At 36.8% G+C, this 69197-nt stretch overlaps 8 protein-coding genes across 19 annotated transcripts; 4 read left to right on the top strand and 4 right to left on the bottom strand.

The window, feature by feature from the left end:
- The first annotated feature begins 2602 nt into the window (after nt 1–2602).
- Nucleotides 2603–4384, top strand: LOC113693411 (large ribosomal subunit protein eL21z/eL21y). Its single transcript, XM_027211957.2, has 2 exons — nt 2603–2943; nt 3889–4384. Exons 1-2 carry the CDS (start codon nt 2707–2709, stop codon nt 4144–4146), a joined length of 495 nt encoding a protein of 164 aa, XP_027067758.2. The 5' UTR covers nt 2603–2706; the 3' UTR covers nt 4147–4384.
- A 7129-nt stretch (nt 4385–11513) lies between these two features.
- Nucleotides 11514–18439, top strand: LOC113695944 (carbon catabolite repressor protein 4 homolog 2-like). 3 transcript variants are annotated; one of them, XM_027215179.2, is made up of 12 exons: nt 11514–12229; nt 14052–14802; nt 15454–15540; nt 15617–15700; nt 15773–15859; nt 16270–16356; nt 16713–16766; nt 16853–16944; nt 17048–17162; nt 17302–17446; nt 17649–17800; nt 17925–18091. In XM_027215179.2, the coding sequence occupies exons 1-11, from the start codon at nt 12072–12074 to the stop codon at nt 17792–17794; spliced, it is 1806 nt and encodes a 601-aa protein (XP_027070980.1). In that variant the 5' UTR covers nt 11514–12071; the 3' UTR covers nt 17795–17800; nt 17925–18091. The 3 variants fall into 3 exon arrangements, with proteins under 3 accessions (XP_027070980.1, XP_027070978.1, XP_027070979.1); XM_027215177.2 differs by lacking the exon at nt 17925–18091 and adding an exon at nt 18191–18439 and having other exon boundaries at nt 11725–12229; XM_027215178.2 differs by lacking the exon at nt 17925–18091 and adding an exon at nt 18093–18223 and having other exon boundaries at nt 11725–12229.
- A 1430-nt stretch (nt 18440–19869) lies between these two features.
- Nucleotides 19870–21063, top strand: LOC113694718 (non-specific lipid transfer protein GPI-anchored 22). 4 transcript variants are annotated; one of them, XR_011816962.1, is made up of 4 exons: nt 19870–20359; nt 20466–20561; nt 20640–20719; nt 20803–21063. XR_011816962.1 is itself a non-coding variant. In XM_072055354.1 (3 exons), the coding sequence occupies exons 1-3, from the start codon at nt 20023–20025 to the stop codon at nt 20913–20915; spliced, it is 546 nt and encodes a 181-aa protein (XP_071911455.1). In that variant the 5' UTR covers nt 19870–20022; the 3' UTR covers nt 20916–21063. The 4 variants fall into 4 exon arrangements, 2 of the variants coding, with proteins under 2 accessions (XP_071911455.1, XP_027069374.1); XR_003449464.2 differs by having other exon boundaries at nt 20806–21063; XM_072055354.1 differs by lacking the exon at nt 20640–20719.
- Nucleotides 21064–21669: 606 nt separating this feature from the next.
- Nucleotides 21670–28496, bottom strand: LOC113694716 (F-box protein At3g58530-like). Of its 4 annotated transcripts, XM_027213571.2 has the most exons (13): nt 28051–28488; nt 27693–27752; nt 27355–27438; nt 26155–26285; nt 25967–26042; nt 25009–25079; nt 24534–24620; nt 24340–24412; nt 24147–24214; nt 24004–24072; nt 23648–23753; nt 23088–23156; nt 21829–22015 (listed from the first exon to the last, which is right to left on the bottom strand). In XM_027213571.2, exons 1-12 carry the CDS (start codon nt 28261–28263, stop codon nt 23091–23093), a joined length of 1104 nt encoding a protein of 367 aa, XP_027069372.1. In that variant the 5' UTR covers nt 28264–28488; the 3' UTR covers nt 21829–22015; nt 23088–23090. The 4 variants fall into 4 exon arrangements, with proteins under 4 accessions (XP_071911454.1, XP_027069370.1, XP_027069372.1 ...); XM_072055353.1 differs by lacking the exon at nt 23088–23156 and having other exon boundaries at nt 21670–22015; nt 28055–28496; XM_027213569.2 differs by lacking the exon at nt 23088–23156 and having other exon boundaries at nt 21670–22015; nt 28051–28493.
- A 9745-nt stretch (nt 28497–38241) lies between these two features.
- Nucleotides 38242–48200, bottom strand: LOC113694864 (uncharacterized). Of its 2 annotated transcripts, XM_072055352.1 has the most exons (3): nt 47944–48200; nt 44193–47661; nt 38242–44102 (listed from the first exon to the last, which is right to left on the bottom strand). In XM_072055352.1, exon 3 carries the CDS (start codon nt 42843–42845, stop codon nt 38799–38801), a length of 4047 nt encoding a protein of 1348 aa, XP_071911453.1. In that variant the 5' UTR covers nt 42846–44102; nt 44193–47661; nt 47944–48200; the 3' UTR covers nt 38242–38798. The 2 variants fall into 2 exon arrangements, with proteins under 2 accessions (XP_071911453.1, XP_071911452.1); XM_072055351.1 differs by having other exon boundaries at nt 38242–47661.
- A 206-nt stretch (nt 48201–48406) lies between these two features.
- Nucleotides 48407–53492, top strand: LOC113696050 (ubiquinone biosynthesis protein COQ4 homolog, mitochondrial). The gene is made up of 2 exons (XM_027215374.2): nt 48407–49051; nt 52479–53492. The coding sequence occupies exon 2, from the start codon at nt 52549–52551 to the stop codon at nt 53236–53238; it is 690 nt and encodes a 229-aa protein (XP_027071175.1). The 5' UTR covers nt 48407–49051; nt 52479–52548; the 3' UTR covers nt 53239–53492.
- Nucleotides 53493–54292: 800 nt separating this feature from the next.
- On the bottom strand, nt 54293–57227 carry LOC113694862 (probable protein kinase At2g41970). Of its 2 annotated transcripts, none has more exons than XM_027213759.2 (7): nt 56944–57227; nt 56046–56299; nt 55827–55953; nt 55479–55752; nt 54962–55094; nt 54783–54869; nt 54293–54680 (listed from the first exon to the last, which is right to left on the bottom strand). In XM_027213759.2, the coding sequence occupies exons 1-7, from the start codon at nt 57050–57052 to the stop codon at nt 54555–54557; spliced, it is 1110 nt and encodes a 369-aa protein (XP_027069560.1). In that variant the 5' UTR covers nt 57053–57227; the 3' UTR covers nt 54293–54554. The 2 variants fall into 2 exon arrangements, with proteins under 2 accessions (XP_027069560.1, XP_071912482.1); XM_072056381.1 differs by having other exon boundaries at nt 55479–55748; nt 55823–55953; nt 56944–57224.
- A 5181-nt stretch (nt 57228–62408) lies between these two features.
- LOC113694832 (E3 ubiquitin-protein ligase SINAT2) lies at nt 62409–67347 on the bottom strand. Of its 2 annotated transcripts, none has more exons than XM_027213725.2 (4): nt 67210–67347; nt 65409–65635; nt 63802–64188; nt 62409–62978 (listed from the first exon to the last, which is right to left on the bottom strand). In XM_027213725.2, exons 2-4 carry the CDS (start codon nt 65622–65624, stop codon nt 62658–62660), a joined length of 924 nt encoding a protein of 307 aa, XP_027069526.1. In that variant the 5' UTR covers nt 65625–65635; nt 67210–67347; the 3' UTR covers nt 62409–62657. The 2 variants fall into 2 exon arrangements, with proteins under 2 accessions (XP_027069526.1, XP_027069525.1); XM_027213724.2 differs by having other exon boundaries at nt 67017–67216.
- Nucleotides 67348–69197: the final 1850 nt, after the last annotated feature.

Here is a 69197-nt window from a genome sequence, read left to right on the forward strand (position 1 = left end):
AAGGTTGCTTCTTATCTTATCCACTTGAAAGTTCATATGCGTGATTTGAATGCAACCAATCAAAACGATTCAAGTCCTACTAATCGACGACAACCCACGATCGAAGTTTGACTACGTCAGTCTTTATTCTTAAGGAACGACTAGGCAGGCTGGGCAAGAGAACCACTGAAGAGTCTGAATTCCACCGCCACCACCACCTCCTCGACGTCGGACTCCGAGAAATCCATCGCGTTTAATGCTATTCTCGGAAGCTTGGAATATCCGTTTTCTTCCGCCTATCATTTTCCTTCCCGTAGATTTCCTCCTCCTTAATCTACCTCCTTGATTATTCCTCATAAATTATGCGAAGCTCTTGCCCCTGACGATATTTTGACCCGATTTGTTCTCTTTCAAGTTTTGACATCGCTGATGAAGTTCTCTTCAATGCTTCTTCTGATTTGTTTTTTAGCATCGATTTTCATTTTTTCTGGGTTCGCTGCCGATTCTTTGGACGCGTACAAAAGCATAACTGGGAGAAAAAATTTGAATGGGTTAAATCCACCCCGGACCCCGGGCAAACGGTCTCTATTGTCTGATTCCAAGTCAGTTTCTCTGCTAACTTTTTATTGTCTCTATTGTCTGATTCCAAGAATTCTTGGACTCTCTCGGCCCGGCGGTGAAAGCGTCCCCACGCATCCAATTTTGTAAAGAAAGAGGCCTCATCTCATCCTCCTCTCACAGCCACAGCCATAGCCATAGCCAGCAGATTTGTGAAAACCGAGAAAAGCACAAACCACCAAAACAGTTTCTGTCCTTCAGTTGCTTTACGGAGTAGTCATAAATGGATGGATGAATATGTTGGATGTAGATTTTTGTTGCTCTAATTTGAGGTAAGAGAAGAAGCAACCTTTTTACTCTCTCTTTGCTTGGTCAACCATCATGTAGAGACCATAATGCCCTTCATATTTGGTGTTGCGTCTCACGAGATGAAGCTTTTCGTCATAGTTAACTGGTGAATTTGACAGAAGGGCTACTAATATGCTTTTTTGTTAGATCGAGGGCCAAAAACGTATCTTTAATTATTGGAGGGCCAAAACTTTATCTAGGTGAGAGTTGGAGGGCCATTGGGACTCTTTTCCCTAAATTAAAACTGTTTTGTTAGAAAGGCCCCAACTGTCCTTTAAAATATTGGGTTTGTCCGAGGCCTTGATAGCCGGGCCCAAAGCACAGATGATGACGCAACTATTATGTGCATACCTATTGGGCATCCCTCCCCCACCCCCACCCCCGCCCCCGGGTTCTAATTAAGATCCTTCGTAATATAGTAGAAGGTTTTAAATTGAACCAAAATTTCTTATTTACGGTCTCTCTCTTCTTAATACTTAAGTCACCCTTAGGCCTGTCAATGGGGCGGGTTCGGGTCGAAATTCATTATTCCGAACCCGAACCCGGCACACTATATCGATCCGGATCCGTCCCGTTTATCCGACGGGTCTTCTACTCTATGTTCCGGATCCGAATTCGACGGGTTTCGGATCCGGATCGAGTCTACCCGAAAAAATCTACCAAGGCTTATAATTTCTAATAAAAATGAGAAAAAAATATATTTGTAAACTAATTTCTTACTAATACAAAAAAAAATCAAATAAGAAAAGAAATCAAATTGACCTTACTCAAATACATCACCCTAATCAAATTATATTGATAAATATATATATTTTAAATTATTAATCCATTTATATCCTGATCTGGGTCCGATAAGGGCCGAAACACTATATTCCGTATCCGACCCATTTTTTTGTTTGACAAAACGGATCCGGATCCGAGTTCGGATAATGGAATTAAATCCCTACCCATACCCAGAATAATTTGACGGATCTAATCCGGATCGGGGTCCGTTGACAGCCCTAGTCACCCTTCCCCATCTTCACAATATTTAGTTGATTTTATGTATCAATGTAATTTCCATTGCTCTTTTGTTCTAAATACTAAATAGTGTTCGAATAACAAAAAATATAGTAAGCAATTTAATATATATATTTTTTCTAATTCTTTTTGTCTTTTAGAAAATTTAAGGTTCTATACTTAAAACTTGTGCAGTGCTTAATAGCATCAACTGAGTCTAAAACATACACAATACATAGCACTTTTATATATTTATCCAACAGCTGATTTAGTTCTAAACTAATGAATGGATTACAATTTAAATATACACGATAAATCAATTTCATTTATTCCAAGTCTTGGGTCTTTTAGTTTTATTTTTATCAAATTGACCTTTTTTTTTCAAGGAAAGAAGCAATACCTTGAGAAATAAATAATGTCAAGATTACATTTTTTTTTTTAGTGTATGCAGGAGGTTTTAAATCCGTGATCTTTTACTTACACTTCCTTTCTCGTACCACTTAACTCATCATTCTCTCCTCGAACTACATTTAACTTATATAATCGTTGTGCAATACAGGCACAACGATACACTAAAATTCTCACAAGCAAATAATAATTACCTCAATGGATCAAACTTAGTCTGAAAATGGGCCTTCTGTTACCGATTGCAGGCCCGTTACTTTTGAAGCCCATTATCTTCCCCCAAAAACCCTAGGACCATCCGGCTATAAACAAAAACCACACTCTCCAGCTCCGCCTTCTCTTTTGTAGGGTTTGTTGTCTCCATTCTCTCATTCTTCACACACCACTAGCGAGAAAAGAGAGGAGCGATCAGAAAAGATGCCGGCCGGACATGGACTCAGGGCTCGGACGAGGGACTCGTTCTCCAGAGGCTTCAGGAAGCGCGGAACCATCCCGTTGTCCACCTATCTCCGGACCTACAAAATCGGACAGTACGTTGACATCAAGGTGAACGGAGCCGTTCACAAGGGTATGCCTCACAAGTTCTACCATGGCCGCACCGGCCGCGTCTGGAACATCACCAAGCGCGCCATCGGAGTTGAAGTCAACAAACAGGTTGCTCCTGGAACCATAATCCTGAAATGGGTTCTTCTCCTTTTTCATTTTCGATAATTTGCAATTTCTGTTAGAATATATTTGCCATTTTCTCTTCTTTATTTTATTTTTTTGTGGTTCCTTTTGCTTGGTGTTTAATTACTTTGTTGAGCATTAGATTAGGAGAAATCTTTGTTTATTCTTCGTTTTATGGTGGAACTCAATAATTTGTTCATTAGGATTTAAACAAGAAAACAATTTGGTCCTGGGTTTTTGTTCAGTGATCTGTGGTGGTTTAGTTGCAAGTCTCATGAAATTGTTTGATGGCTTTCCCTTACGCAGAAAAATGGATTCAAGTGTTTTGTGCTGGTCATTAACCTAGATATGTCATTGGGTGTTCGATTGGACTAGTTTTTAATTGAGAAATAGGAAGAAGTCGATTGTTTTTGAGCTGATGTAGGGGTAAATTGTTAGTCTAATGTTTTATTTCCGTGAGTAATGTTGTGATTATGCTATACCTTTTTACATTTTTTTCTGTGTTTTTTCTTGCTATAGAGGTTTCTTTCCTCAAGGATCACTGTTATCATGCTAAAGCAAGTAATTGCATTCTGGTAAAACTGTAAGGAGCGAAATAGCTCATTCAACGAATTATGCTTGTCGATTTTTTATCATGCTTGTTATGCCTGTCAAAACGAAGAATACTTTTTTTTTTGCACTGAATTTCAGGTTATGATGTGATCGCCTCTTACTAATAATTTGCCCCTGTTTTCCCCCCTTTCCTCCTCTGCATGAGTGCAAGTATATTCAAAATTAAGCCCGATTTTGTTCTTCTGTTACTGGTATGCTCTCGTTTGGATCTTTTGCATTGAGAATTGCATGTTAGTTACTCTGTTCATCTACCTTTTGCATCGTTTGGATCTTTTTCAAAATTAAGCTGATCTTTGCTTCCATGAATTTTACCTGCAGGTTGGTAACAGGATTATCAGGAAGAGGATTCATGTTCGCGTAGAGCATGTTCTGCCTTCTCGATGCAATGAGGAAATCAAGCATAGAATCAGGAGAAATGATGAATTGAAGGCTGCAGCAAAGGCAAGAGGTGAAGTCATCAGTACCAAGAGGCAACCTGAAGGCCCCAAACCTGGTTTCATGGTGGAAGGTGCAACTTTGGAGACCGTAACTCCAATTCCATATGATGTGGTCAATGATCTCAAAGGGGGTTACTAAGTTCGTGCTGTTTTGGAGTACTCTCTGTTTGTTTATCGCTTAAACAATTAAAGACTTAAAAATCTGTTTTTCTCCTGATAGACTTCAAATTAGTGCAGATTTGGTATTTTTGCAATATTAGTAGAGGCATTGGGCATTGAGTTTTGTGTTTAATGAAAGCAATGTTGACAAAATGATGATGTGGTACCTGTTTCCAACAATTTTTGTTTTCGAGCAATGTCACTTTTGTTGCTCCTGACTTGAGTATGTGTTTTCTGCACCGGATATGTTGTAGCTTCTGTGGATGAGCAATTTGGAAGTTCTTTGGTATAACAACGTGGTTTACAGAAGCATATTTATTTTTTGTCTTTAGAGAGTGTTTTCTGAAACAAAGGACTTTATACAAATGCGGATGGGGTGTAAACTGTAATCTCCACAAGAACGAGTCAGTTGAGTGACTGCCTGGGTTTTCTACTGGGAAAGATGAAGGTACGAGCGGGGGTCGGGAGACCAAAGGAATGGCTATCGTGGTTTACAAAGTACTTGTAATTTTAGGCAATACGATAAGTAGAGTACTTCATCCCCACGCGCTCCCGTTTCCTCTGTTGCCATTCCTGTCGCTGGTGGTGGTGCAGGTGCAGGTGCAGGTGTTGGCGGTGATGCCGAGTAAATACGATAGCCCGTCAACTCGATATTAGTAAATCCACAATTAATGGTTGTGTCTAGCTCTAGCAGTATAATTAACCACGTAAAATGTTGGTTGCTTTTACATGGTGAGCATTGGACGTTTTAGAAAGTTTATGTTGACCGGCAGGTTTAGATTCTAAGGTTGTGTTTGGATTGTATTTTTTTAGATTTTTTGTAGAAAAATTACTGTAGCAATTTGATATATGAGGTAAAAAAATGATTGGGAAATGTGTTCATTCGAAAACGTAGCAATTTTTCTTTGGAAAATGATTGTTCAAACAAGATTAAAATGTCTTGTTTGGAAAATCATTTTCCGCCGAAATCACATTTCTTTATTATTTTTTTTCTTCATATACATCAAATCGCTACAGTAAATTTTTCTAAAAAAAATCCTAGAAAATGCAATCCAAACACAAATTAGCACATCCTTGGATTTTACTCTTTTTTTTTTTTGCAATGACAACAATCAATCCTACTTCTACAGTAATCTACACCATGGAGGATGAGTCCAAAGGGGCTTTATATGGGGGTTAAGGAAACTTTACAATTGGAGAGAAAAATAGTAGTGAGGTAAGAACAAGAAAATAGGGATTAGTGAGGTGAAATAATAGAACAATTAAGTGGTGCCTGCTAATAAGAGGGTTGTTTTGTTATTTTGAGAAAATTACTGTGGCACTATGCGACCTACTCTAACAATAACGCCACCCATTGAACTATTAGATGAGTTTCTTCCAAGACCACTTTTCTACGACGACACTGCTTATTACGTTATGTGATGTCCGATCCAGATATCAAATATTGATTAAACGTAAAATAAATTTTTTGAAGGAATTAACCCTTTTATGTATTAATGACCTAGCTACCCCAATAATAATTTCAAATAGAAATTCACAAATTTATATTATCAATAGCAGAATAAATCTGGCTGGAGCTGGCCTCTTAGCTTCTTAACGAAATTATAAAAAAAAAAAAAAAAATTGGACACATTTGTAGAGTAAATAAATTGAATACTCAGTTCGGTAAATCTTAGTAAAACATGTGGGTGTGTTTGGAAAGGAATTATTTGTTTGCATTACAAACACATTTTTCAACATATATTTTTATCCTTTTAATCATCTTTTTATCTCACATATATCACATCGCAAAGAATTCTACAATAAGTATTTCAAATAATTTTTCTTGATATCTTTTGTAGTGGTATACCCAAAATGCCTGCTTGGGGATTTGTTGGGAATTGGAATATTTATCAACTAAGAAGTAATCAACATGGGATTTTTTATTTTTTTTTGGTCAACTACCTCCATATTTCCAGCATTGAATTAGACTTATTTGTAGAGTATATAGATTGAATACTATAATAAGAAAAAGAATAGTACAGGGATAATAGGAGAATAATGTCAGGAGTAAATGTCATTCCTTTGAATTTATTATTTGAAATGAACAATTAATGTTACCATATTTTCTAATTGGTGCAACTTAATTGGGTTGTAGTTGAGGGCCACAATGGCATACACAGAAACAAGCAGAGGGAGTAGTTCCGCCAGGTTCACAAACTGCAGTTCCGTTATACTGTTTGGTGCATTCTAATTGGCAATAATATTTTATGGAACAAACTCTCGGATCCAACTCCACTTTGCAGTTGCCCTGACCGTCTTGACCTCTTACACCATTCAAAAGCAATCCAACTTTAAAGATCATGCAAAAAAAAAAAAAAAAAATTTGTTAGTAACAAGAAAGAATATTGCTGGAAGGTTATTTGTTAGGCAAAAATTCCATTTGGATTGGTCATTTTTTCAAAAACTAAGGTCGTGTTTGGATTGCATTTTCCGTCATTTTTCATGGAAAAATTACTGTAGCGATTTGATATATGTGAGGGAAAAAGGTGATAGGGAAATGTGATCACGGAAAACGACAATATTTTCCGACGGAAACAAGCAATACAAGCATGGCTATTTTTCGAATACAATGTTACAATAATACACAATAACTCAAAAACATCTCATCCATATAATAAATCAAATATTTCAAGAAAAAAATTTCATATGTACTGTTACAATAAAATTTTTCAAAAACACCCCAAAAAATAGCTAATCCAAACAGAGCAGGTAAGCATACCTCTCTTTCTCTAGGAATTTAAATAAGAAATGGGCACTTACCATAACTAAACACCATGTGATTTTTGATATTAACATTCGCTTTGTATAACGTAATACAAATATATGTCTTAGAAATCATTTTTCTGCTATGACCTCTCATGCACGGCCTTCCTAGGACAATTTTATGTTCATTTGCCTGAATTTCTAAGAATTTTGAATCCTTTCGATACTCTAATCTCTCCAAACAATGTAGAAAAGATTAATTCTATGTTATATGTAATTAGGAAGCTTCAACTTTTCGGCTAGTTGATTAGAATATTGGTGTATAAAAGAAAAGTCAGACACTTGCGGGTCTGACAGGGGCGTGGTATAAATCTATGGGTGCCGGGCCGTGTCAGCCCGGCACCTGACACCAAAATTTTTTTTTTTTATTTTATAGTTGACACATGGGTGCCGGGCTGCACAGCCCGGCACCTGACAAAGTCTGCAAACACAGCCCGGCACCTGACAAAGTCTGCAAAACCTGGCTGCCGGGCACTCTCTGCCCGGCAGCCAGTCAAATTGTTAAAAAAAAAAATTTGGCAGGCTGAAAAAAAAAGCTGGCTGCCAGTGAAATTGTTTAGAAAAAAAAAATGCGAAACAAGGTACTAAACTATAGAGCCTTCTTTTTGTTGGGGAAGAAAGAGGAGGGGTTACAGGGGCACTGTTGGATATACGTAGAGGCGGTAGGGAGTTGGGAATGGAAGCTAAATTGCGGAGGAAAGAAAGCTCCTGTTAAGTGAAAAGAAGCTCAGCAATTTGTTAAGTGAAAAGAAGGCAGCTCCTGTGAAGCAAAAAAGCTGAACCAAAAGAAAAATTTACGTACGATAACTGTTAGCCATTTAGTCCGGGTAATTTAAATATTTGAAATAATACCTATGCTAATAAAATAAATATATAAAATTAATGTAATTAGCATAGCTTAATTTCGAAACTAGTGATATTAGTTTAATGCAATTCATTTTTTGTTAAGATAGTTGATAATTAGTTTACGTTATGTAGTATACAATTATTTTAATTAGTTTAGTGGATTAATTAGTTTAATTAATTGAATGAATTAATTTTAAGAGGTCTGATTAAATGAATTTAGATGTATTTGGCGAGGTTAATTAATTGAATGGATTAATTGAACGAATTTGTGCAATTGAGTTTTGATTAAGATAGCCATTTAGTCGGGGCAATTTAAGTATTTGAAATAATATCCATGCTAATAAAATAAATACATAAAATTAATGTAATTCGCATAGCTTAATTTCGAAACTAGTGATATTAGTTTAATGCGATTCACTTTATTTGTTAAGATAGTTGATAATTAGTTTACGTTTTTTAGTATACAATTATTTTAATTATTTTAGTGGATTAATTAGTTTAATTAATTGAATTAATTAATTTAAAGAGATTTGATTAAATGTGTTTAATTAAGGTGCTGGGCTGACCCAGTCCGGCACCTGACATCTTTTTTTTTTTTTAAAAAAAGGCACCTGATATCTTTTTTAAAAATAGGGAATCTGTCAGGTGCCAGGCTGATATCTTTTTTTAAAAAAAGGAACATATCTGTTGTTTTTAAACCTGTCTGATTTTTTTTTTTACACCTATATTCTAATCAATTAGCCACAGAAGAATGCATTTCTGACAATATTCTTCCATCCACGGAATTAAAGTGGAGGTAAGAATTAAACATTGGTTACATTTCTATGGTGGAAAGTTCACTTTTCTGCGCACAATAAGCAGAAGCAATGCAAATGTGGAGATGCATAAAGAAGTATATTGGACACTCGAAAAAACGAATTATGCATGGATGAAAAATATTATATATATTAAAATTATAATAAAAGTCCTTTTAAAAATTTATTCATTATTTAATGTTCAATACTTTATTTGGTATATTAAAATAATTAATTAAATATTCTATTATATTATAAGTAACTATATAACGTTAAGTCGATTGAATAATATGTAAGCAGTTATTGTTTCACGACCTGCTAAAGTCTAATAGAGCATAGTTTTTTTGTCCAATCATACGTAAATTTTTCTTTTGGTTCAGCTTTTTTGCTTCACGGGAGCTGCCAAACATTTTTTTTTTGTCCACAAGCCTGCCAAAAGGGGCAAATCTGAAGCAAAAAAGTGTGAAAAATTCACGAGAGCTACTTTGTCTGAATTGCATTGAAGCCTGCCGATTTTTTTTTTTAACAATTTGACTGGCTGCCGGGCAGAGAGTGCCCGGCAGCCAGCTTTTGCAGTCTTTGTCAGGTGCCGGGCTGATCTTTTATTAAAAAAAAAAAAAATTTTTGTGTCAGGTGCCGGGCTGACACCCATAGATATATACAGAACCCCTGTCAGACCCGTAAGTGTCTGAATATTTTTTTTCCACCTATATTCTAATCAATTAGCCCAACTTTTCTAGAGTATAATTATCAAAAGTGCATCTGAAATTTGCAACTTAAGCTCAAAAAGCAGTAAAAATTTTGATACTCGAGTCTCGTTTGGAAGCACGATTGTTTATAAAGAAACACTTCTGACATAGGTGTTTTTAACTTTTTAAAATGATGCCTTCTAGTAAGTCACATTTTACATGAGTCACAAGTGCTTTTAAATGCTTTTAATTTATTAAGGCGGTTGTTTATAAAGAAACATTTTTGACACAAGTGCTTTTAACTTATCAAAATTATGGCTTCTAGTAAGTCACATTTTACATGAGTCACAACTCACAAGTGCTTTAAATGCATTTAAAATGTGGTTATTTATAAATAAGCATTTTCTGGCACAAGGTGCTTTTAATTTATCAAAATTATATCTTCTACTAAGTCACATTCTACATGAGTAACAAGTGCTTTTAACTTATCAAAACACTTCAAGATGTTAGGTTTTCCATTTTGGACAATAGTGCTTTTAACTTACCAAAGGCCTCCCACACGTTGAATATTATTTGGACAAGATGTTAGCTTTTCCATCTTCGACAGCAAAGGCCTCCTACACGTTCAAATTTTGATACTCAAAAAAACTATGAAGTGTGTTTACATAAGAGATTATTTGAAATATTATCTGAAATAATTACTATAACACTCCGATGTGAATGAAAAATTATCAAATCTCAGAAATTAGGTTTTCATTGTCAAAATATATGTGATGTATGTAAGATAAAAAAATATATTGAAAAATGTATTTATTACGTCAGCAAATATTATTGGACAAATAATTCATATCCAAACATTTGCATTTTTTTTATTAAATTATTTACTAACATGAAATAAAAGAAATTAGAAAAAGTGACAAGATCAGAGTTATATATCTTTTGGATCACTTTATTCTTCATGATTATAGTCTATTTTGTTTTATTTCAACAAACAATTCAGTTTTTTTAAAGTGACGGATAAGTTGTCTAATGCACTAATTCAATCAGTTCTTACTACATATTTTTGAAATTTCATCTATAACAATCATGAAATTTTCAACTTATCTTTTCAAAGGATGTAATCAAGATAGAATCAACTCATTTTTTTTCTCATTCAAAATCAATTTGGAATTAAGATCCGCAAGTCCACGAAAGAATAGTACATTTAAAAGGCTCAAAAAAACACAAATAAAAGTTTTATTTCAAAATCCTAAAAATTCAAAATATTGGTGCTACCAAAAGAAATAGTCACACTTCGTCAGTAGCGGCGCTGCGGTGATGACTAACATATATGTTTCGTCATTGAGAAAATTGCGATTTTGGTACCAATGTTAGGTACATTGACAGTTTTAGTCCTTATAGTTTGGATAAAAGCAATTTTAGTACCAAATATTTTAATTTTTCAATACATTTAATCCAATTGACCAGTTTTATTAAATTGTTACTAGAATCCAGTCACACGAGTAGCACGTGTTGTAACTAAATTTTGAAAAAAAAATAAAAATAAAAAGATGTTGATAATTTGTTTGGATTAGCTGTTTTTGAGGGTGTTTTTAAAAAATTTTACTGTAGCAGAGTTTTTAGAGTATATTTTGAAATATTTTTAGAAAATTGAGATATTTAAAAGTAGAAGAGTTTCTAGAATATATTTTGAGATATTTTTTTAAAATTTTAAACTAATTTTTAGATTACATTTTAGAGTACTTTTTAAAAATTTTTATTATATTTGAAAAACTAATTTTTGAAAAATACTTCAAAAACAGGGGATTCAAACAGATTTGTATGTTAAGTTTAATCATATTAATCTTTAATTTAATAATCTTTAATTAAAGCATACATTAGTCATATGTTAAGTCGGATGTATTTACTGTGTGTTAGAGATGGTCTAATTAATGTCTTTTAATTCCAAGTCATAGCCACCAACAATTATATATATATTTATTTCAAAATTTAGCCATCGTGCTACTTGCATGACCAGATTCTGCTAATAATTTGTTAAAACCGGTTAATTGCACTAAATGTTCTTAGAAATTGAAACATTTGATCCTAAATTTACTTTCATCCAAACTTTAGGGACTAAAACTGCTATGTCCCAAACATTTAATACCAAAATTGCAATTTTCTCTTTCCTCATTTTATTACACGTAGTGACGCGTGACCATTCTCAGGTGTCTTTCTCCTCCCTGGACCCAACACCTCCCTTATATCCCTCCCCAAACAAGCCTTCTGTGTTTATTTCGCCTCTGTAAAACCCTAATCGATTTTCTTTTCTCTCGGGTTCATTTTCACAAACATCCAGTCTACAATACCTTGTCGATCAACCGATCGATTCTCCCAAAATTGATACTTTTTTCGTCACTGCATTAGATTTCCACCCTTTTCTTCACTTCAAGATCTTCTGGAATTCCCGATAAATTACAATTTTTGACTTGAAAATTTCTTGGTAAATTGTAAGATTTTATTGAATTTTAGTTTATTAAATTAACCACATTTTAGGGTTTCCTTGGTGATATATAAAGTGTGGTCAAGGCTGGCGATTGGTGCCGAGGATAGCTGATGGCGGATCCGCCTGGTGTCCGCCAAGAATTTATGCTTTTTACTTCAGCTTCTGCCGATTCAGCTGCTGCCGTTGGATCGCTGTCGTCGTTGAAAATTCATTCTGTTGTTGTAGAAGTAGTAGGGTCTGGAAGAATACAGAAGTGGGCCGATAATCGCGATTGTAGAGTACAAGAATGCTGAGTGTGCTGCGAGTGCACCTTCCGTCCGACATTCCTATCGTAGGCTGTGAGCTGACGCCCTACGTGCTCGTAAAACGTCCTGATAAGTCCGTTATTACCGAAGATATTCCCGAGTCCGCTCCACTTGATGGCTACTTCTTAAGATATAAGTGGTAGGTCTCCCCCTCTATTATTTCTTTTTCCTTTTTTTTTAATCAGGGTTTTTGCCCTTCTGTAAGCGAAGGGAAAAAGGTTTTTCTTGTCATTTTTTTTGGTGCTTATAGTTTTAATTCTTGGGCTGTTTCCTTGTTAGTACTATTTGATTCTTATAGCTTTTATGCATGTTGCTTTTTGTCATGGTACTTTCGATTTTGGTTTCTTAGAGGTTGGATTGTATGGGTGGGTGACTGTTTTCCGTTGATAATGGTATTTTTTTCTCCTCCTGTTGTTATGGGCAAGTTGCCAAAATGTTGAGTAGCCAAGACAGGTTTTGATTTGGTTATAATTATTGCTTTCGTTGATAATGATTGGTCTTTATGTTGTTGTGGTTCAGATGGCATTAATGATTGCGTTGACAGAATGGTATGTAGCCAAGATTAGTCTTTTTGTGGTTTATGGGAACTAGGGTTGCATTTTATTGTTTATGGTGTATGAATTAAATGCGAGGAAGCATGAGATAAAATAAAAGGAAGGCTGTAGTTATTGTGCTAACTTTTTTTTGTACTCTTCTGCTGAGATTTCAATGTAGGTTTTATTTCGTGTCTAAGGATTTTTTGTAGTCTTCTGTAATGAAATAATGCATGGGAGTGTTCATCAGGTAAGTTATAAAAGCTGCCGCTGACTAAGTAATATGCTGATTAGTGTAGTTGGTAACAAAAGGAAGGTTTTAAGTTTGTATCGTTTAGGGTATGCTTACATGTTAATTGTGCTTTTATTAGTTTGCCATTGCTTCTGTCTTACCTTTTCTGGCAATTTTCCCACCTTTTAATTGTGGCTTGTTTTTAACTTTCTGATGCTTCTTCATGTTACCTTTTGTGGAGTTTTCTACCCTCATTTGATCAAGCAGATTCAATTTCAGTTTATATTTGTGGATTTAAATGAATTTTGATTATGTGGGTAAATTTGTTGGATTTGGATCTTAAGCGACATAGGCAACACAATTTTGTCAGTATATCCCCATGTCATTCTGGGAAAAATGGACTTCTATGTAGCAAACAATTTGTCTAAGTTCGAGTTGGTGTTTGACGAAAATGGAAGTGATATTTGCAAGTATTATTGTTAGGGGTAGCCTTGGATGGCTACCCTTCAGGTGTTGCAAAGTGGTAGTAGCTCATGTCTGAGTCTGCAGTGGGCTTCTTTTGTATATTCTTACTGTTCTATCAGCTATTCTTTCTTGGAAATTGCTTTTATTGTATCTTAAAATAGGAGATGCATGTTGTAAGTAGCTTTAGGTTTTGATGTGCAGTTGCTTCCCCCCCCCCCACCCCCCTTCCTCTAACATTTCAACATAATTCTATTCTTGTCTGGAAGAGAATTTGGCCTGTCAAATTGATTTGCTTATTTGAGCTGTAAACGTGTAAAACAATTGGTATATTGTTCGTTGATAGCGTCTGCGCTGTTTCATTGTGTTTCACTTCTGACAATCTGGACGAGTTATTTTTTCCATCCTGTAAGATCCTTGGTTTCACCCCTAAGCTTTATACTTCTTGCATCAATATGGTTTCCTTTTATTTTTATTTTGTTACCTGATTTTAATTGTTGATGTTGGATATTTCATATTATAGTGCTTTGTACACCAATACAATGTACATCCATCACAGAAGCAGAAGGCACATATGCTTTTCCTTTCCTGGTTGAATACTTTCTGGATCTGGCTGTTTTACTTTTACACTTAACTTTTGGTTTTCTCAATTGCTATAAGGACAACTTTATAGTGTGTTGGGTATTAGATTACAGTCTTCAACTGCATTATTGAAACTTTTTTTTTGGGGGCAGGTATCGCATACAAAGTGATAGGAAAGTTGCAATCTGTAGTGTTCATCCATCTGAGCAAGCTACATTGCAGTGTCTTGGATGTGTTAAAGCGAAAATACCTATCACTAAGAGTTACCATTGTTCTCCGAAATGTTTCTCGGATGCATGGCAGCATCATCGTGTTTTGCATGAGCGCGCAGCTAGTGCTGTTAATGAAAATGGCAACGAGGAAGAAGAAATTTTTGGTCGCTTCAATGGTTCAGGATCTGGGGTTATCAATACAAACTTGACGGGTACGCAGGCCAATTCTAGCTTGGCAAATGGTGCCACGGCTTTATACCCTGCTGCAGTAACACAGAGAGGTGGTGAGACATGGTTCGAAGTTGGACGATTTAAAACATACACACCGACGGCTGATGATATTGGCCATGTCCTTAAATTTGAGTGTGTTGTAGTGGATGCAGAATCCAAACAGCCTGTGGGGCAATCAAGTACACTAAACACTTCTCGCGTAATTCCAGCCCCATCTCCTACTCCACGTAGGTTGATTCCTGTCAGTGGAGTTGAAATGCCAGGGCATCTGGACGTTGACGGTCGTGTATCTTCATCAGGAACCTTTACTGTGCTGTCATATAATATTCTATCCGATTCATATGCTGCAAATGATTTATACAGTTACTGTCCTTCTTGGGCTCTTTCTTGGGCTTATCGAAGGCAGAATCTATTACGTGAGATAGTTGGCTACCGTGCTGACATTGTTTGTCTTCAAGAGGTACAGAAGTACATCAAAGCTTCTATGTGCATTGTAAGATAGGTCAAAACTTAATGAATTTTCGGTGGAAAAATGGCGACCCTATGAAGGTCCGGCTAGAGAAGAAATGAGAACAACAATGGAAATGCTTTTCTTTTTTCTTTTTTTTAATAATAAAGGGTAAAAGGTTTGTCAGTTTTGTTCACAGTCACTTAACTGCATTTTGTTCATATAGAGTGGTTTCTCGGAGATCAGAAGTGCTATGTCAGTTAAAAAGCACAATTTCTTTTCCAAACAGTAGTTCATGTTGTATAATACAATAGTGACTTGCCAAAGCTAAGTGTGTTGTCTTTGGTTGCAAGTTTGTGTGTATTTGAAGTTGAAAAGTTTGTTTTCTTTTTTGTCTTCTTGTTGATATTCTGGTAAAGAATCCATAAATTTATTTGTACAGTATGTTTATGTTGTCAAGTGCTTTTCAGCATTAATAAAAGGAAATTGGGACAACTTTTACTTGGATCTGCCCAAACCTGAAATGTAAATGTTGTTTATGACTATTTTTCTCTCCTTGGCTGCCTAAAGTTTCAGCGAATGATTTCTTCCACCTGTTTAGGTATATTTATGTTGACGACAGGCATGAAATCAATAGTGTTGACTGTATTTTTTCTGTCCTAGGTTCAAAGTGACCATTTTGAGGAATTCTTCGCCCCTGAGCTGGATAAACATGGTTATCAAGCTCTATATAAACGAAAAACGGCCGAGGTTAGTCAAAATGTTGATTGTTGTCGTGTTCAAAGGTAGCTGTGCCAGTTATACATTAGACTGTTGTTGTGTGCAGGTCTTCAATGGGAATATTTATTCAAATGATGGTTGTGCTACATTTTTTCGCCGGGATAGATTTTCACATGTCAAGAAATATGAGGTATGAAGCTTTTTCATTATATATTTTTGCATTTTCTCTTTTGTTGTGCTTGACTGTTCTGTGGTTGTGAAGGTTGAGTTTAACAAAGCTGCACAATCCTTGACTGAAGCTTTAGTTCCAAGTACTCAGAAAAAAACTGCTCTGGGTCGATTGATCAAGGTATCTTAGTTCATTGATTACATGTAATTTTTTTTCTTCCTTCCATTTGAAACGGATGACATGCTGTTCTTTTTGAACTGTGTCATGATAAAATTTATGTTTCTTTAATATCTGAGTCAGTAAAAAATAGATGTCCCACATGTTTCTGACGCTCTTTGTTTTTTAATTTACCATCCAGAGGTTATACATGTTTTCCAGTTTAACCTTGAACTGTTTTTTATTGACTTTATACCATTTCTTTTTTTGACCTTAGACCCGCCATGTTATGCAAATCTTTTTAACATTCGTGCATTGTCAAAACTTGGGCATCTATCTTGCTGAAAATAATGGAAATGCTTCATCTCTCGCTAATTATGGAGCAAAAGTTATGGTATGTTTTCGTATCTGACTAATAATGTGTCTTCATATAGGATAACATTGCACTTATAGTGGTTCTGGAAGCAAAATTTAGTAACCAGGGAATTGATAATCCTGGGAAGCGACAGCTTGTTTGTGTGGTAAGCATTTAAAGTTGGTTTGCTCTTTGTTCTCAAGTTATTTTATTCCTACTAATGTCACTGTTGATCAATATGGTCGTGGCGATACTCTAATTTTTGGCCAGTTGCATTAATTTTCATCACTTGATTTAATTGATGGCTCATGCTTGCTTCATACTCCTGACTCAATATTACTTTTATGTACTTGAAATTCATTTCTCAATATCTTGGTCCCGTGAAATTGTTTCTTGTTTGTTAGACATGGTTTCTAGGTGACATATTTTTTCTTTTGGGGGGAAAAGGTCCTTTGGATACATCTTTAAAATGTTCATCCTGTGGAGCATAATTGTGACAGTATGTATTACCTTCTTGTACAGGCTAATACACATGTCAATGTTCAGCAAGATTTAAAGGATGTGAAGCTGTGGCAGGTTCTTATTCAACCTCCTCTTGCTGTTGTAGTTGCCTCTATCTTATTATGTGTTAATATTTGTTGATGTGCATGCCTTTGTATCAGGTTCATACATTGTTGAAAGGGTTAGAGAAAATTGCTGCCAGTGCAGATATCCCAATGCTCGTCTGTGGAGATTTTAATTCTGTTCCTGGAAGGTCAGATATGGTTTTTGTTTAATTTGCATACTAGTGGTTGTTATGTAGGTTGTGCATCTAAGCAGGAGTTAACTTCCTGATTTATGTTGTGTTTTGGGTGCAGTGCTCCACATGCTCTTCTTGCCATGGGAAAAGTTGATCCAATGCATTCAGATTTAGCAGTTGACCCTCTTGGAATCCTTCGCCCTGCCACAAAACTTACACATCAGTTGCCATTGGTATGTTTCTTGATCTTTAAACGCTAATTTTTAATTTCGTCAACAGATTAAACTTCTTTTTCTTTGAGAAGCTTTTAATATGCATAGGCTTGTACTACTAATGATCCTGAGTTGAACATGCTTCTTGATATATATATAGGTAAGTGCATACTCATCATTCGGAAGAGCGGCTGGTATTGGTTTTGAGCAACAGAGGAGGAGATTGGATCTTACTACAAATGAACCTTTGTTCACCAACTGCACCAGGGATTTTATCGGCACTCATGATTACATATTCTACTCAGGCATGCTCAAAGTGAACTGTCTTTTACTGTTTTTATCTTTTGACTCCTAGTTCCCCCATGCAGAGCATTTCTGGCTGATTTATCTCTCATTTTTCAATTTGTCCAGGATAAATGTATATTACTAGGTGTGCGAAGTAATTCTTGCTAAACGTATAATATATTTTTAGCAATGTTGTAAATTTGTTATTTTTTATCCTTTCAGCGGACTCCTTAACTGTGGAATCTTTGTTGGAGCTCTTGGATGAAGATGGCTTGAGAAAAGACACAGCACTTCCTTCTCCAGAGTGGTCTTCTGATCACATAGCACTCTTAGCTGAATTTCGCTGCAAGCCTAGAACTAGGCGCTGACACTGGGTAGGCTGCTACTTCCAGTCCTTTTACATCTTTACGTAGATCTTATTTTGATTTATGAGGCAGTGAATGTATCGGATGTTGCTGACATGATTTTAATTCCTATTGTTTCGTTTCACTTCATTAGTGAAACAAATCAGGATGGTGCCATAAACTGTAAATTCTCCGTAGGGTTGCAGAGTAGAGTTTCGAATGCATATTATTAGGTTTTGATGGAGACATTGTGTGCATCTCGCTTGGGGGGTGCGTGTAGTTGCGTTGCTATGATTTTAATTCTATCCTTTGCTTTGTGTAGGGATTATTGAAAAGGTTGTAATATGTATAACTCATGCCCAAGCATTCTCCCTCTCCCATCTCGTTTGATTACTTAAGTTTTGATGCCCGTGGCTGCAGGTCTTGTTTGCGGAGGAATTTCAGAAATAGAAACAGAGACAGAGTCATTTGTAAGAATAGTAGATGATGTTTCCTGTGTTTTTCCTTAGGTGTTCCCAAGTGGATCCTTAGTTGTGATCTTTTGTATCATGCAACCTTTGTTTCATAGAGAAATTGTGGTCATGCTGTACTATAGAAGTTCTCCTTTAATTTAAATAGAAATATAATACCAAATACCCATAGGCGGTATGACCAGCAGCTTTTTTCAAATTTCTTTGGTGCTTTGCTTTTCATATCCATTGAGCTGCCAGCAATTTCCTGCTGGAATTTTTAGCCAACGGCACTGGGATGAGTGAATCTAAGAGCTTGCTCATCAGAGACTCCAGCATGTTAAACCCATCATCTTATAAAGAGACCTTAACGATATGGTAATTTTCATTGTTATATATTGAGAAAAACAAATTAAGATTGCATATTACATACACATCCTATAAGTTGAAAATTTCTCTAAAGCCGTGGGAAGGAATTTTGTCGAAAACATTTGAAAGATGAACTAAATTAAAAATGGTCAAAAGAATCGCGTTGCCTGTAGTCTGTTGGAAAAAAAAAAAAAGGCATAAATTGAGAAATGCAAAATGTTCGAAGAAAAACCGCTGAATGTTAAGGGTCTTGGTGTCATATTGGTTTTTAAGGCGTGGATATAGAATACAAAGGTGCGGAAAATTTTTTATGGTCATTTCATTTCCTGGCGGGCAGTTTTGGTATATACATACAAATTTTTAAGGGTCTGATGATGTTCCAGGAGAATCAGTCAAAACTGCCGTAAATTTCAAATCACACATGATCACTCTACCTGGGCAATGGGCAAACATGTGAAAATGAGCCATGTCTCTACTTCTTGATTGCTTGATTATTCAACACATCTGGAAAAAAAAAATATATAAAGGCTCAAATGCCAGATACACAAGTAAGTAGTCATCAAATTTGCTCATCCTTGTACGTAATTCATCAAAGAAAAAAAGAACAGAACAAGTTGCAGCGGTCTCTCGCGCCTGTTGAGTGTCAAAGCTTCGGACATTCACTTATGTGATTTCAGCTCTTCATTTTGCTGCTCTCATTATGAGTCCCTGGAGTTTGGCTGATTGAGATTGACAACTGAACTGGTCAAGATCCAAGTCAAAGTCGTGTATAATCAAAGCAGAAATAACAATTCATCCAGATATGTTTAGATATCTGTCATTGCATTGGGGGTTTTATATCACATTTTGGAAACTGCCATTGAAGAAGTTTAGGGTTAAGAAAGAAAGAAAGATAAAAAAGTCAGGTTGGTTGAATGTTGATTTCAGATGGATTAGATGAGTATATCTGTCTAAATTTGCTCATTATATTAGTACTGCTTTGCAAATGGCCACACACGTCAATATCTTGAATGCAAGGCAAGGGCCCAAAACTCAGACGAAGCTCAGTAAAAGAAGTCAATTCAATTAGAGCATAGGAAAGCTTAAAATCTTGCTCGGTCATTTTAGCTTGAGGTACTTGCCAAATTGGATACATCACGAAGACATGCTTTTACAAGTTTTTCTGGACAGCGATTTTCTGACTCCTGTGGGCTATGTTGCAGTCCCAGCAATTAATGTATGACGTCGTGCATGCCTGAATTAGCGCCAATACATCCATATATATATATATATGTATATGTATATGTATCTACACACACACACACACACGCACGCACACAGAGAGAGACACATATACATGCAAAGGGGCAGAACCATATCATCCCTTAATCACCCACCTCTTTCTCGCGGCTGTTTTATTGAATTGGCTAAATAAACTGCATAATTTGGCGTGTCATGGAAAGAATTAGCACAAGAGTTTCACTATGTTTGCTAGCTCTGATGATGGCTGGTTGTGTTAGAGTAAGCAGTGATTTTGCACAAGACAAGCGAGAATGCCAAGATCAATTGGCTGGTCTGTCGCCTTGTGTTTCATTTATAAGCGAAGAGGAGAAGCATCCCAGCCCAGTTTGTTGCCTCAGGCTGGGAAATAACTACGATCAAAAGCGCAGGTGTTTGTGCATGCTGGTGAGAGACCGTAATGAACCAGGTCTTGGCTTCAAAATCAACGCCACACTTGCACTCGCTCTTCCCTTCATCTGTCACTTACCAGCTAACGAGACGCAGTGTCTTGGTAATCAATCAACTATAGATTAATTCCCACATATATAGTCTTAGCTCTGCTCGTAACTTTCATCCCTTTTTCCTTTTTTGGCTAATAATTGTGGCTTGGATTACAGATTTTCTGCACCTGGATCCTCGGTCACCAGATGCTCAGATTTTTCTGCAGTTCTCTAATTCTTCTGCAAATAGAACCAAAACTATTAGTGGCATAGGTACACTTTCTATTCTTTACACTTTATCCTACAACTTTCTATGTCCATGCTTTTGCAGAATTTTTCTGTTTTTAATAGTACACCGATGATCATCGGAGGTTGAGTTTGTGACGCCAAATCACAGGATTCATCTGTCTGTTTGCAGAAACGTGATGATGGTCTGTTTTATGTTATATGTTTTGCTATATATTGCTGATGCCCGTTTTTTTTTTTTTTTAATTTTAATTTCTTTCTTTTGTAGCAGCTGATTCTGGAAGTTCAAGCTCGATAAATCGTGGAAGGAAATGGCTTAACTTGGCGATGCTTGGCGTGGTTTCAGTTTGGCCACTCATATCAAGTTTCATTAGCAAGTAGTTTGTAGGGAAATTAGAGTGGTGCTGTCTTTGCCCTTTTTCTTCCCCAAAAGAATGCAAGTGCAGGCGTGTGTGTGGTGTATTTATGTGTCTTTTTTGTGATCACTTGTGATAAATATTAGAATCAAGGAATATGCAATCTAGTGAAACCAATGACCTCTTTGAGAAAGACACAAACGTGGTTCTTCCCAACAAGCGTTGCATTCTTCTTCTTGATCTTACAACTAATGAAGTACTTATTTCCTCACAGCAACGGGGGACTGGAGAGGGTAAGGTACCAATTAGTAGCATCTGTTATGGTTGTTTATGAGTTCCTCTTCTTCTAGTAAATGTGTGTGTCTGTGTACCCTTGTTTCCATGAGTGCACAGATACTTTAGGAAGCCAAAAGATGAGCAAATCTGATACTAAATTATTGAACCTAAATATGGCAAAATTTTCATTTTCCGCATGATCTAGAAACAATTGCTTTCCATACGAACAAAAACCTACCCATAGGATGCCCCATCCCTTTCAGATGCATCGTGTGTTTGGGATACGCTTGAACATAGGTCAACCAAAGTGGTCTTGCAACTCAAGCAGAGCTTTGCCATCGAAGGCATGCAATTTTGTGAAGAGGAAGCTTCTCCTAAACTTGAGGCAACAAGCTATCCTAGAGTTTATGCCATGCATATACATATATATTGTTATAGTCTGATGCAAAAATGGTATTATGTGGAAAATCAACTTTACGCCATAATGCCAGTCAGAGGTCCTATGAAAAATGGAACATAATACGATAAATCATTGAGAATAAAAATATGCCAAAACCCTCATGGTATAAACCTGACACTCATAATACAACCATTAAGATTCGAACCCGAACCTATGAAACCATGTTCTACACATAGTTTTACCTGTTGAAAGTAGTTGCTGATTTTCATAGGAAGGTGTTGTGATCTTGCATAATGCATTAAAAAGTAATTGCGAAATGTAGAAAGCATATACGTTAAATCTAATCTGCGTACTTGATTTGATGGAGCAATAGAAGCACGATGACCTGAGAGTAAAATGGTATCATGAATCCAAGTAAGTCCACAAGTTGTAGAACACATGTTCAAAACCTGAAAGCACAAAGATTGCAATGTTACTCGGGATTCCTTTCCTCCTTCATAATTCTTCGTGTTTAAGGAAAACAGAATCTACACGTAAAGGGATTAGGCAAATTCTCCGAATAAGGAAAACAGAATCTACACACAAGGGGAAAACATCCCTAATTATTGTGGCAATGGCACAAAACATCTTCTAGTTACCCCACCAGTGGCCAAAAGGCAAGCATTGGATGTTGGTGCTTGAAGCGCATCATTAGCATGATGCTCAGGTCTGGGAATCCCTAGAACACTGTGTGGTGGGGGTATGGTCAACTCACTTAAAGTTTGGTAAGAAGGGGTGGGTCCAATTAGTAAAAGAGAATTTAACCACTAAATAAAATCCAATGAAGCTTTCACATGCGTATCAGGGAATGTTTTTCTGAAAATAAAGAGAGGACTGCCATTGAATAATAGCTGGTCCTCTGTGGGAAGCTTTCTAATTCTGCCCCATTTGTTAGGCATTCTTCACTTCTTGAAGACAAAAGCAAAAAACAATGCTTCAGTGGGATTTGAAAAAGAAATGCAACTGAAGTTTGATGGCTTGATATAGATGTGAGGCTGAAATCAGAATTCAAAGCATTACTTGCAATAAAACTAATGACGTAAAAGGTGAGAGAACAAGATCATGTATTGTTTTCCACTTTCTGTGGTAACTTTTACTTTCTTCCAAGTAGAGAGAGGTGCTTGTATGATGGCATTTCACATTACAGAGCAGAAATATCGAGTGGATACTGTCCATATAAAGTCTTTATCAGCATGAAGCAAACGTGGGAATTTTAAGCAATGTTTTTTATTTTTTTAAATTGAAACATTAAAGGGAGCATAACAGTTAAATACGTCCTGAACTCCTGAAACCGAAGTTAAAAGCTCAAAGCACATTTTAAGGGTCAAGAAAGGAGCTTAACAATATTTTGAGCTTTAGCCAACAAGAGAGTCTGAACAGGTTATCCATTTAAACCATGGACTATCACTTACTTTAAATCAGACGGTAAGCCAATCTATTAAACTTTAATGCAAGATATTATTTGCAGCCTGACAGACTTACAGCTTAGCTATGCACTTTGAAGCATTTCAGCTTTGGGAACAATTGAAGGAGTTCGTCACGCGCCCTTTTCTGCACAAATTTTTTTTTTAAAAGGGACTATATTAAAGCCCTGTGTCACCTATGATTGCATATAGATGGCTCCTAGAGAATGTTAACATTCTCAGGTGCATATTATGTGCATTTGTTTGAAACATAAAATGAAAAATATAATATTTACATTTATCATAAAATACAATATGATCTCCAAACAAGTATGTCATAAGTTCGTCGTCTTCATAGAACCAAATATGTAAAATCTATTTCAACATCCAGAATTACATTTATCCAAATCCCTTGTTTGTCTATCCTATCATGTCACATCCCCATCCTTCGTAAGCATTCTTCCTAGATTGGGACAAATAGAAGACTCCAGTTCTTATGCCTTGTATACCAATCAAAATTAATTTTCAAGGAACTACTACATACGAGCATTGTTGTGGAAAGGCACAATGCATTTTGTACAGATAAGAATGCATAACAAGTGGAAGGACTTTTGCTGCTATGGCAAACCAAAAGCTTACCTTAATGCCAACACAACCATTCACGTCGAGTGTTGTGAGTGTACCTGAGCAGCATTTGCAGAGGGCCTCAAGGCACCTATCAGTCACCCCAACAATCCCAAACAAGCTAAAAGGCAAAACAGCCAAGCCCCAGAGACACAAGTTTCAGTCCAATAGCAGGAAAAATGTGCTAATACATCAAAGTAAGCCTACTTCTTGTATGCCTATATCAAGTTCAGAATACAACGGCAAGGAATGTACAAAAATTAACAGGCAGATATCCATGAATTAGATTATCTAATATTTTTACAAGGGGATTACCCTAATGTACAAATAAGTACTTCAGCTAATGCCAATCTTCAATTTTCTGGATTTACCTCAAAAGTTCAAGAGAACTGCAGCTTTCAGCTATAGCTTTCACTCCCACATCTGTCACATGTATACACCTAAATAACAAAGCATTAGCTCTAACAAAAAAGACAAATTTCTTGCATATCGCTAAAGCCCATATCTGGCTTACCATGTCAAATTCAGTGAAACTAGCTTTCTGCAGTTGGCTATAGAACGTAGTCCATCATCTGTTAGGTTCTAATATACCAAACTTTGGTCAAAACCAATGGCTTGGGACAAAAAATCCACCATTGCACAAAGTTGTAGGTTGGCTATCCAAGTTTGATTATGACACAAATCTGTTATTCTAAAACAGAATATACCTGAGCACCACAGAGGTCTAAAAACCTTAGATGCGACAACAGAGAGATCTTTTTATAAGCTTCATCTGTAAAGCTGCCCAAACAAAATGTAGAAGTTGAGATGTACACAAGCATGGCATACATTTGAGATGTATAAGTTGTGTTCCATTACTAGAAAGGTCCTAATTTTACATATTATTCAAGGGTAAATTTACCTAGAGAGGGCATAAAGATTCAAACTTTGAAGAGAATAGCAATTCAGCAATATCTGTTGTAAACCACCATCTGTTAGCTTGATGCACCTAGTGACATCCCAAAGATATGAAGTGAGATACTGTCAGGAGGGATGAATTATTTTACCCCCTAAATGGGTTATGAAGATGAGAAGCAGTTGATGCAAGATTCCTGTAATGAATAATTCTCCATTTTCATGTAATAAAATACTGCATCCTCCAGTGATTTCTTTTTCTTTTTCTTTTGTAACACAGTCAAATGATCACTGTCTTGTCTAGACATCTTTGAAACAAGATCTTCTCTATTCATCAGCCTTGAGTTAAAAACAAGCAATAGCTGATATAATTATGTCAACTATTTTATTTATAGATTTCTAACAGTCACTACAGTATGTTTCTTTATTTTGTCTTTCCAATGCAATAAGACTATGAATCCAACATTAACCTTAATCCATACCTTGTCAGGTTTAAAGATTCCAAGTCTCGATAATTGTCAGCAATTAAGTGCAAACTTTGCTCCGTGATATTCTGTCATTGTCAAGAAAAAGAAGCTACATGAGAGATTTCCATCTTGCAACAGATGAAGTGATCAAGAAAACGTAGCATGTATGATGAGCAGGAGTTGACAACAAGTAAGGCTCATGTCTAACTACGTAACAAAAATTTGCATCACAGGAAAAAAAACTTAACAAATATTTGCATTACGGAAGAAACGACATTGAAGAAAATAAATTTTAGTAAATTTTTTAGTAAGAGCTATGAAGTCTTAGCAGCAATATACAATTTCTTCAGTTGAAAGCTTGGAGCTTTCCAAATGGGAATCAAGATTAGGTTACTCTAATTACCTTAGGCAAAAGAATTTATAGAAAAGAAATAAATCAAGTAGTCCAAGACAATTGATCTCTAAAAGAAAGTTTAAACAAGTGGAGAAACATACTTATTGGCATGTCATTAATTGTTTCCAACAAGAAGCAGATCTTAGGAAAGAAAATTTGATTTGCACCCTATTTTGGTGAATTTTGACAAAACAATATGTTTCATTATTTTCAACCATGCTAGACTTATGAAGGAACAAAAAGGGAAAAACATCAATCCTGCTTCTTTCTATTTATGGACTTAAAAGTCTTCTAAGAGAGAGGCTCAACCTAACAACCATTCTCTCTTTTCCATTATATTTCCTCTCAGAGATTAATCTATAAGACTAATCTTCATCACAAGACATCAAAACTTAAATACAAATCACCTGTCGGATATATGGCAGAAATGTCCATATAGTGCTGCATCTTAAAAGTTCAAGGTCATGCATGGAAATTCTAGGACATTTATTGTATAAATTAGGGTTTTTTTTGTTGGTTGGGGGGGGGGGACATTGTTGCTTCTACATCCATGGATTTGAATTATCAGTTTTCATGTACCTTACACCCACTCAAGTTCAAATCAGTTATACGTTTACAGTTCCTCACCAAATGCTTGACTCCAATATCTGTAACCCTGAAAGCAAAAGTATAAGCGAAGCCCATTGATGATTAAGAGATTTTAGCTATAATTTGCAATAGAAGAACAAAGCACATACAAACATAGAATCAAGAAAGCCTTAGAGTACCTAACATTCCAATAGATGGAGAATGCCGCAAGATTCGGACAAATGCTTGTTATAACTTCAACTCCTTTATCTGAAATCTTCTGGCAGCCATTTAGGTTCAAAGACTCCAGATTCTTAAGGGCATCCACAAACTTCAAAGAATAGATATTCTCATAATAAGGACTTTCAATTCACCAAAAAAAAAAAAAAAATCTGTACTGAAATTCCATATGCATAGGCCACAGAACTCAGTTTTAAAGTACTTTAAGACAGTGTCAAAACATTTCCACAACAATAAGGCCAGAGTAAAGTATAAATTTAAACTGTGTTCCTTTTATTAAGTCAAAGAGTTGTACTTGTATAAACCAAAACCAGGGTCTAGCTTTGGGAACAAATTATAGAATTTCATTGTTTTCACTCAACTCAGGAAGTTAAACAAGCAGAACTATCCATGTAAGGATATATGGATTTGTCATTAAATGAGTGTAATCCCTGTTTGGGAAGAGGCTTATTGATGGAAGATTCAGGCAATCAATCAGCAAACTCCTAGAAAAACAGAACTCGTATTTGTTATGGGGAATCAAGGCTCCAGGCTAAGCCAACCTTACTCACAGCACCTGACTTTCTCTGGCACATTTAGCTTAGCTATGCTTCCACTCAATAGGCCGCTTTAGCTACCTCTCCACTTTCCCCATCAAGTAACTTATGAAAACAGGCAGTCAAATTTAAAGCATAAAGAGCAAAGTCAAGCAATAATTCATCATCTACCTAAGCTAATCTAAGAGAATAAATAAATGAAAATATGACCAAGATGCAGGACAAAGCTAGAAGCACTTGAATACTGGATTGTACTGAGGTTTGATTTTCGGCAAAAAGTATGCATGAATATATACACAGAGAATGGAAACAACAGGAACTCAAGTGATTTAGACAATCTGGAGAATATTTCCGTATTCTGTTATTTTAAGATAACATGTAAGGATGAAACACTTCATTTTGATGAATTGCAGTCAAAAGCATACTGTAAGACAAGCATCACCTGACTTGTATGATTGTGGAAAAGATCAAGTTTGAGGAAGTAAACCTAATGTGCTACACAATAAGGCAGAAGCAAGAACTAAATAATTGAAAGAGTAAATAACCTGACTGGTTTTCCAACATAACCAATGCTTCCAAGTGAAAAAAATAGTAATATTATAGGTTTAAGATACCGAATGGTACCTTGCTTTTAAGAATTTCAAAATTCTTATCTTCAATATCTCGTGCAAACTCAAGGTTTATGTTCTTCACATTGTGATATCTTGGCTGCAAGAAAAAATAAACACGAAAAAGTAAACCTCACCACCATTTAATTAATCATTCTTGACAAATTTCACAAGGTAGCAGAAGTACTATCCATTAGACCCCATTGCTAGACAAACTTGCGTGGAAGCAGATTGAGAGCAAACTCTCTTATAATGAAACCAAAACTATCAGTAATGACTCTTGTTTCAGAAGTAGCAAACTTTTCTCAGCAAGGAAAAGACCTGAAAATTTAAGAGGGGCTGCAAAGAACTTACTAGTGAAAGAGCTGCGACAAGGCGATCTCCAGCATTATTCATCTCATGCAAATCAATAACCTGTAAGTTTAACAAGAATGAACAAACCCCAGAATCAATACCCCAGTCGCAATTAGAAAACAATCCAAACTTTGCAGTAATGTGCGAATTCAATTACTATTAGTAAAACCCATGAACTAAAATTCCAATTTCATGGAGAATGTATCAATCCTTGCATTAACCTGTGAGCTTAACAGTAATTAGTAAATCCCAGAATTAAAATTCCAACTGCATTAGGAAAAAGATTGACTCTTTGAGCATTAAAAAACAGGGAAAAGATATAATTAAGTAGGGGAGTTAAGAGGAGGAATGGACTGACCAACCAGATGGAGGGATGGGAGATGAGAGTGCGGTGAAGCCAGGGGCTGACTAATAAGAGAGAGATGAGGTCTCTCTGATGAAGTTTGATGCAGGTACAGACTATCTTCATCACCCTTGGAATTGTTTCTTTGTTCCATAATGCTTCTTCTACTTCTACTTCCTCTTCCTCTCCTCCTATATCTGTTGATTCTTCTGCACATCTCCTCTCCATTTACTTTGTTTCTCCTCCTCAATAACTCGATTTAGGAGCAACACAGTACTAGCAGGGAAAATAAACAAGAGGATATTCTAGCCTATTCCAAGGAAGTGGGGGAGGGAGGTCTAACTGGATCCGATGGGGACGTCGCCTATTGTGATTCAAATGAAATGTTTGAACGTTTTCTTCTGCTTGTTTTATTTTTTGGTCAAGGATGAGGGCCTCAAAATGAAAAATAAGAAGAGGGCTCTTTTTCTTTAAATTACGCAAAAATTTTTAGTTTGGAAGTCAGTCGCGTTTGGATTAAAATATATAATGTACGGTGTGCGCGAGGTAATAAGAATAATTAAAAAATATGATCACGAAAGATGTAATTTTATTTATTTTTTTAAAATTGCAACCAAAACAAGACGGTTGTGTTCAAAATTTTTTTCGTCATAGCCTATAAACAAGCCATATTTAGGTTCCGTTTGATAAAATTGAATCTGAATTCTGAAGTCTGAATTCTGAAATCTGAATACTGAAACAATTAATTTATTGAATTTTAAGCACTGAAAAAAATATATGAATGTCTGAATTTTAATACTAAACCTATTTATGCTGTTTGATAAATATTTATAACTGAATGCTTAATAAGTTTAATTTGACAATTTTGCCCTTATATTCTTTCATTCAAAAAAGAAATAGAATTTATGATTTAATTAGTTTAAAATTGTTAGGTATGAAAATGACAATATTTATTTTTAAATCAAATTAATATAAAAGATGAAATATATTATATGAGGAGTATGGAGAAGATGTGAAAGTCATTAAAAAGGGAGAAAAGAGAAACTAAAAATTGTTAGATAAAAAATATTATATTATTTAATTAGATAAGAATTTTGAACATAATTAACAAACAAGGGTAGATTTGATAGATAAGATAAAATAGTTGAAATAATTCTATTGATTCTTATCAGAATTAAGCATTCAGTTAGGATTCTTGTGCTGAAAAAAATACACACAGGTTCAGCATTGCTTAACAAGTTCAGCAAATAGATTTTCATTTATCAAATACTCAAAACATCTGAATGTCTAAAAAAATTCAGATTCAGCACTTTTTTATGTTATCAAACAGACCCTTAGATTTCTACAACATAATTTTAAGTGATCTTTAAATTTCCTTTAGAAAAAAAATGCACCACTACTACCTCTTCAAACATTTTAAAGGCATATGACATGTGTGCAATTTAGAATTTTTTTCAAAATAATTTTACATACTAGTATTAGTACAGTATATATTTTAGAAAAATTTTGTGGTCTCTTTTAAGTGCTATTTCCCTTATTTGTATCTCTCACTAAAAATAATAATTTAAATCTTAAATATTTAATAATGTTTAATCTAAAAGTCAATAAAATTTTTTTCACCATCCAACAATGAATTTTATTTGTAGTCTTGTAGACATAATACCCAAAAAGGAAATGTATTTATAGATGTTATGAATTATTTCCCTGATGTGGTGTGGTGAAAAGAAAAACAAATGAATACTACAAATCACTAGTTGTAAAAAGTAGAAAAAAAAGAAAGAAAATAACACTAATGGTTAAGACAATTATGCGATTTTTTTTTTGAAAGACAAGTAATTAAATCTAACCTTCTTGATACACCACTACTATACTATAATGATATCTATATATATATACTTTTTATGCTATATATAAAAAATAAATTTTATATACATTGTCAGTGTATACTGTACGCGATAAAATTTCAAGTCTGCAAAACGACAAGAAAAATGCACGACAAATATATGATATATAAATTTAGAAAAGTATGTAGGTACAATCTCTGGGGTTTTCTCGAACTTGTGGAGAGTTTCCCTCGATTCTTCTCCTCGAACGCCAATCCAAGGGCTTCGCAGCTTGTTCTTTGATCCACCACCGATTCCTTCAAATCTTGATATAGAAGATTTGAAGAACTTTAGAAGATATTTGAAGACTCAAGTCTTGATATCTGGGAGACTTGGAGAGCTTGAAGAGCCGAACCTTTGTAGCTTGGAGCTTCAATGCTTTGAGCGTATGTGATGCTCTTTGAAGTCCCTCTGTGTATTTTCTTTTTGTGTCCTTGATTTGGTAGAGAGAGACCTCTACTTATAGTTGTAGCAAGAGGTAGAGGTTGAGAACCTGTGTACCACTTTACTTGTCTTGCAAGACGTGCAGTCATATTAGGACTGTACCAGTCAAATATTATCTTCTCATTTTATATTTATTAATAAAGAGATAAGAAATTTATCGATTGGCCAAACTCGGGGGGGGACACGTGACATGGCGCCGTTTGACTGGCCAAGCTATTGCAGTATATAAGAGATATACTTGGACTAAATAACTCTAAATATTATCCCTTTAATACGAAATAAATATTTAGATATTTATCCAATGGACATGTGACATGACATGATCTGGTTGGTGGAGATATCCCTGCAATTTGAATTGATTTGGAACACCTCGCCTTGACACGTGGCAAAATATAATTGGTCATTTAATAACCAATTTTTCCAAGTGTACGTGCCATATGGCAATATCCGATTGGACGAAAACATTTAATAGACCAATGGTAATTTTTAGAATTTAATTAAAATTCCATTGTCTACAAATGCCCCCTCGAAACTTGTGCGTGAATGCTGGATATCGGAGCAAGATTTGAACGGACAAGCTTCGACATTTTTTCCCCTTTTTTTCCTTTCTTTCTTTTTTTTTTTTTTCCAATTCGATTTGAATGCCGCAAGGCTGGGATTTAAGTATCAATATAGCCACAGGTCTTGATCAATTCATACCACGTAGCCATGCAAAACATTTAAATTCCACCACCGCCCCAATCATCAAATGCCTGTACAGGTCCCATAAGTCCCGAGGCCGGATTCCAAGTAGCACATGAATTCCAAGATGATTAGGAAAGTTTCCAAGTAGCATACGAATTTCAAGATGATTAGGAATGTTTCCAAGTCCCGTAAGTCAGATTTCATGTAGTACTTGAATTCCTAGTAACATTTGTTATCAATGATGATTAGGCAAGTCCGAATTATTCCAATTTGAAGTTCTACAATAAAGCCCCTAGATGGTCTTAGAGTTTTGCAATTCCGTAGCCTTACTCAAAGTTTTGCACTTCGTATATCAATTCGTGAACCTTGCTTATAAGATGATCATGTGGGTTCCACCAATTCACGCAACATTAGTTATATCAATTTCAGGATCATGCCAAAGCTTTGTCGGACTATCAATTCAAGTAATAGTCTGTTCAATGTCATAGCTTGGCAATTCAAATATCAATTCCTGAGCTCTGTCCAGGGCTTTGCAATCCGTAACCTCTGAATTGGTGATAAAGTAGCCACCAATTTTAATTATAACCATTTGTCCTCAAGAAGCCAACGTATTCATTTGTAGAATATTGCATATCGTATGCCCAATCATCTACGTGCAAGGTGCTTTAAAAAAATGAAATCACAGGAATCGAATTGATCTACCATGCGCCTTGCTTATCAACTACACACGGAACTCCACCGCTCCGAAACTCGAGATCATCTTCTCTTGTTAGCCTTGGGAACTCAAGCTGCAAACCGCTAAGAACTCCTCTAATATGACCAGGACTCTTGAGCTGACAGCCTCCACTCCTTGTTAGTCTCAAAGACCAAGCAATTTAGAAGTCCGAAACCCAATTGCAATGGAGACCACTATCAGCTAATCTCCCAAAACTTATAAAGACTTCGCGAGAAAAATTCTAAAGGAATCCAATTGATCATAGAAATCATAGGAACCACGGAACTCCACCGCTTCCAAACTTCAAGCTTTGCAAACTTTATAGCAGTGTCTTGTATCATATAGGATAGCTACGTGGAACATCACCATTTCATGCATCTGAGCCGAATCATCATACGGAATAGCTTTATATCTCCTACTTCAGACTAACTCCATTCTTTGTAGTATTCAACCCTTTGAAGTTAGGATTTGCACCACTGATAAACTAAATAATTAATTTCTTCACTGATCACACTCGGAACTCAAGGAGCACTCTGACACAAATGCTGGGAATCCAACTCGCAGAGGAAGCCAATCGTGAGAACAAGAGCTTCGCATTTCATCCTTTCTCTTCGTCCCATTATACAAAACAGGAAGAACCAGATTCCTTTTGCGAGTAAACTTCCTCGGCTCGATAAATTAGCCTGCTAAACCGCAAGTACTTCGAATAATGAATCCTTCAACATCTTAAAGTGAAACACTTCTGACTAGAATCCTTCCTGAATACGGGATGCATACCTGTTATAAATACTCAATGGTTGAGGCATCAATTTAGCCACAATCCAAAGGCAAACTCTCCCTCGTTTCCTGCTGCTACGTCTTTATTTGCTATTGCCGTCGTCTATTATCTACTGGTCTGCTTGGCTTTGCTGCCTCTTAGACTAATATAATCAATTTGGAGTCGGTCAAAAACGCGCCGAGCTACTCTTGGATTACTTTAAGGTGCGCGCTACTTCTCCAAGCCATGGTACCCCCCTGCTTATGTTTCTTGTTTTACCGCTTTGCATGAACCGTGGCTTACCCTTGTAGTCTAAGCAACAGTAGATTCGGGGACAACATCTTCGTTGTCAATGTTGCAAGCCGTTTGAAGAATTTGATTATCACCTTCGCCGAGCCGCAAGTATCAAATTGCCGCTGCGCCAGAGTCAGCCGTCATCCGGTACTCGCGGCTTCCCTTTTTTGTTTTTTTTTTTTGTTTTTCTCTTTCTTTTTTTTTTTTTTTTTTGCTATTCCTGAGAGCTGAAAATTTAACATGAAGATCTGCTCAAAATATTTTTTTTTTTGAGCTATTCCTCGGAGCTGAAATCTCAATTTTCATACCATTTTTATTTGTTTTTTTTTCTATTCATTTTTTTTTTTGGCTTTTGCTCATCTATTAGGACAATATGATATCTGAGCAAAAATTTTCCTTCCTTTTGCGAGAACTCTGACCTTAAAAATAATAATTATTATTATTATTTTTTTTCCCTCTTTTTTTTTTCCCCCCCAAATATTCCTACTATACATGATTTTGATGTAAACTTTGTCAACTTGCCTCTTTGTAGACAACTCAAGCTGTGCTTGAAGAGGGGTTCGAAACAATTCCGAGGATTTGAGAAGAGGCAACCAATTAGGTAATTTAATTACCAAACTTCTTGCACGAAACTCCTGCATCCTCTAATATTTTCTTTTACAAAATTCCAGCAATCATGCAAATTAAGGGCTACGCCGTGCCAGTGCCGCATATTTCACTGACGGATGAACGGGGAGGAACTCAATCAAAGAGCTTGTCACTACATGTTTACAAACCAGCAATCGGCCCGCTCGCTGAATCCTTCATACCCCTTGAAGGATGCTTTCATCTCGAAGATTGGACTAGCAAGTGGACCAAGGAAGTGGTGGCACCATCGACTTTCTCCATTACATCGAGGGAAGAAGAAGTGGTCGTATTAAACTTGTCACTTCACAATGGAGATCCAGAAATAGCCAAATTCACTCTTCCGTTCGTGGGATTCAATGTTGACAAAGCTACATGGAAAACCCCTTCGTCATTCTTTGGTGAGGCGTGCTTCACCTCCTATTATTGGGAGTGGGTTGAGGACATGCTTGGAAGGTATAAAGACATACTCACACGCGCTGGCATATTTGAAGCCGTCTACGCGTCGAGATACTCCTACGACCGCTGTGAAAATATCTTGCGGGCCTTCTTCAAATATTGGTGTCCCTCGACGAACACGCTCCATACGCCCGTTGGGGAGTTGTCCATCACACTTTGGGACCTTTATCGACTCGGTGGCCTTTCGATCGACGGCACGTTTTTCGATGAAGTTGTTCCTTCGGCACGGGAGCTCCTTACTCGTGACAAAGAAGGGAAACCACTTCTCCCTGAGAGTTGCAGGCATCTTTTTTCGGCTTACTACCACCTCTGGACGAATGACCAAGGAGTATGGATGAAGGACTGGATTCGCTTCTGGTTCAAAGGAGAGGCTAGGTATAGGGCTCCTCCGAGTAGAGCGAATAGAAGGAAGACCACATCTAAACCAAAAATGACTTACAACCCTTCTGGAAGCGTGGAGCCTTACGACCTTGCCGATACGAATGACTTCAATGTCCCTTTTGACACCCTGGGTATCCCAGGGTCTCTAAGAAAGGAAACCTATATTGCGGCATTCATAGCGTGTTGGATTTGCAAGTTCCTTTTGCCAAGCAAAAAGGCCGATCGTATTCGTCCAAGTGTCTTCAAGGTTGCATGCTTAATGGCTACAGGGAAAAGATTTTGTCTTGCAATTCCCGTCCTTGCGAGCATATATCATGGGTTGAGGGAGATCGTCCACGCCCCTAACCTTGGAGAATGTGGGGTAATTTTTCCAATCCATTACGTCTATGCTTGGGTTGGCCAATACTTCGATGTATATTACGAAAATCATCAAGTGAATAGCCACCACGCGCGCATGACAAGATTTAGTGGTGAGAAAATGGCAATATTTTATGGCCAATTGGAAGCTGAGGAAATCTTCAAAGAAACGAATCCTTTGATGCTTCCTAAATTGTGTTGGACTGAGAATGGAGAAAAGGCGTTGATCGATGACGGATCCTTATCATCAAGACTCACGAGCTACTTCATTAGTCAACGCTCTTGCCATTTAACTCTACGTAAGGACAATACTTTCATTATTGAAAAATATAATCCTTGCAGGTTCAGCAGGCAGTTCGATTTTTGTCAGGACATCCCCAACAACTTGAAAGAGATCACTCACACTTATACCTTAGCTGAAGCTATTCAACTATGGGATTCCTCAGTTCGCACGCAGACGCGGTCTCGGATGACTATACCCATGCACATGAAGCATCCATTGATCACCAAAGACTATGATGCCTGGTGGTCGACTCGGTCAAATAGTGTCTGTTCAACTCCCTTAAAATTCACCGTTAAGATCTCTCAGCAATTAGTGAAGAAGGGTAAGGTTACCTCCGCCAACGAGTCAGTGCATCCTAATGGAGTTATAGAGATTGTAACGGGTCTTACCTCATCCACCTTGCGGAAGAACAAGACCATTAGCGGCCCCTTGGAAAACGTTGTTACAAGAAATAAGTCTTCCAAGGACTCTCGACAGGTCATCAAAGAGGCGCAACCAGTGATTCTCTCAAAGAAGATGCCGCCCAAGGTTTCAAAATCTTTTTCAGTGACTCACATAGAAGAAGATGTCGAAATTGAAACGATGGACGATCGTGATTCTCTTGAGGCTATAGAACAAGAAGGGACTCAAGCTCAGGGCATCGAATCTACCCAAAGAGAAGCCCATTAGTTATAGAGTGGCAGTAGTAGCCAAGACCGTCATTGGAACCGATCGAAGAAGAGGACATCTTCTGATTTGGAGGAAATTTCCTTTTCACCACCGTCGGTTGGAGTGTCGCCGCTTAAGGTAATCATATCTTCCTCTTTTTTTTTTCTTTTTTTTTCTTAAACCTTCATAACACATTTTTTTTTCAGCCCCCACTTCTTGAATTCCACCAAGAAGATGTTGGTACCAACTCACCAATTGAACTTGAGACCGATGCTATAATTCCAAACAAGAAAGGTGACGGAGTCGTTATCAGCATCCCAAAATAACTTGCCCCCAGTGGAGGTGCCTTGTCAAAGAAGGAGTTGACTAATTTGCATGGAGTCCGGAAAAAACCTAAGGTAGCATTGGTTTCAGAATTTCATGGTAAAAAATTGATCCAGGCGCATCGAAAAAAGTACTTGCAAAGTTTGTGGATGGATTTTCGCGGACAGATTCTTGACATTCCAATTGATCAGATCTCTTCTTTAAAAGAGTGTGCAGAGGAAATCATTGCGGAAATCACAAGAACGGATCCTACCAATGGTCTCCCTTTAAAAGACCACTTGATAGAATTGTTTGCCAAGGCGGAGGCATATGATCTTTTGGCATCTTCATCGTGGGAAAGAATGAGCAAAGAAACACACGCAGAACTCCTTTCCAAAGCGACCATCCAACTCGGGAGAGTTAAGGCAAAGGAAGAAGAACTAACTTGTTATTTGCAAAGTCTTGAAGAAAAGTTGCAGTCCATTGAAGACAGGAAGAAGGTTCTGCAACAGGAACTCATCAATTTGGAGAAACAAAGCTTGGAAATCAGCTCAACTATCGATCAAAAGCATGAGATTTTCAAAGAGATCCAGACCGAAATAACCCAAGCGCATGATGAGCTATCTTTCATTGAAAATACCAGCATCTTGACTGATGACGCTGTGAAGGAACTTGAAGACATGAAGTCTGCACTTGAATCATATAAAGTAGCTGTAGTGGAATACAAATTTGATATTTAGACTTTCCACCATGTCCTTCTTTTTCTTGAATTCTTTTATCATTTTCTTTATGTAATGAGTTCTTCTTTTTTTTTTCCAATAATAAAATGCTTTTTATTTCTTATCTCTTTTTTTTTGTGTGCAAGGAACAAGGATTTGATTTGGAGTGGTGTAACTGAACTTAGAAGTTGCCCTCCAAGCTGCCTACGTATCCCAACAAGGGAATCAAGTCACACGTAGTTCCTGCCGAACGCATTTTAACCTCATGCGGGCCAAGAGTATCTATTTGTTTACCACCTTAGACTTGGTGGAGTGTTTCAGCAGTTTAACCACATACTACACTATTGGTGGTTGCCATCCACAGTTTTAGCTCATGCGGGCCAGGAGCATCGCGCGGTTCCGATTATGCATAGTACCTTTTTAGGTACTTGCCATTGATGGGGCCAACCCTTAATCCATCTTCAGCAACCAACTTGTATGAGCCATTTGTATATACTTCTCGAACGACATATGGACCATCCCACTTAGGAGTAAACTTTCTTTGTCCGCCATGAGTGAGAATGATTGGTCTCCGAACGGCGAGCACTAACTCTCCAATTTGAAAAGAGCGGGGTCGAACGTGCTTATTGAATGCCTTTGAAATGCGAGCCTGATAACACTCAATCCGTTGCTGAGCTTCCAATCTCTTTTCGTCGAGTGCTTCTAATTCCTCAAGGCGAAGACGAACATTATCTTCTCCACTGAACCCTTCTTGAATTGCAATTCTTAGCGAAGGTATTTGACACTCAAGTGGAAGAACAGCTTCAACACCGTAAACAAGCGCATATGGGGTTGCTTGCGTGGGAGTTCGAAAAGTAGTTCGGTATGCCCAAAGTGCTTCTCCAATTCGAAGATGCCAATCCCTTTTCGATTTATCCACGATTTTTTTCAACAGATTACATAAGGTCTTGTTGAATGCCTCAGCGAGTCCGTTTGCGGCAGCGTTGTACATGGACGAATTGTATTGTTTGAAATGAAACTTTTCACAAAGTTTGTTCATTGCTACATTACAAAAAGGTTTACCATTATCGGTGGTGATATACCGCGGGACTCCATATCGATAAATGATGTGCAAGCGGATAAAATCTACTACATTCTCCTTTTTGACCTCTCTTAGAGGAACCGCTTCGGCCCACTTTGAGAAATAATCTGTTGCCGCCAAAATGAAAATGTGCCCTCCAGAAGATTTTGGAAGCAGTCCAACTATATCCAAACCCCAAGCATCGAACGGCCAAGAAGCCACAGTTGGATGCAATGGTTCAAGAGGTTGACGGATGAAATTGCCATGGAATTGACAAACTTGACATTTTCTAGCAAAATCGATACAGTCCTTTACCATCGTTGGCCAGTAGTATCCCATTCTCTTAATGCGAAAGTGCAATTTCGGGCCAGATTGGTGAGCACTATATATCCCAGAGTGAGCCTCCTCCATTGCTTGCATGGCCTCATCTTCCCCAAGACATCGTAGAAACACCCCATCGAATGATCTTCGGTAAAGCGTCCCTTTGTAGTAAATGAAACGTGGTGCTCGACGACGTATATCAACCCTTTTATTGGAATCTTCTGTTAACTTCTCGTGATTAAGGTAATCTACTATGAGATGACGCCAATCCTCCTTTTCGATCTCATGGACAAAAATATGATAAGTATTTTCTTCCTCACCATCATCATCTTCATCAAACATCGCAGGTATGACCCAATTTTGACATATTGAAATCTGATTTCGATGAGAAGGTAGAGTGATCATGGACGCCACCCTTGCCAAAGAATCAGCTTGTTGGTTGAAATTTCTAGGGATATGTTCTATAGCGACATCGCCCAGATATCCCATAAGTTGTCTTGCATACTTATAATATGGGATCAATTCGGGTTTCTTGAAATCATAAACACCAAGAAGTTGATTTACCACCAATTTTGAATCACCGTAGACTCTAAGATGCAACTGCTTCATGTCTACAGCCGTTTCAAAACCGAGAATCAACGCCTGATATTCAGCCACATTGTTGGAACACCGGCGTGTTAAAGTGAAAGAGTATGGCAATATATCTGCTTCAGGAGTATAAAAGACAACTCCCGCACCAGCTCCATCACGGTGAGCAGCTCCATCGAAATACATTGACCACGACGATTCGACCATAAACACTTTTTCATCGGGAAGTTCATCAGTCAACTCCTACTCGGCAGGTAGGGGATGATCGGCTAAAAAGTCTGCCAATATTTGTTCTTTGACAGCCTTCGCAGGTACGTAAATAATTTCAAACTGTTGAAACTGGAGGTACCATCTGGCGAGTCGATCAGACAGTACAGGTTTTGCCATGACATATTTAATGGGATTAGACTTAGATATGAGTCGAATAGTGTGCGCTTGAAAGTAATGTTTCAACTTCTGAATGACAAATATAAGTGCCAAACACAACTTCTCGATGGGTGAGTAGTTTAACTCATTAGATGTCATCATCCGGCTCAAGTAATACAGTGCATTCTCCTTACCTTCATCATTTTCTTGAGCAAGTAAGGCCCCAACCGACCGTTCTTGAGCGGAAATATAGAGAATCAATGGTTTTCCTGGAATGGGCGCAGCCAACACTGGGGGATTCATGAGATACGCCTTGATGCTTGTAAAAGCATTCCTACACGATTCATCCCACTCGAAGGGTACCCCTTTTTTCATCAGTCTACTAAAGGGTTGGCATCGTCCGGCCAAATTAGAGATAAACCTCCGGATATATGCCAACTTCCCTTGAAGGCTCTTCAATTCATGAATATTTCGCGGTTCAGGCATGTTCACAATGGCATCAATTTTAGATCGATCGACTTCTATTCCCCGTTGATGAACGATGAAACCAAGAAACTTGCCAGAAGTGACTCCGAATGCGCACTTCAAAGGATTCATCTTTAATTGGTATCTCCGAAGGCGTTGGAAAACTCTTCGAAGGTCTTGAATATGATCCTTTCGCTTCTTTGATTTCACCACAAGGTCATCAACGTAGCACTCCACATTTCTATGGAGCATATCATCAAATATTCTTTGCATTGCCCTTTGATATGTCGCTCCAGCGTTTTTCAAGCCAAACGGCATTACTTTATAGCAATAAATTCCCTTGGGGGTGCGGAAGGCAGTTAGCTCCTCATCCTCGGGCGCCATGCGTATTTGATTGTAGCCAGACGATCCATCGAGAAAAGATAGTGCTTCATGCCCGGTTGTAGCATCTACCGTCAATTCTGTGATGGGGAGAGGAAAATCATCTTTAGGGCAAGCCTCGTTTAAGTCTCGAAAGTCAACACAAACTCGAATTTGCCCATTATTCTTCCTTACAGGGACGATGCTTGAAATCCATGTTGGATATTTTACTTCTCGTATGAATCCGGTTTCAATCAATCGATTTATCTCATTTTCTATCAGAGGAATCAATTCGAGCCGAAAGCGCCTTTGCGTTTGCTTGACAGGTTTTGTTCCTCGCTTGACAGACAAATTATGAACGGCGACCCTTGGATCCAAACCAGGCATTTCTGAGTAATTCAAGGCAAAGACGTCCCTGAACTCGAGCAGCAAATCAACATACTCTATTTCTTCTTCAGGAGTCATACAAGAGCTTATGTAAATTGGGCGAGGATCGTCGCTTGTGCCAAGGTTAATCTCTTTTAGCTCATCGACTGTATTTTTTACCCCTTGTTCAAGTTCAGGGGGAGCGTCATTTGCATCTTCTTCTTCTTTTTCGGGATCACTGATCGTAATATGGTGACAGGAAGCCATACTTTCTTGCCCCTGTTCTTCAAAAATGGTTTCAATTCTTACATTGAATAAGTCTCCATAGTGCATGAAGAAATTGGAGACTCGCTTTCTTGGTCCGTTCCTCTTTATTGGAGTAAGACTTTCTTCCCTGGCAACTTGGTACTCTTGTTTTTTACTGCCGAATCTCTTATAGACAGGCGACTTCAGATTTTTCGGCTGCGGGCCAAGTCTGTCAAACATAGAAGTACGTTTTGACTTATTTCCCAATCGGTCGAACACAGATCTCTTTCGGCTTGTGACCTCCATTTCTTCGTTCACATAGTTACAACTTGCTCTTTTGATCATTATACGAACAGGAGAGGGCGGTTGATAACCAACACCCATCGATGGACTTTCAACATTATAGCCTTTTTCTTTCAACATTTTCTGCGTAGGTGTCAATCCGTGAGTGTTCTCGCCAGTTACTTCAGGAGGGAGTTTGCCCAATGTATTCTTCTCATTTGGGTTATAACCCGCCTTAGCAAGAAGTCTATAGGCGTTTGGATCAAAACCTTCTTGAGTCCGATTAGTTGGTAGCGAGTAATGTTCCACTACCGGTTCTTCTTTGGGACGGACAAACCCTTGCAAGCTCACCTTCTCAATTTTAACAGGCTCTATCTTGGTGAGCGGAACATTTAATGTGTCATTTCTGATAAAAGAAGACTGACCTTCTTCTCTCTTTGATCTTGGAGTATACCGCAAAATGGGTACTTTGGAATCTTGACTTTCTTCCTTTACCGATTCCTTTCTTTTTGCTTCTTTGTGAAGATAAAATTTGGCATCGGCAAAGTGAGTTTCGGCTTCCGTGAAAGGTTTGTCATCGGCAGTAACTTTCTTAACAATACCGTCTCGACAATATTTGAAATATTGATGCAGAGTAGATGGTATAATTTCATTCTCGTGAATCCAGGGCCTTCCCAATAGCATGTTATAAGAGGTTTTGGCTTCAATGATATGAAATAACGCGCTTGAAGACAGCTCACCAATGAGCAATTCAAGCCTTATGAGGCCAATTGCTCTTTGCCCCCCTTGGTTAAATCCTTGGATCATGAGGCGGCTCTGGGAGAGTTCATCACTTGAGATTCCTAACTCTTTCATAGCACGTACGGACATGATATTGACAGCAGATCCCCCATCAATGAGTATCTGATTCATCTTTTGTTCTCGAACATATGCACTAACAAACAAAGGTCGATTGTGGGTCTTGAACTCAACAGTTAAATCGTCATCATAAAAAATGATGGTCGTTGCACAATCCACCAGTGGTTTATCATCGACTTTGAGTTTTTTCTCAAATTCAGTGCCAATTTGTGTGACTTGAGGATTTTCAGCTTTGACGACATTACAAGAAGTGGATTTATCAGTATCATCACTTAAATACCCTTTGGGTATAAATTCTCTCAATGTCACGGGCTGTCGAACCTCTTGAAGAAGCTGAAAATCTGACGAAATTGGTGTTGTGGTGACTCTCTTTTGTTTCTTTGTTGCATTTTGTCGTTTCACTATTACTTTAGCCTTTGTCGAGCGCATGCTTTTCGGAAAGATGTGCTTCTTTGTCTTTGGCTTGCAGGTCCTTTTTCGAGTGACTAAAGTCCATCCTTCATTATCATCTTCAACAACATTTTCAATTGACGATTTTTCAAACTCCGTTTGTACAGACAGAGCACTGCTTGATGTGGGTAGAACTTCTATCGGGCAACACACAGATCTAAACATTATTGTTGTTTGGTTTACCGATGCTTTATCTTCCTCGAGAAGGATCTTTCCTTGACGGGCCAATTCCATAATTTTGTCTTTAAAGACAAAGCATTTAGTGAGAGGGTGGCCAATCAGGCGATGATAACAGCAATAGTTTGGATCATTGACTTGACCGGCTTCCTCTGGACGCTTCATTTCGGGAAGTTCAAGGAGTTTCTCCTTGAAAAGGTCATCAAACATCCCTTGTAAATCAGATTCAAGAAATGGGTATTCTTTTTCTTGCATCTCTTTTAACGTGGGTCTTTTTATTGACCTATTTTGAAATGGATCCAACCTCTCAGTGACCTTTCGGCTCACTTTGGTAGCAATTTTCATGGGGGCTGTATTTATTGCCATGGACTCCTTATTACTGAGTCTTGAAGGAGGCTTGCCCCCTTTTTTATTTTCTTGCCTTTCATTGCTTTGACGAGGCGGCTGCACTCGCGAAATTTGAATAGGAAGCCCATCAGTTGCATTGGCCGTGATGCTTAACTCCATGTCATGAGCACGAGTAGCTAATTCTTCAAATGTGTTTGGGCGTATACCCTGCAGAATGTAGCTTAGGCTCCAATGCATTTCTCGAATGCACATTTCTATGGCGGAGGGTTCAGACAGTCTGTCCTTACAGTTGAGACTCAGACTTCTCCATCTATCAATGTAGTTGACCACAGGTTCATCCTTCCATTGACGAGTGTTAGTCAACTCCAGCATACTGACGGTTCTTCTAGTGCTGTAGAAGCGATTCAAGAACTCTTGTTCCAACTGTTCCCAACTGTCGATGGACCCCGGAGTGAGATCAGTGTACCAATCAAACGCGTTACCCTTCAAGGATCGGACGAACTGTTTGACTAGCAGGTCGCCATAGGTTCCAGCGTTATTGCAGGTTTAGACAAAATGGGCCACATGTTGTTTTGGACTACCCTTCCCATCGAACTGTTGAAATTTAGGCGGTTGATATCCAGCAGGCATTGCGAGATTGTCGATTCTAGCAGTGTAAGGCTTGCAGTAGGTAAAGCTTGACTTTGAACCACCCTCCTTTTTATCTTTGATCACGCCTTCAACAAGTTCCTTCAGTTGTTCCACGGGGATAGTTCCATCGGCGGTCACATATACTTCCTTCACCTTGTCTTTGCCTTTAGACGAGGGAATTTCACGCTCTTGGTTCGCATGGCTTCCTTCAGGAGCGCGATCTTTCTGGGTGAGCAGTTGAGCAATGAGAGCATCTTGGTCCTTGATGTGTTTGATCATGGTTTCCATCATCTTGAACATGTTCGAAACTTGCTCTTCGAGACTTAAAGCATTTGTCATCATAGCAGGCATTGCAGTAGAAGAAGCAGCAGAATCTTCCATAGAAAATTTTGATTGAAGGGTTTCATGTGAAGAAGCTGATCCCGTGCTTGATGAATCATCATCATGCTCAGAAAATTTGGATTCGAATCCAAATTCGAGCATGGCGAGAGCCTTCTCAATTGAGGCAGGAACGTCTTGGATCCCCGTCGCGGAAGAATAGCTCATTGATGATGTTGAACCGAAGACGGGAGTTGGTGCCGATGGAGCTTCCATGCTACTTTGGGTGGAAGTTCTCGTCATACTCCTTGTCACGGGACCAATAGCGCGGGTATTGGTGGCAACATGTGCAACATCAGTAGCCTTGGAATGAGCAGTCATGGACTTGTTGCTCTTTGGTGCCATTGATGATGTATATGGCTGAATATTCGAAGAGGAGAGATGAAAAGCAGAGATGGTCCCACCGGGCGTGCCAAAAATTTGTACGCGATAAAATTTCAAGTCTGCAAAACGACAAGAAAAATGCACGACAAATATATGATATATAAATTTAGAAAAATATGTAGGTACAATCTCTGGGGTTTCTCGAACTTGTGGAGAATTTCCCTCGATTCTTCTCCTCGAACGCCAATCCAAGGGCTTCGCAGCTTGTTCTTTGATCCACCACCGATTCCTTCAAATCTTGATATAGAAGATTTGAAGAACTTTAGAAGATATTTGAAGACTCAAGTCTTGATATCTGGGAGACTTGGAGAGCTTGAAGAGCCGAACCTTTGTAGCTTGGAACTTCAATGCTTTGAGCGTATGTGATGCTCTTTGAAGTCCCTCTGTGTATTTTCTTTTTGTGTCCTTGATTTGGTAGAGAGAGACCTCTACTTATAGTTGTAGCAAGAGGTAGAGGTTGAGAACCTGTGTACCACTTTACTTGTCTTGCAAGACGTGCAGTCATATTAGGACTGTACCAGTCAAATATTATCTCCTCATTTTATATTTATTAATAAAGAGATAAGAAATTTATCGATTGGCCAAACTCGGGGAGGGACACGTGACATGGCGCCGTTTGACTGGCCAAGCTATTGCAGTATATAAGAGATATACTTGGACTAAATAACTCTAAATATTATCCCTTTAATACGAAATAAATATTTAGATATTTATCCAATGGACATGTGACATGACATGATCTGGTTGGTGGAGATATCCCTGCAATTTGAATTGATTTGGAACACCTCGCCTTGACACGTGGCAAAATATAATTGGTCATTTAATAACCAATTTTTCCAAGTGTACGTGCCATATGGCAATATTCGATTGGACGAAAACATTTAATAGACCAATGGTAATTTTTAGAATTTAATTAAAATTCCATTGTCTACATATACATTATCATGATTGGATAGATAATATATGAATAAATTTTGGATTTCAAAATCAAATTTTACACATGTGTTATATACCTAATGGTGATAGTGTACACTCAAAGTGTATACAAATTTTTTTTTTGAAACAAGTATATACAAGATTAATCCATATATAAAAGGGTAAATTTTATATCCACAGGTAGTGTATACACTATCACTGTTAAATAAATTTGTATCACTTTATATTTTTCCTAAACTGCCCTTACTAACTACCTAATATAATCAACTACCAATTAGAGTTATGAATTATTTCTAAATAGTTATCTATTTATGCAATTTATTTTGGTGAATTTTTTAATATCTACTATCAAAAATGTAAAACCAATTCTTCTGAAAATGATACATATTTACTCAAATTTTTAATAATATTTTCTTATTAGTTGCACACACATTGGTGTGTGCATTTTACATTAGTATATAAAGAGAAAGGATAGGGTTTGGCCTAAACATTTTGTTGTCATTTTATGTGCTTCCATATTTACCCTCAAACAAACTATTTTGAATTCCATTAACTACCCAAATACATGTTGTCAACATAACTACCTATAAGCATTTTTTAATTTACTATTTAAACATATTTTTCAATATAACTATCCTTAAGAAGTAATTGCTAACACAACAATCATTTTGTCAAAAACAATTTAAAATATTAGAGTTTGCATTAATCATAAAAAGAACTATACAAAATTCATTCACCATAAAATATTATGCAATTCTTTGCACACGCATTGAGCGTGCATTTATCACTAGTTTATAATTATACTATTCACCAGTTTAGTTATTATAAAAACTTTCTATTACTGTGACATAAAATGGTATATTGTTAACGGTTTGATAGTTGGCATGCAATCGACCAAATCTCAATTAGAGATCGCCCTGGAGAGGGAAGTTGGCAACGAGTGAGAGGGGGGAGGGAGAGAGGTAGGTAGAGGAAGGGGGAACAGAGAGGGAGGGAAGGAGAGAGGAAAGACGGAGAAAAGGAAAACAAAAAATAAGGCAGGCTGTCAGTGGCGGAATGAGGTGGCCGTGCTGTGGTGGGCTGAGGTGAGGGAGAAAGAAGAAAAAAGGAAGGTAGGAAAAAAAATAATTTTTGTGTGTTTTGAAATATTTTAAGTGTATATTTTAAAAATTTTGGGATGCTTTTAGAGGTTCCTATAGTTAAAATTATTTTAAAACTTGTTGAAGACAAATTTCTCAAAAAATTGAGGTGCCAAACTAGCCATATATTGAGAGAAAAAAAGAGAAGAAAGAGAATAGAAAAGAGAAAAGTTATTGTAATTGTTACTAGACATGGTTACAGTTCCAGAACTGTTGGTTTCGATTTGTGATTCCGATTCTTTTTGAAAGGTGAAACCTGAACTGACTCATATAGGGACGGTTACAATTTGAACTTCTGATTCTGATTTATAAACTTGCAGTTTCGGTTTTGATTGTTGTTAAAAAATTGATTATAAGAAAATATGACAATGAATGTTAAAAAAAAAAACTTTATTATGTTATCATGTGTAAGGAAAAAGAAGAATTGATGAAAAGTTTATGAAAAAAATATCTTATTATTAATTAGTTTAGATTGTTTTTAGGCTTAAATCAGTTATGGGGTATAGACTTACTAATATAATGGAACAATGAGTTGTTAGGTAGGAATTGAAATTATTGGTTATTAGTTGTTGACTATTGATATTGAATTTTAAATTGACTAAATATGTTTCGACAGTAAATATTTTTTTAGACAATTTGAACGGATCTTAAACTATCAGTTCCAATTTCAAATCAAAACTTTTATGAACTTGAAAGTGAATCTGAATCTTTAGTCACGATTATAGTTCCGATTTTTGTTTCGAAAATTCACTTTCGATTTTGAATCAGCAGACCACTAGACCTGTTTCGGTCCGATTCCGGTTCAAACCTGAACCGGAGCACTCTCCTCTTGCGTTCAAGAAAGGTGAAAAGGGCCCCAGTTATAATTTTGCTCCCTTCTCGCCAATGTTTTAAAACTCGGACCGTTAAATGAACCGGTGAAGTAAAAGGGTCGAGGTTCAACCGGTCGGACCGGTTCAACCCCGGTTCAATAAATAAATAAATAAATAAATTATATATATATACACACATATACCTATGCACAGAAAATAATCCTAGTCTTGTAATAATTGCCAAAACTAAAATATACACCTAGTGTTAATAATGGTTAACATTTTCTTTCTTCTCAAACTTCTACCTAAAATCCAAGACCAGAAATTCCCTTCATGTTGAATCATAAGTAAATTACAGGTAAATACCAAGAACTATTAGCAAAATTCAAGGTAGAGTTAATACCCAAAGAAACAAGAACAAAAACAAACAGCCAGGTAGACAGCAGCTTAGTACATGGAGGCCTAATGGCTAATTAAGAATTATGTAAATTGCTCAATCATAGGTAAGTCAGATATTTCTCTGTCCATGCATGTTAAAACTAGGTGAGATGCGGTGGCATGTGGAGGATTATGCTATTGCATCATTCTGCTTTTGCATCCAAGTGGCTTAATGAAACAAATGATTGCGAAAGGTCAAACATAGCCAACTAGCATCTGCTTGGTTCTTTCTTGAAGAGTGCCTTTCATAGTTTCAGTTAAAGAATCAATCATATGAGATTGGCAGCTCTTAGTTCTGTTCTTTCTTATTCCAAATTCTTTTACTGCCTCATTCAATTGAATCCCTCTGCAATCTCCTAATGGACCAAAAGAACGAAAATGCTACTACCAATTTTTAGACAACAAAGAGAGAAACACTGCAACAGCCAACGAGCTCATCACTGCAACGTGCAACAAAGCCAACTAACGAGCCTTCAAGCCAGCAATAAGATAAAAAAAAAACCCACTGATTCAGTCTCCACAATAAGATAATAGATTAACCCACTGATTCACCTTTGCTACAATCTTCAAGCCAGACAACAAAGCCAATTAACGAGTAAAAAAAAAATTGCAGGACAAACTGATCAGCTTATCTAATTTGAGGACAAACCAAAAAAAATACCTTTTCTAATTTGAGGACAAACCAGATCTTTTGTGAAATCAAACTAAATAAGAGGGTGGTGGTGAAGCCGTGAAGGTGAAACCAGATCTTACCTGAAAATGAGCTACGAGGATCAAACTCATCAAAACCATCATCTTGCTTCTGATCAGCAACTGAAGGTGGTGGTGAAGCCGTGAAGGTGAAGCAGGGGCAGGCTATGGAGGAAGATTGTTGGCTGAAAAACAAAAGGGCGAAGCGGCGGCGAAGCAAAGGACGAAGAGTAGAAGACCGAATGAAGATTGAAAAGTGAACTAAAGAATAGGTTTAGATAATTTCGGTCAAAATTCAATCAATTTTGCCCAAAATTAAAAAACCGCGGTTCACGGTTCGATTCAGATTTAACGGTTTGAACGGTTTTTTACGGGTTTGACCGGTTCTTGAACCAAGTCAACACAAGTAATGAACCGGACCGGACACATGGCCGGGTCGCGGTAGAACCGGTCGGACCGGCCGGTCCGGTCCGGGTTTGAAAACATTGCTTCTCGCGGACACCAGACCTACTGACTTAAAAATCTTCCTTGTTGATGGAAGGTCACCAACCGTTGCTTACCTTGAAAGGCTGAAACCATTGCTGTCCAAGAGACTACACTTCTTTCCGGCATCTTATTAAAGATCGCCTGTGCAGTTTCCATATCACCAACCTTTACATAACCAGACAACATTATTGTATTCCAAGAAACATCATCGTTTCTTTCTGGCATACGTTGAAATACAGAATGAGCTAACTCCAATTTTCGAGCTCTCAAAAGCCCACTGATAACCGAATTCCATGTCACAATACTCCTTTCTGGCATGGACTCAAACAGCCCAATTGCAGATTCTATCTCTCCACGGCTCATACACCGTCCAATCAACGTATTCCACGAGACAACATCTCTTTTAGGCATATAGTCAAACACCTTTCGAGCCAAACCCAAATCCCCACAACAGTTGCCATAAAAATCCATAAGCGTATTCATAACAAACACACTTGATTCAAATCCTAACTTCACAATCTGATTATGCACTATTTCACCATCTCCCAACGCCTCAAAAGACTCAAAACATCTCAAAAGAAAAGTGAATGTGAAACTGTTAGGCGAAATCATTGAGGTTCTCATCTTTTTATAAGTCAATTTTAGGATCGAAATCCTAAATTCTAAACCACCAGAGTGGTCTCAGGTAAAGACTCTCTCTCTCTCTGTTCTTCTCTTTCTTGTTAAATATTTGTCACATATTTTCTTTTGCTTTCGTGCCCTAGTTGTGATTTTTACCCCTATCTTCACTTTATTTTAAAGTTTTTTTTTTTTGCGGTTGACATGATTCTAATATATTAACCTAGTCGACAAGTTGTAGAGATGTTTGCCTTTTCAACGATTCGGGATTCACGAAATATGTTCGTGCAATTTTTTCTGCAAAACAACTGAAAGATGGGATCTTTTATTTTCATGGAGCTATTAATTTTATTTTCTTTTGATTTTCTCCTTTTGTCTGACTTTTTTTTTCCGCATGCATTGTCTTTTGGCACACCACCACATTTTTAGTTGGATTTGCAAGGATGCAAAAGTCCATTGTTTGCTATTAAAAAACAGAAGCCATTTAGGCGTAAAAGAGATGTGAGATATGAATAGAGAAATCAAAGTTTTAGTGGGTTAGAGGTACTGGGTCCTGGTACGAGTGCGGACGGGAAAGTGGCAATAGTCATTGCTCTGACTGAAGGTCATCCTGCAGGAGATTTATGTGCTTTGCCTCTTTTATGTCTAGAGGTTTTAAACAAATGCATATCGCTTGTTCAAAAGATTTGAGCAGGATTGCCTCTTGAAGCCCCCCCTTGGGTCCGTCTATGTAGTTAAATTTAACTTACAGTCGGATCTAAGGGGAGGCTTGAGGATCCATGATTGCTGCAAATTTCTGAACTTTAAGCATTTGCGTTGTCTTATGTTTAGGTTATGTCAAGTTGCTTAAGACTTGAGTTTTCCTTTTAATTGTCATACCTTTCAGAATACAGGAAGTGAGAATATTATCATTTTGGTTTGGTTAAAGCTTTTACTCATGCTTCTGAGTAAGAACATTATTATTAGTTAGGCATATTAAAAGTTAAATTAACTTGGATTTGCCACATAAAACGAGAAAACTATGTTGTACTGTATGCAGAAAGTTTTGGAAGTTTCACAAAACAGAAATAGACATGTGTTTGCTGAAATGCAATCACAATAATATAATCAGTGTCTGCATGATTACTGGGTTAGGAAAGCCCAAGATAGCTGACTTTAATTGATAAATTTATTGACAGAGAATCGCTATTCTTGCAATAATGATGCAAGTATTTTTGTATAGGGACATGAAAGAATATTGTTTCCCCAAATTGACAATAGACCTAATGCCCTTAGTGAAGCACAGGTGCTTGGTTATCTAATCAATGCACAAAAATAAGATTTGAGATGCTCACATGCTTTGATAGTTATGTAGAAGTGCACAGTATGTTCTTCATGGGGGTCATTTAGCCTTCTGCAGCTCTGAATCAACAATATTGCTTTCTAGCCCTATAAGCATTCAATCTGTGTTGTAGCAGTTTTCCTCATTATATGATTTGAACAAATAAATGTTTCAGTTATATTGAGCTTTCAAGTATTTTTGGGAAAAAAAATTGAATGGTTGGAAGTTTATTGCGCCTGGACATATTTAATCTTAAGGGCATCTTAAGCTAAGAAAGTTACACCTACTAAGAAGAGAGGTGCAAAGTCTATTTTGAGCATGAATATAGGAGCAATCTAGGCATGAAATGAAATCTGGATCCTTTCTTCACACACATGCTAATAAGGTTTTGAATTTATCTTTCAAAGCACACTGAGGTCTTCCTATTTCCAATGATACTAGCATAAGTAGCAATGAGTTTCTTGATGTAACTTGATGTAATGTGCTTTTTAGGTGGATTGGATGTCCTCGGTAAGATAACAATATTCCTCTATATATATTTTTTGCTTTAGGGATCACAGGTACTATTAAGTGTAGGGAACGAGTGTGAACGTCTATCCTTTACTATTTTTAGTGTCCTCTAGGTTTACCTAATTTGTCCCAAAAGCTTTGAGATAAATGTTTGTTTTATATTAAAAGCTTTTTGAGATAATTGTTTGTTAGAACCTCAACTCAGAAGCTTATTGGTGACTATCAAATTTGAGCACGATTGCCTCCTGGAGCCCCCCTCTAGCTCCGCCACTGCAATTGTGTTTGTTGCAGTGTCGGATCTATGGGGAGGCTTGAGGATCCATGATTGCTGCAAATTTTTTGAATCCTGATGATGTGAATTGCTTTGTATTTAGTTTATCTGAAGTGACTTGACATAATAATCTTCTTTATGTGCTTACTTTTGGGGATGTAAAGTGTAACAGAGGGATTTATATGAATTTGAGTTAAAGTTCTTGATGCTGTGACAATCTTCCGCGTATAGGAATGTCATGCCGTATGCATTCACCAAGCATAGGATGTTAAGGGTTTATACTGACTTATCTACTAAAGCATATCATGCAGGTCCAGAGAGATGCGGAGTAGTAGTTGTATAAGTATTCGTTTTGCACCTTTTTGTAGTTTTTCTTCATTTTATGACTTTCAGCTCTCTTGGGCTCATGTAGAGACATTCATCCAGTAGCCGGACTGAATCAAAGAAAAGTTCATAGGCTTACCACATCCTTGTTCACTTTTGAAATAGTTCAACCAGGATTTTGTATTCTGACTCCATTTCTGTCCACATTTATAATCATTTTTTTAATTGGATTTAAGTGGAGAGGGGAGTAGGATTTAGTGACTAGCTTATACATGTTGATAATCTGACATGTCATATGTAGTGTTAAATACACAGAGAATCGGTTATTTGTAGATTATAATATGTAAGATTATTCATCCAATTAGAAGATTAAAGCTAATAAACATGATGTAAACATACAACAGGGGATGTTAATGCAATTTAGAAATTAGAGAAGGGATTGACTGTAACTATAAGAAATCTCAGGAATGACCAGTATGATGTACACAAAAAATAACTTGGTGCTGGCATGAAACAGGTAACTGAATAGGTTATACAAATTCACCCTTATGCATGAGTAAGACAGGAATAATGTTGTAGTCCTACAAGTTGAATTTTCCAGTGAGTGTTCTAGGTACATATGTGGTGGTAGTAACATTTCTGGAGCCTTTGCTGCCTTTTGTACAAGTGTATGAAATACTGGCATACAGTAATAATTTATGTATCAAGATGAGATGAATTATTTGTTGTGTTCTCAGTTGAGTTTGTACATTGTAGCATTTTGAAGATTGTTAATGTGATTTTTGGAGTAGCGTTTTGAAGATTGTAAAGGTGATTCTCGGGGGATGATGAAAAAGTGAAAGAAATCTCTATAACTGGATGGAGTAGCAATTCTGAGCTTTCTTTTTTTGGTTGGTGGTGCATGTAATCTCTTAGTTGTTTGTAATACTCTCTTTCTTTTTGGTCATCTTGCCTGCCATTTTTGGAGTTGGTCATTGGTTTCTACTAAATTCCGAAGGGGCGGTCTTCTTTCCATCACTTGTTGCTAAGATGACCTTCAAACTCTCTCCCCAATTCCTTTCATTGCAGCTCCAGTTTAGAATGCTGGTTGACAGCCCATGAAAGCCTTTAAACACATAGATCACCAGTCAAATTTGCAATGATAGAAGCTGCACGAATCCGGCTCAATGGGTGGCAGAGGGTTGCTGTAGCACTTGGTTCAGCAGCAGGGGCATTACTGGACCCACGAAGAGCAGATCTCATTGCTGCTTTGGGGGAAACAACAGGACGACCTGCTTTTGCAAAGGTGCTTGAAAGGATGGAGAGGAGTCCCGAAGGCAGAGCTGTATTGAAGGAGCGTCCACGTGTCCTTTCTACAGAAGTCGGTCATGCATGGGACCTACCATCTAACACATTTGGTGCTGCATATGCAAGATTCATGGGATCTAGAAATTTCTCTCCTGATGATCGGCCACCTGTGCGATTCATGGAGACCGAAGAGCTGGCTTATGTGGCAATGCGTGCTCGCGAGGTTCACGACTTCTGGCACACTCTATTTGGCCTCCCTACCAATTTAATTGGTGAATCAGCTCTTAAGGTGATAGAGTTTGAACAAATGCTACTTCCCATGTGTATGATGTCTGTTGTGGGAGGTACCGCTAGATTCAGCGAGAAGCAGAGAAGGTTGTTCTACCAACATTACTTTCCTTGGGCCCTAAAGGCTGGTTTGCAGTGCACAGATCTAATGTGTGTCTATTACGAAAGGCACTTTCATGAAGATTTGGAGGATGTTCGACGAAAGTGGGGAATAATTCCTGCACCTTTGCCGCCTAGATCGGATGGGGTCTAAAAGGTGAAGATATTACAACTTTTAAACCAATAAGAAGAATCATGTCGTCTTACTGGTGACATTTAGTTGTCTATCTGCTGCTTTTTCTTTCATCTGTATTTAACCAATTTCAAACAAATCAGCATAGTTACAGAGCCTGGAGGAATGATATTTTCCTGCAATATACACAATTCTGTGTAAAGATGTATCTATTTGCAAGGATTGCGGAAAGAGTATGATTTGAATAGAGCTCTTGGATACCTGTTTTTGAGTTCCTTTATATTCCCAACAACGAAGAACATATACATTAAGGGCATTGACTCCTGTGACACTATAGTCAATTTAGTATTCTTATTAAGTGAATTAGTGTACAGGCTCAGCAGAAGTTGTTCCAATGCGCACAACATCATCACGTAAATCCATAGACTCCATATCTGATGCGTATCATCTTAGTTTGAAGGCTTTAATCCCGACCAACTTCAGTAACATGATGCCTTTATTCTTTCAACACGCTGCTCTTTTTTTAGTAGCATGTTTCTTCAGGCTAATGTGTGTGTCCATGCGGGAATAGGATGACATTTCTCTGAAGGAAATGTGGTTTGTAATTACTCCTATTTTTTCAACATTGTTGAGGAATCCAGCTACTGCAGTCCATGAACTAACATATAGTCATACTAAAACCCACCTCCAGAGCAATATGTTTGATTGGCCGATACTTTTTTTTTTTTTTTTTTTTTTTTCAGTTAGGGGTATCCGGGCCTACATCCGACTAGTCCCCTAACCCTGAGGAGAGCGGGCCCCACCGATCCTCAGGAAGATACCCCAGGCTGCCCAGCTTCGGAATCGAAACCAGGACCTAATGTACAAATGTACTTACTGTTCCTAATGCATTCGATAATACCATATGTTCCACAAGAACTGTTTTTGAAATGATAGGCTAGTTATGGGTTGCTATATAATGGTATCATAACTGATCATTGAAGATACTAATAATCATCTTTGAACAAGCTTTGATTGCCCTGTCAGAAATTGCGCTTTGATTGCCCTGTCAGAAATTGACTGTTTGATGCTTAAATTCCAATGACAAATCTAGTATAATCAATATTAAGGTACTATAAATAGCAACTAAGTTCTAAAAGTCTCTGTTGCTTCAAGAAAAATTACAATTGCTCATCTTCATCAAATTGTAGCAACAGGTTCGTTTAAGATAGCATTGAGCGGATCATAGTACTACTGACTGCAAGACTGCCTCTCTAGCATTGTAGCCACAGGCATTCATAAAAAAGAAAGGGGAAGATAGAGAATTGCAAGATTGCGTCAATCTCATGTTGCAACTTTTATGCTTGAGACTCTGGAGCTGCTGGTTTTGAGTTGAGAAGTGGCTGCAATGCCTTGACAACAATTGTCATATTTGGCCTAAAATCTGCCTCGTACTGAACACAGAGAGCCGCAACAGCTGCCATCTGTCAAAATGAAGAAGGATATAAAAACATTCGACACAGGAGCTTCATTTGACTCCTCTACCTTGAATGATGAAAATTTGAAACAGGAGAGATGGAAAGGACCTTAGCAATTGCCTTTGGCGGGTAGTCATTATTTAGCTTGGGATCCACACACTGCTTCACCTTGTCTTCACTCAATCTTGGAGTTGCCTGCAGGAAAATGGCTATCGGTTGTCATACTTAGGGAGATGAATGAGATACTGAATGGAAACTTTAGACATTGAATCGTGCAATGATCATACCCATGTAACCAAACTCTGCTGTCCTTTCGGCATAGTGTGGTCTACTGGCTTCCTTCCTGTTAAAAGCTCTAGAAGAACAACTCCGAAACTGTAAACATCACTTTTTTGAGTGATCTGCCCTGTCATGGCATATCTGAATAGGGGTGGCAAACACATAAGTGACAAATAACAAGCCTTTCTGAACTGAAAATGATACAAGGTCAAATCAGAAGGAAAAAAAAAACTAAAGGTCTAAGATCATCAGGCAACATGACGATCATCATCTTTCTTTCCCTGGTAGACCTGTCTGTGTCTGTTAAAGATAGCATAGTCCGAAGTTGACACTTGACACAGTTTATCTAATATGGATCTTCGGGTGTGTCATCTTTTTGCATATAGCTTGCGCATTCAGAAAGAAGTTTGCTTTTCCTGAAAGATCTGGGTGAACTCTGATTTTGTAGATTCTAAGCAAAATTTTATCTGATAGGGGATTGTTTCATAATTGTTTTTTTGGGAAATGGGAAGAAAACTGGCTTACTCTGGAGCATGGTAGCCAAATGTACCCAAGACTCTTGTTGAGTGCAGCCGAGCTGCTGTATCAGAAGACTGATTTCCCAAGTTGAAATCAGCAATTTTGGCCATAAAATCATCAAACAGTAGCACATTGCTGGATCTGACATCACGATGAACAATAGATGGTTGAACCTTTTCATGTAGATATTCAAGGCCCTTGGCTGCCCCATAGGCAATCTTAACTCTCTGATTCCAGTTAAGAACTGGACCGGGTTCAGCCCCCTGTACACCTTTCCTACCTATAAAGATGGCCAACAATCATAATTTGCGCACCAAAGAGTTTTGGAAGTTTGATATCATCACAACTACCTACCATGTAATACGTCATGTAATGAACCCATTGTTGCGTACTCGTATGCCAAGATTCGGTTATTTCCTTCGAGGCAATAACCAATTAAGCCAACAAAGTGCTCATTTTTAAGTCTTGAAACTGTTGATAACTGCATAAGAAGGAAGGAACACCTATTTGAGTTAATCATATCACCTTTGACTTGTTCTTTTATGGAAGTAAGTTTCTTTGGCAGATACTCACCTGGGCTGCAAAATCAGAGTCTGGCTCTGGTGAAGAGCTGGTATCCAGCTTTTTAATTGCTGCTGGCTGTCCATTATTCAGTTTTGCACAGAAAACCCGGCCATAAGAACCTTCTCCAATTAGAGCTTTCGTTCCAAAATTGTCGGTCAGCCTGTTCAGCACACTCAAAGACAAAACTGGTGTCTCAATAGGTAAAGCTTTCTGAGGAGCTCCACTTCTTACTGCACCAGTCTTTGGCTCCCCTCTTTCACTGCCTACAGTATTAATCAAAAGCAAAAAGAAATGAGGACATGCCACTCCTCTCTCGCATTACAAGTAAAGTAGACCCAAATAAATAAATACACAAAACAGGAAAACACCAAAGGGATACACTTGTGTAAGACTCATATATGATTTTTGTGAGGTTGTAAGACCATTCCTTTTGTTATTCCATTCCCACTTCATGGTAACCATTTAGCTTTAGCCTCTAGAGCATCCTAGACTAGGAAACTTGCCTAACCTAACATTGTTACAGTGAAAATTTAATGAGAACCAATCTTTGAGAAGAATGGTGATGCTGAGAGGAGCCAAATGTCATAATTGATCATCTAGATTAGATTAAAGCTGTGATAGGTAAGATGACCAGCAGCTTAAAAAAGAAAAAGGGCACCCAATTCTGCATACAAATGATATTTAGTTGCCACTCTCCCTTCTCTTCTTAAGCCCCCGAATATTGCACTTGACATTCTGATACCACAAGCCTAAACCTGAAATCCTGAACTTTTGAAGATGTTAGATTAAGCTTAATCTTTAGAACAACTTTCTATTGTCTGTATAGGAAAGAAGAACTTGAAAACAGGGCCAGAGTTATTTTTTAACGTCACTACGTCTGATCATGAATGAGTAGAGAAGAAATTACCTCCGCCTGCACCGCCACCGTAAGGATTACCAGCTCTGGGAGGAGCAGTATATTGATTTGCAGGAGGCCCGCTGACATTTTCCTCTTCTGCACCTCCACAACACAGCATTGTCTAGTTTTGAGGGCAGAACAATTTAAAGAAGGCCTCGAGTTGACTGCATGCAGCTAATAATTGCAAGGAATCAACTTTACCAAACTAATTCCTGCAATACAGAATCAGATGAGCAGAATGAGGATAAAATCAAATGAGTCATCACCAAAAATTGGATAAGCTAACAGCTGTAGAACAAGTTTCTTGCTTAGGGACGGCAAAATGAATGGTGGAACCGTACAAATTTGTCTACAAGGAATGGGGAAAATGTTATAGAAAATGTGACATCAAATTATTATCAGGAAACAATTGTCAATAAATCTCATCCTAATCATCAAAAGAATACATGATAATCTTTAGAAATCACCAATCCGCTCTTGAACCAGGCAGCATTCCTAATTCAACAATGCATTGCAATTTGAGACATGGAAAGCAAGATCACGAGTTTCAGAATCACTTGAGAACAAAAAATAAGGTAAAAACAAAAAAATAGAAACAATGAGATCAAATTTCTAAGGCAATTTTTATTATCTTCAAACCCCAATAGTTAACATCTAAAACCAACGTCAATACCACCCCAAGAATCTGAGAAATAAATCAATGATGCTTGAAGGGACGCATGAAACATACTGTTTATTACCGAAAATCCCTTGAACCCAAGATGGATGAAAAAAAAAAGAAAAGAAAAGAAAAGCAAAGAAAATATGAACCTATAGAGAAATGTAGGGAAGGATCAAGGGAAAAAGATGAATGAAAAGGAGGAAGAAAAAGAAGGGAGAAAATCCATAACTTTTTTTTTTCTTTCTCTCTTTCTTTCTCGGAAGTCTTTCTTGGTTTTTGGGGTAGCAAAGGCAAAGACCATTCTGCTTTCGCGGGAAAGCCGCATTTGGGGTTCTTCTTAACCGCAAAAAAACTAACATATGAATATAGACAGACTACTACGACTTGGTAATGGTACCTACCAACTACGTGCGAGCCTTGATCTTGCACGTCCTAGGATTATATTGTACTAATTTGATCACTCCTACGTAGTATATTCTAGTCAAAATCAGGACCCTTTTGATTTTTGAGCTTCTAGGTGATGGTCTACCATCATAATTTGCACGATAAAACCGGCCTATATATGTTGTTATTGGGGTCAACTTTTGTATTTTCCCCCTGTCTAGCCTAGTTAAAGATTAGAATTGCTAATTCTTTTTGTTACTTTGTAGTTATATAGGAACCACAATAGTACAACCGACGAAGCAATTGTGTGATTCGAACGCAAATTTTTGTTTCCAGAGACTGAATCCAAGATCTTTTGTTTTTGGAAAATTTTGCAGCACTCTTTGATAAGTTTAATAGAGCCTCTTGCAAACATTGCAGTGATCTGATAGTTGATTGTAGTACATCTAACATCCAAAGTTCAGGAGCTGAACTTGGATGCCATTGGCGGAATGAAAAAAATTGGTTCCCAATTTGGTCCCAAAATATTTGGTCTGCACCAATTTTTCCCTAAGTTGTCAGTTTTGTAGATCTCTAGATTATGTGCAATTTAATGGTTCCCTACGGAGGTCTTGGTCTAATAATATGACTGAAGTTAGAGATTTTAAGGTGAAATTTCATAAATTGTGAGTAGTTTTTTGTCTGTGTATCATATACGAAGTTAGTTATAATCTTATTAATTTTATGATATCTTAGGATTTGATGTCATCATTGCAAATTACATGTAATTTTTTTAACCAATCTTAAAAATGCTCCCTTAAGTAGGAATATTTCCGTTTCCTAATTTCTACTGCTTGATAAATGCTTTAAACTTGAGATAATTCAAATAATTGGTTAACCTTATATCAAAAAAGTACGTGCCAATTTTTTTTTTTTTTTTGTGTAAGTGGAATGTATAAAACACGAGGTCTCTCACTTGCATACCCTCTTCCTGTATCGTCCAATTTTTGAAAGCACTGAAGAAAAATAGTATGACAAAATGATCATGCAATAAGTAGGTACAGAAATGCGCATTTTGCAATATCAATCTTATCTCTTTTTTTGTCCGTTTCTTGGTGTCCTAACCATTAATTTTCCTCTTCTCCATCCATGCATCTTGCCAAATAACACTACTATATTTGGATTATAAGTAATAGACATCTAAGTTTGGGTTGTAACATGAATTTCTCTATCCAAAGTTAGGAAACTAAATCTCTTCCTCTCTCGTCAAAAGATTTTCTTCCCTTTTTGTTGTTTTAAAGATTTTTTTTCCTTGTATATGTTCATGTACACTAGTATAAATACCACCAACTGGTCTCTAGCTTCTTCATCGATCCTTCAATATCCTTCTTCATCTTTCTCCTTAGGCATATTGCAAGGCTACCCTCCACATTCTCTTTTCTTCACCAAAGACTAGATATGGCAAAGTTTTCCTTCTCATCTTTGTGGCTCATCACTCTTTGTTCTCCTAGGTCTGTCATTTATTTCCTAATAACTATGGTGCTTTTTGTATATATCATTCAATTGTGAAAATCATTTCTAAACCAACTACAACTTTTATTGTATTAAACACTGCCACAAACCAACAAACCTATCTAGTACATGCATGTTCTTTTATACGAGTTGTGCCATTGATTTGCTTCTCTCTTTTCATTTTACTAACTTCAATATCTTTCTTGCAGTTGCCTCGACAGTTCCTCAACCATGGGGTCAAAATAGATGCAGGGTAATTCTGAACCCTAATGATTGTGACCTACCAACTTGCAAACAACAATAATGCCTCCAAACTCACAACGGAAATGGAGTTTTCACCTCAGGAGGAGAACCTGGCAAATTTGTTTGCTCATGTTTCTACAATTGCCCGCCAAAATTAATTTCTATGTAATCTTACCAAATGACTGAATCATGAGTGTAATCTGAAGCTTGAGCATGGTTCAAAGACTTGGCCGAGTCGTCACCGTCTCGAACCCTCCCGATACGATATCGTGACGAAACGATACCAACATACTTGACTCGCCGAGACGTCACTGTGACGGGTTGAAACGGCCGAGTCATATTGAATCATTCCGAGTTATCCCGAGTCAACTTGAATTCAACAAAAAACCTTTAGAAAAAAAGGATTAAAAAAGGGAAACCCGGAGCTATTAGAGTAACAACTATAGCTAGATCCCAACACACGAGAAGGAGAAGTCAATATTGAAATCATTGTGGTCAGTCTGTTTGGATTGCAAATTTATCTCAAATAATATTTCGCTTGCATCATAAACACATTTCTCAATTCACCTTTTTATATTCCCAACTACTTTTTATCTCACATACATCACATCACAAAAAGTGCTAGAGTAATTATTCTAAATAATATTTCAAATAATACTCTATCCAAAGATTTTATTTGTGATGCTCCGAGACCTATGTGGAACGTTCCGGGCCGCGACCGCGACTTTTAACCACGAGCTTGAGTGATATCCAGGAGCCTATAGCCCTGATTGTATCTTTTCGACCTGGTGCTGGAAAGGAATAAATTTTCAATAAAAATCATTTTCTTCTATTCGTCTACACAAAAAATGATTTAGTTTTCTTCATCAAATGTGTAGTTATATTCTATTCTGCTCCCATCTTGCCAAATGGTCAAAGAAAGTTGCTGATTTTCATTTAGGGAAATTATGCTCATGACTGCCCCTCTGCAATATATATCAAAATCATAGGAAATCAAATAATATGTCACACATAAAAAAAGGGAGAAATTTTGTGTATGTGAGATAGGAGCCTCAACAATTAATTTTCCAATCAATTGGTTTGTTTCACATTAGTCAAAACCCAACTCACTATACATTTACGGCTTGTACGAAACTCTAAAAAAAATACAAATTATGGGCTCAAAAGCATTAGCTAGGAATCACGCAAATCTCTTCCACTAACCACCACTTCTACTACTGCTAATAATAATATTAATAAACTTGCATGTAAATCGAATTCCTAAAAGCTAAAGATATTGTCAATCCTGCCATATCCATTTCGCTTCATTTCAAATTCCTAAAATTTGAATAGTTTTCACTTACTTGCATTCCCTTTTATTTGCGTCATATTTTCATATATGGCTAATACAGAATATGTGTGTGTGTATATATATATAATTATTATTTCCCCGAGTTGCACCGCATTTTTTGAATGTAATCCCAAAATTAATCTCAATGAATCAAAATTCAAACAGGATAATCTCATCCATCAACCTCACTTGTACTTACTTTTGGTAATTGTAAACAAATTATATATATATAAATATATATATATATACATACATGTAATTATTATTTCCTCAAGTTGCACCAAAATTTTTAAATGTAATCCCTAAATTAATCTCAATGAATCAAAATTCAAACAGGATAATCTCATCCATCAACCTCACTTGTACTTACTTTTGTAATTGTAAACGCGTTCCCGTGGAACATATGTCTTGGACACCATAATTGGTAAAAATACAGAATGCATGTAAAACATGTGCATATTATATTAGTGTTTTTTTTGAAAATTATTATTAAAAGTTCAACGTAAAAAGTATAAATTACAGAAAATTATGCATCTAAATTCGTATGAAAATAGTATGAATACATTTAAAAGTTCAGGAACAAAATTGGTAATACATTTAAATCATATCTAACCTAGTGCGTGGATACACACATATAATTGTTACCCCTTTTTGCATTTGTAGACTTTCTCGATTTAACTTTATTTTTTCAAAAAGGGATCGTCTTAATGAGTTCTCAACAAGATGTAGTTCAGCCATTAATATTTTAGAATCTAAAGTAAAATAGAAAAAGCTTATAAATATGAGGTAGAATAATAATTATTAATATCTGTATTCATAAGTAGGTTAAATGTGATTAGATGTCTCGACAAGAAAAATGGGGAAAGCTTATAAATGTAAGGTAGAATAACAATTATTAACATTTGCATTTAAAAGTAGGTTAATTGTGATTAGATGTCTTGACAAGTATTTATTAGATGCCTGTTAGCAAAAACTCCTTCCAAAAAAAAAAATTTTTTTTGACACCCAATCTCCATCTACAGACCCATGGATATGGAATAAAAAATGATTCCCAATCCTTTAAAGTATTGTTCAAGGTGAAAATACTCACAGCCATCCAAACATTGCGTTACAAGTCTGCCAATATCAGTGCATGGCTTACCCCGTTCGACTGAACCATGATTTAATCGACTTTCTCCTCCACATTTTTTTTCCCCGTGACTGCAAACCGAATAGAGTGCCGCTAAAACAATCTAACAAGCATTGGCTGATGAAGAAAGATCAAGAAACTGTCAAGAGCACCACGCTTAGTTTCAATTTAAGTCAATAAATTATTCTGTTGAACATTCCTACCTAGCTAAAGGGCTTTTCGAGAAGAATAGGGAAGAGTAGGAATGAGTATTGATGCATAGAGAATATACTTGTAAACGTTGCATCTTTTACCACTAGAACTTGAGTTTTCAGTTTACTCAAGCACCTTTTCAGCTATGACCTTACCACTGATCCTCAAGGTTAATAACAAAATGGCCAGTGCACAAAAAATAATAACCAGATATTCATAATTCCTGCGCTGGCCACACGAGATACAGAATATTCACTGTCTCAAGAAGCTGTACAATCGGGCCACCTATAGGCTCAGAGTTCTTTCCAAATGCGCCCTGTCACCCTCAACTTAAGCTCTTGCCCATCTCCACCGGAGAAGAAGAGCGCCAAGGCCCTTGGAATGATTAGTCCGTCTTGACTGTCGCGAACTTTCTTGTGGCTGTCGCGGATGCTCCTTGGAACTCCTTGCCATGTTAATTTACGGCCATAAGCACCAACTTCCAACGCGTAGCTGTACTTTCTGGCCTCACTATCCTCGCCCATGAATCGGAGGAAGGCCATGTAGACTGGCGCCATACCAATCTGGAAAGCCTCAAAGTGCAAGCAAAATTGCTTCCCATAACAGTTGAAGACCTGTATGCAGAAAAAGGAGTGCAGGACATCAGGATTTACATTCAGCCTCAAAATGTTATGTTGATGCCCCAAGTTACATAATAGTTCGCTCATCTAAAGCCAGAACATGATGATATGCCGTGAACTTTAAGCATGCAATAAAGAGTAACAAAATAAAGATTCAGTGCATCCAATCCTTCATCTCCATGACATTTGAAGAGAATTCAGGATATGGATGGACCAAAAATATCAGTTAAACTCTGCAAGAAATCTTCAAAGTTTAAACATATCATGTATTAGTAGATATTATATGAAAATTTTCAGAGAAGAACTCTTCTACACAAGCATAGAAGGCTACATAACTTCCCTACGTAGACATCAATTTGATGCAGGGTAAACAAATCTAAACTCTGAAGTCAGAAAATCAGTACTAATTGGTGCAGTTCAGCAAATAACTCTCATAGCCATTGTCAGACCAGACACTCTATCTTTGCCTTTTTTCCATGTGAAATATTAAAAGTCCATAATGTTATTGTTCTGCAAAATGGAACTACTTTTGCAGAATTACATGGATCCGATGATCTTCTTTAACATGCTTTACCATGTAAACGTCCAACACGGCATAGAACTTCTCTTCATGCCATCAGTCCATCACCAACTACTGATCATACATTACAAGAATCAGGAAGCATATTAACTTTCATTATAAGTTAAGGATCAGGTCAATTACTATGCCGTAAAAAACAATGTAATTCAGAGATTGCAGTGGACATTATAATTACCATGTAAATTCTATAATGCGTAAGAAAAATGCTTCACATTTGTGTTGCAATAATTAACTTACTGTAAGCATCCATGTTGCATTCTCAACTTCATGTGGATTGGATTTGACATATCGATGGTTGAATGTACAACCATCATGCATGTCAACCTTGTGCTCATCCTTAAGATGTGCTTCCAGTGTTGGAATATCACCAGTTATGGAGCACTCAGACCCAGCATAAGGGCAACTGTATGGACGGAATCGACAATTCTGCTCATGTTTGAGCTTACTATAGTATGGAAATATATCATGACAGCCAAGACCCTGGTACTGACAAGGAAGTTCTAATGATTCAGCCACTCTTTCCAAGGCCAAACATCTTATGTCTCCAAGATCAAATCGGCAAGTTGGGCAAGAGTTATGGACCCTAACTTTGCAGTTTGCACAAAGTGTGTGTCCATTGGGGCACTACATAAAGAGAATAAAAAAATAAGGTAAAGAATTTAATAGCAGTTGGGACATTAGAAAAATCATAAAAGCTTGCACAAGGCTATAATTTAAATACTTCACGACAAACAAGTACTCAAGGAAAGAATAGCATGCAGCATTTGTATGCAAAACAAAACTAGTAAAGATAATGATTACTAAAGATGTAATTCTGAACCATGCATGGAATCGAGAGGATCTAGTATCATAATGAACAAACAATCTATCTACTATATTAATCATCCCAGACACTGAAGCTGAAATTGACAATCACTGCACAATGACCCTCATTTGTTGTCAAAATAACAAAACTTTCTTAATTAAACTATTTATGACGCAATCTACCACGCACTAAAAACCAGAATCACCAAATTTCGAAGGCATACCAACATATATCTTCTCACCCAGTCCGATAATCATCCGAGATTGTATCCTAGCCTTGAATTTCAATATCCATGAGATAGGATTTCAAATTCATTGATCAGTTAACAGAGTCATGGGCTGAGCAGTACAAGATTTACTGCACCTTTTCAGTTTAAATTTAGCTGGTTTAAAGGTGATTTGTCCATGACATATCATGCTTCTCTAGACAGACTTTTACGACCATGTAAAACTTTTTTCTTAGTCCTGTGAGTAAATAAAGTAGAGAGGGATGGGGATATTTCACAAAGAAGACCTAGGAAAAATTTGATCTTCTATAGAACAACTTTTAGGGGTAGATTGAAACGAAAATCAACTTCTACAAGAGGCTGCTTGCCTCGCACAACAGGCACACACCAGAAACTTTTGATGGATAATCCAGCTTGAAACTAGTAGATATGGACAAATTAACAAAAGCATGAGTAATAATTCCCACGATATTGAAGTGTTAGTAAACGATGAATGAAGAAAAAAACAATATTACAAAAAAGAATAGAAAGTAAACTTAAGAGATTATGAATGAAACATGTATCGTATAAGAACACCACTAGATAGATGACTACATTATAAGCTGTGAAAGACAAGTAACCCATAAATGATCTCCGCTTGGAGGAACAGCCAAAATGTACACATAACATCAAAAATCCATCACTCAACTGACAGAATCTAAGATCAATAAATCCATGCATGTAGAACTACCCCAAATAAATTGGACATCATCCAAAGATAAATCCAATCATCAATGAAGAGATCCAACTTTAGTTCACAGCATTAAATCAAACCTGATGAATTGGGGGGTACATCGAACTTCCGCAAACAGGACACTGAAGAAGTTCATGCACACCATTCATTGAAGATATTCCATGCTTTTCACTAAGGCCAATCTTAGGTTTAACTGAACTGCTACTTTTCTCTGCCTTGACTATTGCAATGTCATAATTTGTGGCCTTTGGGATTGAGTCAACATCTTCTCTGAAAGCGCCACCTCCAGGAGCCATTTTCTTTAAACCTAAAATAACAAAAATACTGCTAAGTATCTGGATGCACCAGCAAAACTGAGACTTACTTCAGACAACAATTTAAGTACCATTAGTAGTAGATGTTGTTCAAAGTGTACACATTCTAGATGGTCAATTTTGACTTAAGATTCATTGGAAAATACAAAAAATTGGAAATCTAAGCCAGGTAAACTAATTCAGCTGGGTCCTAGTCATGCTATTAGATCAACTATTAGCGCATTGACTGAACCCAAGAATTTTCCATACTTCCACTTTTTGTTTTCCCACCCTTTAGTTAAGAAGTTAGGTAGATTTCTAAACTAACATATATCTAAACAGATTCTCTTTACCTACCATACATGCAAAACAACCACTGATAGGCTTTCTGTTATCTACCATAACAACAGTTACTTGCTCTCGTATCATATGACAACCAACCAAGTATATAGGTTCATTTAGCACTTTCCAAGATCAATAGAATAAGTTGCAAACTTACCCTTTTACCAGCGAGCCATTGCTAATTCAATCTGACAATCATGTCATGTTTGCACAAACTTAAAAGGCTAACAGATTGCATTTTCAAATTCTCATTTAAAGACAAAAATAGAAGCCTCAAGCCAGTGCTCTTATAATTAGAAAAGAAGAATGGCATGTCAACAATTCTCAATACTAAACGGATAAAGATTCATAAATCATCCGCCAAAAAATAGCATTCTATTACTGGCAAAGTGATAGCTCACCAACAAGAGATACCTTTGCCTACTCCCTGCACCTACAACCTAATATTCTCTATTTTAAAATATTTCACCAAAATGGATAAATTAACATCTTTCCAACAATTAAAAAGAAAAGAACTTTGAATATCTTGTAATATCATTCAAAACCAAAATTTTTGGTGCACAACAGGATAAATTTGAGGGGGAAAATATCTGCAGATTTTCCCAGAATAAAAAGGTGAGTTTTATTAAAAAAAAAAAAAAAAACCTATCATGTTTCCACTCATATAACTGGTTTACGAAGATTCGAATTTCATAAGGAAAAAAAAAACCTCTTCCATGTTTATTCAGTCACAGAACTAATCAAAACTCATTCCTGGCATCAGAAAATAAAAAGCTAAAAAAGGGATTTAATCCCTCCAATATTTCCAAGAACAAGATTAAATTTTTTCAAAAAAGGGAATTTTTTTCACAAGCGTGGCTTCCCATATCCCCCAAAAAAAAGCCATCAAATCATAAAAGAAGAACTAGCCCAGAAATGAAGATGCCAAATTGAAAATTTACACCACATTTTGAAAAAATTAAAAAAGATAAAAAAGAAAACTTTTACTTAAAAGACTGAATAAAACAGCTAATAATAGACTGAGGCAAAATCACACAACGAGATTATACATACCTACTCGAAATTGGAATCGATTTCTTTTCGCCAGCAACAAAAATCGAAACTTTATAGTTATAGATTCTCCAAAATCGAAAACAAAAGAAACGAGAATAAAAAACGAAAAAACAAGAGTAAGAAGAAGAAGACGACTTGTTAGAGTAGCAGTACTAAAAGCTGAAAACAAATGTGTTTTGACCATGAATCATACCTGGGCTGATTAAAAAAAGCTGGAGGAAAGTTTCTCGGTGCTTGTCTGTATTAGAGATGAGTCAAAGGACCATGCAATGACCTTTGTCTCAATCTCCCCGTTCGGTTATTTCATTTTCTTTTTTTTTCCCTATCATAAGATTTTGTGTTAGAAATTACACTGACATTAATATTTGTATATGTCATATCACCGTTGGATGTATAAATATTACTAGAATTCAATTCAAATTTTATATAATTGATATTAATTCAAAACTGATTATCATTAGATTTTGTATTAATAGCTCCATTTGAATAAGCTATTTTTTGGGATGTTTTTGAAAAATTTTACTGTAACAAAGTTTTTAGAGTATATTTTGGGATATTTTTATAATATATTTTGGAATATTTAAGAGTAATAGAGTTTTTAGAATATATTTTTGGAATATTTTTTAAATATTAAAAAAATTTAGAATACTTTTTAAAAATTGTTATAGTATTTAAAAAACTAATTTTTGAAATCTGATGGATCCAAACAGAGAGTTTTTAGAGTAAAACTCATCGTTGGATGTGTAAATATTAGAATTCAATTCAAAATTTCGTCCAAAACTAATTGTGTATGCACAATTAATGTATAAAAAATTAATCATTTTTTTATTTTTATTTTAGAATTTGGATATTAATTTTTTTTAAAATATATATACTCATAGTATATACACATATCACATATTACTGTTGGATGTATAAATGTTAGAATTCAAATTTGTATAGTTATTATTCATTTAAAACAGATTATATGTACATAATTAGTGTATACAAAATTAATCATTTTTTTATTTTTTGTTTTAGACTTTGGAAACCCTAATTGTTTTTTTGGGTTACAAGGTTAAGTTAAAATAGGAAACGCGGCAGAAATGCCGTTGCCCACACGCAACGTTTAAAAGTTAAAAAGTTGAAAGTCCAAAAAATTTGCAGCGTCATATCGCAGATGGATCTTCCTTGAATCCTTCGTTCTCAGTTCTGTTGCAGCAATTGCCACTGCAACTCTGCATTGCTGTTGGAGGAGTCTTTCTTTGTTTTGTGTACCGCTTTGGCGTTTACTTTCCAGGGAAAGCTATTACTAGTAGTACGTCATTCCACATGTTTTTTGGTCCAAGATTAGGATAATAAGCGTGTTCACTTTCACATTAAAAGTTGTTTTTTTTTTTTTTACTTTATCTAGGTTTGGGGGTTTAATTTTTAAAATCTGGTAGTATTGTAATGGGATTTTTCTAAGGAATAATTTCGAAAACCTCTCTTAAAGTTTGTCGTAATATCACCTACCAGCCTAATAACTTCTTAACTAAAAGGATTTAGTTTTTTTTAACCAACAAATCTAGTCAACAACTAATTAAATTGCCATTCCACATTGGTTCATATTTTTTTCATAATCTGGTGGTAGTAGGTTATCAAAAGAACGGTCGAGTTGAATTTAATCAATCTTTTATTTCATAGTTTAGACAATGTTTAACAATTTGAGGAGTTTTGGTGAGTAATCAACAGTCTAGAATTGTTTACAAGACGGATTCAAGAATGCTAAACAAACCCGTGTTTCTTTTCCTCCTTAGATTTGGACATTAGTTGAATTTTCTTAAGTAGTAAAACTAGTACTTTTTTGCATTAAAATGTGATTAAGGGCTTATTAAAACCATTTTTGTTAGATTAGGAGATGAGAAAACTAGTAAAATATTGGTTAAGCAGATTTTGGATTTTCAAATCTGACACCTAATTCTCTTTGCTCAGAAAAAATCCTATCATCTAAATCTAGGATGGCGCTTCTCATATTATAAGAATTATAGTTGATGTATCTAGACACTCTTATCATAAAAAGATTAATCTAAAAATGATCTCATGAAAAAAAAATCTAGAACCTGCCCATGTTTTTTTTTTATTTTTGGGGTCAAAACAGCATCTGCCATGCTAGGGTAATAGCTAACATGTTGTTACAACTTTGGTATTTATTATGCTTAT

This window comes from Coffea arabica, chromosome 6e, assembly GCF_036785885.1.
Source record: "Coffea arabica cultivar ET-39 chromosome 6e, Coffea Arabica ET-39 HiFi, whole genome shotgun sequence".
Lineage (NCBI taxonomy): Eukaryota > Viridiplantae > Streptophyta > Magnoliopsida > Gentianales > Rubiaceae > Coffea > Coffea arabica.

Coding starts and splice junctions, on each gene's coding strand:
- LOC113693411 (XM_027211957.2), top strand. CDS start 2,707: ATGCCGGCCGGACATGGACTCAGGGCTCGGACGAGGGACTCGTTCTCC. Junction 2,944..3,888: donor GAGTTGAAGTCAACAAACAG/GTTGCTCCTGGA, acceptor TTTTACCTGCAG/GTTGGTAACAGGATTATCAG.
- LOC113695944 (XM_027215179.2), top strand. CDS start 12,072: ATGCTGAGTGTGCTGCGAGTGCACCTTCCGTCCGACATTCCTATCGTA. Junction 12,230..14,051: donor TACTTCTTAAGATATAAGTG/GTAGGTCTCCCC, acceptor TTTTGGGGGCAG/GTATCGCATACAAAGTGATA. Junction 15,860..16,269: donor CTCTGGGTCGATTGATCAAG/GTATCTTAGTTC, acceptor GTCTTCATATAG/GATAACATTGCACTTATAGT.
- LOC113694718 (XM_072055354.1), top strand. CDS start 20,023: ATGGAAAGAATTAGCACAAGAGTTTCACTATGTTTGCTAGCTCTGATG. Junction 20,360..20,465: donor TAACGAGACGCAGTGTCTTG/GTAATCAATCAA, acceptor CTTGGATTACAG/ATTTTCTGCACCTGGATCCT. Junction 20,562..20,802: donor CAAAACTATTAGTGGCATAG/GTACACTTTCTA, acceptor TTTCTTTTGTAG/CAGCTGATTCTGGAAGTTCA.
- LOC113694716 (XM_027213569.2), bottom strand. CDS start 28,263: ATGGAGAGGAGATGTGCAGAAGAATCAACAGATATAGGAGGAGAGGAA. Junction 27,753..28,050: donor CCCATCCCTCCATCTGGTTG/GTCAGTCCATTC, acceptor TTAAACTTACAG/GTTATTGATTTGCATGAGAT. Junction 24,413..24,533: donor AATCTTTATGCCCTCTCTAG/GTAAATTTACCC, acceptor TTGTTTGGGCAG/CTTTACAGATGAAGCTTATA.
- LOC113694864 (XM_072055352.1), bottom strand. CDS start 42,845: ATGCTGGAGTTGACTAACACTCGTCAATGGAAGGATGAACCTGTGGTC.
- LOC113696050 (XM_027215374.2), top strand. CDS start 52,549: ATGATAGAAGCTGCACGAATCCGGCTCAATGGGTGGCAGAGGGTTGCT.
- LOC113694862 (XM_027213759.2), bottom strand. CDS start 57,052: ATGCTGTGTTGTGGAGGTGCAGAAGAGGAAAATGTCAGCGGGCCTCCT. Junction 56,300..56,943: donor CGGTGGCGGTGCAGGCGGAG/GTAATTTCTTCT, acceptor TTAATACTGTAG/GCAGTGAAAGAGGGGAGCCA. Junction 55,095..55,478: donor TTTGGCTACCATGCTCCAGA/GTAAGCCAGTTT, acceptor ACCCCTATTCAG/ATATGCCATGACAGGGCAGA.
- LOC113694832 (XM_027213724.2), bottom strand. CDS start 67,200: ATGGTCAAAACACATTTGTTTTCAGCTTTTAGTACTGCTACTCTAACA. Junction 64,189..65,408: donor TGTACCCCCCAATTCATCAG/GTTTGATTTAAT, acceptor CTCTTTATGTAG/TGCCCCAATGGACACACACT. Junction 62,979..63,801: donor ATGCAACATGGATGCTTACA/GTAAGTTAATTA, acceptor TTCTGCATACAG/GTCTTCAACTGTTATGGGAA.